Source organism: Parus major, chromosome 4, assembly GCF_001522545.3.
Source record: "Parus major isolate Abel chromosome 4, Parus_major1.1, whole genome shotgun sequence".
Classification (NCBI taxonomy): domain Eukaryota; kingdom Metazoa; phylum Chordata; class Aves; order Passeriformes; family Paridae; genus Parus; species Parus major.
Window position 1 is genome coordinate 9614016 of NC_031771.1, and position 68641 is coordinate 9682656.

A 68641-nucleotide genomic window follows, 5' to 3' on the forward strand; every position below is an offset into this window, starting at 1 on the left:
TGTGTGTGTGGGTTTTCCTGGCACAAGGCATAAGCTGAAAGCCACGACCAGCTCCAGGCCTCCTTTATAATTAGGACTCTTCACAGAGTGAAGCCCATGGGGCAGCTGTGTCCAGGGGCTGCATGGTAAGCATGTGGCATGCCCTGCTTCCATGGGTGCCAGACCCTTGGGAGGCTGTGGGGGACCTCTCCCTCCCCAGAAACAAGGAATGTGCATAGTGTTCCATCAGCAATTATCAACTCCCCATTATGTACCTGTCAATGCTGGGCTCCCCTGCATGTAGGTGAGGCTGTTTGTGCTCCTAGTTTTGAGAAGAAACATTCAGATTTTTCATGTCAAAGTAGATTTTTCTGTCCTAAATAACCATAGTTTTACCACTGGCTAAGCTGACCTTTACAGACCTGCCTGAAGGCATTTATTTTTCAGCACCTCTGTTCCCTCTCCTAGGGCTGTAGGGCTGAAAGCATCGAGTGGGAATTACAGGTCTCCTTGCCACTGTGGGAAGCAAAGTTGCATTTGGTGAGGAGTCATTCCCTGAGCTGCTGCAGCTCAGACGTGCAGGAGCTTAGCGGCCTTTGCTGAGGAGTGTAAGAAAAATCTGGGAAAGAGGGAGCAGAGGTGTACTGGAGAGCTGGGTGGCTGAAATCCAAGCAGGAAATGATAAATATAGGTAAAGAAGAAAATATGTCCCTGCAGAGGTGGGTGCCGGGGGCAGCATCCGCTCGCTGTATCCTGCCATCAAGGTCCCCAGTGTGATTTGAGCGCACGTGTGGGTGGGGCTTTTTCATCTTCTCCCCAGCCCCAAGCAGTTACTCTGCTTTGCTGGGGTCATACGCAGATTTCAGCTGAGCTATGCCTGATTTTTGAGAGCAGGGGACTGGACTGGCCCCTGTGTGGGTCTGCGTAGTTTGCAGGGCATTAGAAACAAAGCAGAAATGCATTTTGTAGCAACACTGTGGTGGAAATGGCTCTCAAATGGTGACACCTCTATCTTGAGTCTACAGCAGAGGATTCGTCACATTGTAAAACAGCGTGCTGATTTTCCCCTCTGAATATATGAAGTTTGTGACCTGGGGGCTGTGAGTGCTGCCAGCTGGGGAAATAAGCTCAACTAGAGAATTTAAGAAGGCAGAGCTTCCCACTGTCCCCAAGCACTGTCCCCTTTTCTTTCCCTGCCCTTACCAAGGCCTCTGCAGGCATCCTGGAGAGGGATTTGTTTGGATTTAGCTTTTTCTTTGGTCTAATGGCCCTGCCCAAGTGGCTATGGAGCCGGGCCTTTGAGGTTGGTCTTTTTGTCTACTTGAAAAAACAGTGACAGAATTTCCCAAAAAGGGAGGTGGATACCCCCCAGTAACAGATTTCCAAATATTTATTTTAATTAAAACCCAGAGTGTTATTATACCCTTGGCATCCCAGCCGCTCATCTGAGGCCAGACCCTCAATTTAGCGGTGCAGTGCAAACCTTTCTGGGTTTGGCAGCAGCACAGGGTGCTATGTTTGTGCACCAAATCTGCCAGCGTTGAAGTTTTGGAGGGTTTTTGGTGCATGCTGGAGGGCTGGCGTCACTCTGGGCAGGGCGGTGACTGGCTTGGGGGGGGGCAAAGTCAGACCTTATATCCCAGCACAGCAGCTGCAGGAGGAAATCTGTGCCAGCTGACTCCGTGGGTAGCTCTCGGTGCTGGGGCAGGGTAAGCTTGGTGCTGCTTTTCCCAGTTGGCTTGTACATTGATGTCTGTTTCTTGCAGGGGGATGGTGAGGCTCAGCTTGCTGGCAGGACGGGGTGCTGCTTTTAGTCCTTTCCTGGGTCTGTGGCTTCATGAAGTGTTTGGGTGAAGATGAACACCCAAAGCCTTGCTACAAGGTCTGGGAAGCTTGAGGCCACTTGTTTTCTAGCCTGAGTTAAGCAAAAATAAGGAAACTTCAAGCACAGATAAATGTAATAACAATTCCCTACAAGCACAGCTGATATTGGGTTTAGGCAGAAGAAGGGTAGGAAAAAGGAAGATTAGTGGGCCTGACTGAACCTAGGGGGATGCTGGGAGCGTTGTTCCCTGGGGGAAGGCTAAGGTGCCGCTGGGATGATTGGGTGTGTTCCTTGCTCCTTGATGGAGGAAGGCAGGCTGTGTTTTGGTGCTTTCGGTGTTTAGCTCAGACCTGCACAGAGCCAAGTCCCCTCCAGCTATGCCTGTGGGGGGCTCTTTGCATTGGTGCCTTGCCACTGCTATCTTTGCCAATTGCAGGCTGTAGAAGCCAATTATTTCCATTATTTACTTCCCTGTTTTTCCTCAGTGAGGTTAAACTGTCTGTGGTGTAATTCCCAGGAACACTGCTCTCTGGGTAAAGCCCAAGCAGGTCTTGGAGCTATGGGACAGCAACCACAGTAGGCAGTGCTTCTAGCTGCTCCTGTTGCATCTTCAGTGGGGCTTGGCTTTCTCCCCTCCCTCAAAGGCAGTGGGGAAACAGAAATAAGTTGTCCTGCTCCAGGAAAGCTTTGAGCCCACTACATGGTGAAACTTGTTTTCCTGGTATTTTGTGGCTTCTGGAAAAAACAAGATGTATTCATGGAAATTGAGACAGATCTTAAAAAAAAAAAAAAAAAAAAAAGGAAAAGAATAGAAATAATTTAGTCTACAAAGGAGTTGGGTTACCCCATTAAGAAGTGACTAGAGGTCAGCCTTTCTTCTCCCCACTCACCCATGTAGACACTGACATGTGGATTTGGAGTGGTGTTGGTGTTCTTGAGCTGAAAAGCAAGCCCTCAATATGTTTTGGTGTTCCTAGAGACAGCAGTCATGAGGACGGTCCTGGTGTTTGTCTGCCTGGTGGGGATGGCGTGTGCCTTCTCGGTGAGTGCCAAGAGAGGGGGGATCCCCCTGGCCTTGCTGGGGCTGGTGTGGGGCTTGTACCAACACACCCTTTCCCCCAGGTCAAGAGCTGGCTGTGGCGACCCAAGTTGGATGACTCAGAAAAGAACGCGGTAGGGTCTCCCCCACCCCGTGTGTCAAGTCCCACACGGGGCTGATTTTGAGGAAGAGCACATTTTGGTGGCTCCTGTACCCAAGGCCCCAGACTGATGGGATTTTCCCCCTCCTTCTCCCGGTAGGTTTTCAAGAGCCGGCGCCACCATTACCTGTACAGATATGTGTATCCCCTGCAGCGACGGTACCAGGTAGGTGCTTCCAAGGGGTTGCTGCTGCTTTGCTGCCCTCCAAATGCAGAGATTTTGACCCAAAAGAGATGGGGGCACAGTCTGTGCCCAGCTGGCATGGCTTGTGGGCCTGGGCACAGATCATTGTACTCATGACACCACTGGGAACCCACCCACCCGCCTACAACCTGGTTTTCCCTCTTCTTAGGGCAGTGACTCATCCGAGGAAGAGGGGGATGACTCGGAGGAGGAGGAAGATGGGGTGAGTATGGCAAACCAACAGCCTGCAAAACAAATACGGGAATTTGGGAACTTTCTTTGGTTTTGTAGTCTGCTCAAAGCATTTGTGGTCACTGACCACCCACAGACTTGCACTCTGGATACAACTGGATTTTCTACTCTGGGGCTTATATTATTATTTTTTTGTTGATTTTTTTCCTTTTGCTTTCTTTTTTCTTTCTGGGTAGAGGTTGCACCAAACAACCCTGAGACAAGTTCTCTGGGTCTTCATTTCCAGTGCTTCAGAAAGGAGCAGGACAGGCCAAAGGACAGAAGCAGGGAGGTTCACACAAGAAAGAAGGTTCTGTTAGGAACTCTTCTTGCCTTCTTACCCTCTCAGGGTCTGTTGCCCCTATAGCACTGAGAAAATCCCTATGGAAAATCCAGTTATGCTCTGCATGTGTGTCTGTGGACATGGAGTGTGGAGTGACACAAACTGATGCTATATTGGGAAAGTCAAATTTGTACCAGTCAGATGGTGAAGCTGCTCCTGTCTGCTGAATCAGTATGAGCTTGGGCACTTTTGTAGTTGTGAGAGTCACCCAGGTCCAAACTTAAATGTGAGGGGTTACAAAGATCTTTTGTGTCTCATTGGGCTGCAAATGCTCAAAAATAATCCGGTGGTCTCAGGCACACAAGTGCTTTGAAATAAGGATCTGGCATGCTTAGAAACCTGTGTGGCAGGCCTAATCAGGTCTTTTATTGTTTGGTTTTTTTAAGTTATTTAATGACAGACAAGGAATCTAGTTTTAAACCCCGTTTTGGAGGCCTGTCAGGGCTTGGGGTATAGCATCGGGTGTCCCATGTGTCAGCCCTGGCACCTCCCTGCAATTTGCCCAATTTTACCTGTTTTTCTCCCCTACCACTGCAATCTCTAGGGATAAATTTGAGTAGTGGGATGGGCAGCAAAGGGTAGAATTTCATTTCTCAGGAAGAAATTCAGTACTAGGCAGGAATGTAGCTGCTCTTTAGGTCTTCCCTTTTCATTTTGAGGACACCAGAGCAGTGGCTGCCTCACCATTCCCCTCTCTGTGACATCACACCAATGAGGGACTCCGTTTCTCCTCTCCGTGACATCACTGCAGTGACAGGCCCAATCTACACCTCTCTGGGACACCAGAGCAGTGGCTGTTCCCATTCAGGGATGTGCCCTCATTGGCAGGGTGGTCAGCGAGAGGAATTGTGCTGAAAGGTCCCAAGGCCAGTTACAGGCATGTGAAAAGCACTGCTATATTAACTGCTGGATGGGGAGCATTGCTTCCACTGGCACAGCTGGCTGCACTGTGAAATTTGATGGATCTCCCGTTGGAGAGAAGAGCAGCCTGGACTTTCTCTGCCATCAGGTGCACCTGTATTTCAAGGTCTGAGGTGGCCCAAAATGCCAGAATAGGTGCCTTGGTCTTGGTGTGCGAGCAGCAGGGATTGCCCAGGGCAGTGATGACACTGACCTCAGGACTCCCTGCCATGGCTGGGCTCATTTTCTCCACCTTGCAGGCTGGGCACTGGGTGAACTGCCCCACCAGTTCCTCAGTGGCTGCTCCAGGCTCTGTTTGCATTTGGGTTATTCTTTTTTTTTAGCCATGCACACCACTGAGAGCCCTGCTCTGCTGCTGATCTCAGGAGCCAAGCATTGCTGATTGCTGATTGCTGGTGGGGTTTGGGCTCACATCTGGCTTTGAGCCATCACATTCTCAGTGACCATCCACACATGATGTGCAGTGTGTCTACATGTAGTGTGCCTGTGGCTTTCTTTGTTTACGGGAAACTGGGAGAGGGAACTTCAGAAAAAAACCTCTACATGCTTTGCAAAGCAAAACATGATTGCACAGTTCCAGTTGCCCTGCTGCAGCTTCTCCATTTCAGCCTGGAACAAGTCCCATGGGAAAGCAGGGAACTCGGATCAATGCCCAAATGCTGTGTGTGGATGCTCTGTAGCCTTCTCACTGCTGGGGGTCAGCAGCTGCCCTCCACTCCAGCTGCTGACCCCCTGCCCTGTCCTGTCCCTGTCCCTGCAGGAGCCATTTTATGCTGGCACCAAGGCAGCTGGACACCCTGCTGGAGCAGCCCCTGAGGAGTGCCAGGGTGCACTGGGAGGAGACATCACATACCAGCAGGTGTGCTTTGGGGAGCTCAAGGGGGCTGTTCACTGCATGTCTGCCTGCACCCATGGGATGCCCTGCACCCTGTTTCTGCTTGGGGGGCTGCTGTCGAAATAGCCATAGCTGGACCAAGCTCTGGGCATTAACTTGGGTTTGGAAAGGGTACCCCAAAAAGACAGTCCTGCCATGCAAGGTGTGGGAGGATACTCAGCTGTGCCCATACTTGTCCCTTTCCACTTGGAGCTGCAGCCTCCTAACATCCAAGTAATACTGAGTGGTCTTCCCTCTGCCAGGGCAAGGGCTGTCAAGGGACCCTGAAAGGGATCAGGCAGAGGACTGCCAGCAAGGGGGAAGACTCTGAAAATGAAGATAGTGATGAGAATGAGGAGGAAGAAGAGGAAGAAGAGGAAGAAGTAGATGAGAATGAGAATGGTGTCAATGGCACAAGCACAAATACCACAGAGGGTATTGGACCTAATGGCAATGGCACTGTGGTGGCTGAGGAGGGCACTGGTGAAGCTGAGGAAGAGGAGGAAGAGGAGGAAGAAGAAGAAGAGGAAGAGGAGGAGGAGGAGGAGAAAGAGGAAACTGAAGCCACCACCATTGCAAGCTCCACCAATCCAGAGGGTCTGACCCAGGCAACCACTATGGATGATGGGGGACCCACAGATGTCACCACAGATGCCACCACAGCTGGGGAGCTGTGGGAGTACGATGTAACAGCCAGGGACAACAACCGATGGGATGAGGGCACCACCGAGGGTGGGTACGAGGAACAGGATGAGTACGCACGTGGGGACAGCTACCGGGCCTACGAGGATGAGTACGGCTACTACAAAGGGCATGGATATGATGTGTATGGCCAGGATTACTACTACAGCCAGTAAACAGGGGGGAAACCCTGGTGCTCTCCCTGCCTGCCCCAGCCACTCAGGAAGGTGCATCCAAAGGCTCCCTGGAGCCACTGCATGCCAGAGGGGATGCCAGGCAGCTTGCCATATGCACTGGCTCCATCCCAGGGTTTTTTGTTTGTTTGTTTGTTTTGTTTTTTTGGGTCTTTTTTGGTATCTTGCAAAGTGAAATGAAATTAAATAAAGCAACTAAAGTGAGCTTGTTGGTGACAAAAGGTTTGGTGCCAAATGTTCTGAGGCCAGTGGGGCAGCACAGTGCTTGGTGAGGGGCTGAGTGGCTATGGTTGCCCACGATGCTTAGGGCTGGATCTTGTTATTCCAGCTCAGATGCGCATGAAAGGGGGGAGGAACAGCAAGGTTAACTTGGAAAGCCTCTGCAGAGTCCCCTCTGAAAAATTAAAGGGTGCTTTTAGGGACACTGCTGTGGGATTACAGCCACATTTTATGTAAAGGTGATGTGAATTTCCAGTATGTGAGCAGTGATAATTTACCACATCTTCCATTCCTTGGTAATGTGCCTGACCACATATCAGGCAATGTTAATAAGGGTAAAACCACTAATTTCTCTTTCTGTGCATCACTAGCTGTAGATGCACAACTCTGTAATAAGGGCTTTACTTCTTCATCCCTGCACCAGGCATGTGGGTACAAGGCTGGGCAACTTGGATGTGTGTCTTCAACACCAGTACTGCAGCCCAAAATGTTCCTGTCCCACAGCCTCATTCTCAGAGCAAGGTATGGCTGTCACAGTGACAGTGGTGCATCCACTCCTCTACTCCATCAGCAGTGGGGATGCCTGGCTGGGAGTCCTCAGGATCCCTGCTCAAGGTCACTTCCCAACAGAACTGTGTCCCTGGCCAACTGGTTATCTGCATTATGGATAGGAGTAGAACAAATCCCACTTGGTTCCAGGCAGATGACACCATATGGGAATAGTGATGATCTTCATGCACAGTACCCTGCTGTGGGTATGTATGGCAGGTACCCTACTGCTCTTGCACTCCTAGGAAGGAAACCTGAGTTCAGCTCCTGATGCAGGTCCAACTGCAGAACTAGTCTATTCCTGCAGCAGCAAGTCACTGGCCATTGTACAAAACTGCTTCCATACGTCAAAGCCAGGCTGCAGCTTCTGGGGAGGCAGGAGATGTGGCCTGCACTGTGGGCACCCCCAGCAACAAATCCCTATGACGGCACTGGGGAGCCCTGCATGGACTCATTGCTGGTGTGGAGACACGAGAGTTCCATCATCCACATCCCCAGGGGGTGTCCAGAGACGTCAGGGAACTGGCATGGGCAAAGGGCCCTGGCACTGCCAGGGGCCAGGTCCTGCTCCCACAGGGTGCGTAGCCCAGTCCTGTGTGCGTCAGCCCTCCAGGTATCTGGCAAAGACTCGCCTCCAGGAGCCAAGGCTGCCCTGTGGGGTGGCTTCTGACTGCCACTCCCAAGGGTCAGTTTCCTGCCAGCTGCAAGATCTACTCCTGCTTGAGGCTGGATGCTGATGATTTAAGTGTATCTGGTGATAATGCAGCAGTCGTGCCAGCTCCCAGGGTTTGGGTTAGGGCAGAGTAGGGAGTGGGATGGGAGCTGCTGTCACCACCACCACAGTGAGTGCCTGAGCCAGGCTGGCCACAGCAGTGGGAATCCTTCTTGGCCAGGGTGTAGGTGACCAGTAGTGCCACCAAAAGTAGAGGTGGGGAGAAGGGGAGTTTGTACATCGTGCACACCCTTGGAGCACTTCTTCGTAATGAAATTTGGCTCAAAGGGATCTGTGCAAGCAGTGCATGGAAAAACATACATGGGGTTTTTTTGCTTTTTTGCCACTCTTCTATTTTGCACTTGGACAGACTTAGCTCAGAGGGTTGATGTTGAAGCCCAAAAAGCAAGTGTCAGAAGACACAGCATAATGGTGGCTCTCAGCTTGGCCAACTCTGCCCTTCTGTGCCAAAGGGCCAGGACCAGGCCTGGCTCTGGATATTGCCCTTCTGTTTCTGCCAGCTTTCCCATGTTGGTCACAGTAAGCAAGCCAAGACCCACTGCACACTCTTATCAATAACCAAGCTGGACATGTGCCACACTAAGATCTGTGCTAATCATCGGGCAATTTTGCCTTCAGAACAGATATTTATAAACTTTGCTTTCTGTTTATCCAGCCAGGTGGAACATTTGATAGCTGTCTTTTACCACAAACACATTTTTAGCTGGAAATTACTCCCCCTGGTTATCTGCGGGTGCTGCCAGAGCTGACAAATGTCCCTGGGCAGGAGCTGATTGGCTCTGTGCACCCGGGGCCAACTTTAAATTTCAGTAAAGTGGGCACAGGCTCCACAGGGACCTGCCTCTGACAAGAAAAGGTAATCTTCTTACCCAGCTTCCTGCCCTGTCTCTTCCTAGCCCTTCAGCTCTGCTGTCCCTGAGTGGGGATTCTGCTTTCACTCTGGGCAAGCCAAAGTGGGGATGGGGACATCTGATCCTTGGCTGTGCACATCTCTTGAGCTTACATTGCTTTGCACTGCTGATCCTTGTGCATAGATTTCCTTCTGCTGTTTCCTGTAGCACTGCTGGTATGGCTGAAAACAGTCCCTGGGATGGACCTCCAAGGCCAAGCAAGGGTGGTTGGGTGAAATGAGAATTATTGGCCAATGGAGATATTGCCTCCTGCCATTTACGAGTGCTGTGAAATCCTGCCGCTTTCTTAATTCAAATTTATGAACATCTTAGCTTGCAGCAACTTTGGGGGATCATTTATTGAAAATATCCATCCAAGCTGCTTTGACAGAGGGAGTTAGGAAGTTTTAATAGCCGGTGTCAGAGCACCCACTCAGAGCTGCTGTGCCCTGTGCACATAGTCCTTCTTCAGAGGAATGCAGAGAGGCAGGACAATGCCAAGGGCCGCCACAAAGCCTGGGAAAAGCCGGGGTCACTGGAAAACCCTGCTGCCATGGGAGCTTTGGGATAGCGGGAGTTTTTAGGTTGCTGCTAACCAGAATTATTGAGGACCACAAGTCCCAGGAAGACAACCACAGCAATGCTTCACTTTGTGCCTCCAGGAGCAGCCCAAGATGCAAGCATCCCTCGTCTGCCTGTGCCTATGCCTGCTCAGCACAGCCCTCGCCACACCTGTGAGTATGGCTTTTCCTGGGTTCCCAGCTGCAAGTGTGGGATGTACTATCTGGTCCACCCCATAATGCTTTCAGCAGAGAGAAAACATGGGTTGTAGTTGTGTACACCACCTCTGGTGCTTGGGGAGGGCATTAAGGCAAACAGCAGAGGTGAGCCCAGAAGGAAAAATATATGTTAGCACTGAGGTGGCTGAGCATGTCCCTTCAGTTTAGCAATCAGGGCACTGCATAAGTGTCCGTCTGGGTGGCTGTACCTCTTCCCCTGGATTTCCGTGGGTCTGGGATCTGGCCAGTGCTTTTGGCTTGTGAATAGCCTGAGCCAAGCCACAGGAATGGGCTTCCCACAAGTGTGGGAAGGATGCTCATCTTACTTGTGTGGGGAACAGTGGTCAGAGGGGTGCCTGCAATTATTTTCCAGCTCTCCTAATGTGAAATTTTGAGAGATGTAACTAAAAACACAGCAATCTATGATGAATCTAATAGCAGCCATTTTTGTCCTGCAAAACTGTTGCTCAGTGTACTAAATACACAGCTAGAGTGAAAGTTTCCTAGAAAAGGTTTGCTTTTTTTTGTCAGGGTAAGGAGGAGGGAAATCCTGTCTTCCCTGAGGGATGGGCCTGGGCCCCTCTCATATGTCTTTTTCCCCCCCAGAGCAAGCTCTTACAACCCAGTCTGTAGCAGGGCAGCCCAGGGGAAGGCAATAAATCAGCACAGATTTGCTTTTCAGATAGGGGCACAGAAGGGAGTTAATACTGTGCTGTGTAACCAGAGCTGTAATCCAGCCTTTGATACTGTTCACAAACAATGAAACAACCTGGGAATATTCAATACTTTGGGTTGTATTTCTGCTCCTTCAGCTGGGCTTGGGATATTTCAGTGACTAATTTTGCTGAAATCAAAGAGGACTCACCTCCATGGGGCTGTCTCTCACTCTGGCACATAGGGAATGCCTGCAATGGCTTTGTGGGGCTCACAGGATGCTTCCACCAGAAGGTCCCCCAACCCTGAGGGATGCACTTGCCAATACCCACCAAAAGATGCCAGGATAATCAGGGAGAGCTGGAAGCCTGCAAGCATGTACAGAAACCCGTCTGTGAGGACATGGAGGTTGCTGGTCAGTAGCATAGTAAACACTGGGAAACTCCACCAGTTAACCAGTTCCAGACTCCAATCACAGACAAATCCAAGCAGTAAGATGAAGCATTATTTTGTGAGCAATGGTACTGTGTATTAAAAATGCTCTGCAATAAGATTCTCTGCAGCAGTCTCCAGGAAAAGGTTATGTGCAGACCAACAATACCATACGAAATCTAGCATGCAATACAATCATGCTGCAGCAAAATTCACAATACTTTTTGGACCCTGGAAATGGGGATTTGGCCTTTTCTACTACTCCTGTCTTTAAGTCAGTACCCCAGATAGTGCCTGGGAATTTACTGGCTTATCAATGCAGTTTTCCCACCCTTCCCTGAACATTGTGCAGGGTGGGTGGCCAGCAGTGAGCACTGGCACCTGCCTGGATGCTGGGGCACTGTTTGATGCCTCAGCTCTTGCCTGTGTTTTGCTACCCACAGGTGCCACCACCGCTGCCAGGGAGAGCTGCTGGGAACTGTGTGGGACAGCACCGGGTATGTATCCCTCTGCCACTTCCTGGAGCCTCAGTGGATACTGGAGGGACCCTACTGCAGTGCTGGACGCAGAAAGGGAAACTCCTGCCAATGCAATTAATAAGAAAGTTGTGGGGTTTGGTTATATTTTTCCCTGCCAGATACTTCTGAAGGGCTGCAATGCCAAGCATGGCTTCTACATTTTCAAATATGTCTACTCATTCTCAACACGGAGGAACGAGACACAGATAAAGGTGAGGAGGTGGCCAGGGGACACTGCAGGACCCTGGCCTGGCTGTGGTGTCCCCAGCAGCCATCCATCATCCTGACTTCTTCCTTGTGTGTACTGCACAGAAAGAAGAGGCTGACCACCAGAATATCATCCCCAGCCACCGGCTGGATAAAGACAATGCCAGGCAGGAGCCACCAGAGGCTGGGACAGCTCCAGAGAACAGTGACAACAGCAGCACTGAAGTAATCGAGTATGGGATTGTCCTCAAGCCTGAAAACCGCAGCACCCCAGGCATCAGCAGGGATGGTCCCAGCACTCGCCCTGGCACTGTCACACGAGTGCGTGGCAGTGGCGGTGGCATGGGTCCTACCCCATCCAGCTCAGAAGGCAGCGGCGATCTGGATTTGGTGGTGGAAGTTGATGGCGGTGTTCCCATTCTTCCTCAGGGTGAACACCCCAGTGAGGTTGTGGTGGAGAATAGGTCCAGTGTCAGAAGTGAGGATATGAATAACGGTGCCCTCAGGGTGGTTCCAGTGGAGGAAGCCGTGACTGCTGGGAGGTGGAGGGCTCCTACTACCAGAGGGGCAGGGGATGAGGGCAGCAGAGAGGCCACTGTCTCTGGCCAAGGGCAGGAAGGTGTTAAACAGGGTACAGGGACAGGAGGCACCACTTCGTCCTCTGTCACTGAGAGGATGGAGGATGTCCAAGTGGATGCTGCAGGTGTGGATCAATACGCTTACGTCCCAGATTCAGGCAGTGTCACCATCACCCATGGGAGCCTGGGCAGCACAGACAGGGCCATCGGCTTCACCCAGGTCTCTCCAGACAAGGACGATGAGGTCAACATCTTCATTGGGAGGGCCAACATCCATGTGGGGGAGCAGGAAATCACCCAGGCTGGTGTCACAGTGGGTAGTGAGGATGACGGCATCCCCTCTGTGGGAACCAGCAGCCCCCTCCCCAGGCTGGACATCACTGCAGCACCCAGTGGTGGTGAAGATGACAGCATCCCTGCCCACAGGCAGCCTGAAAGACTGGCCACCACAGCCATCCCAACCCGTGGGGACAGTGTCACCAGCAGCCTCAGGGATGGCCGCCTCAATGGAGAGGATGAAGAAGGTGCAAGCACCATTGGTGTTGATAGAGGACTGGTAACCCCTGCCCCCTGGAGAGTCACTAGTGGTGACATTACCAGCCCCACAGTGGCCAGCATCCATGCAAAAGATGATGATGAGGTAAGAGGTGAGGGGCAGAGGTCCAAGGGGAAGCCAGACAGTGTGGCTACCACAACCCCCCGCCAGTGGGGTGACATGGAGACTGTTGCCACTGTCCCAGCCGAGAGGGTCAGCATCCGCCCTGCCACTACTGAGGAGGACCGCACCACCCAGTCGGTGACAGCCAGCAGCCACAAGGCAGGCATGAGCACTGTGCTGGGCAGAGGAGGGAGTGGGGAGGTGGGGACAGCCACCTCCCGACTCCCCCGTGTGGAGGCACGGCCCGGGGCAGGGATGAGGGTCCGTCCAGGGGGAGCAGGGCTGGACAAGACACCCAGGATTGAAAAAGCACCATCCCCAAGTGGGAAACCCAGCAGCTGGGCATCAAGCGGGGCCCAGAGAAGTTCCGGCAGCTATGATGGTGATGCTGGGGGCAGGTCGCATGCCATCAAAGCAGGGCCCAGCCCCACTCCACAGGCCGGGCAAGACACAGGCAGCTTGGCAGCAGGCAGGGGCCGGGAACAGGGGCAAGGCGGAGAGAGCAGGACAGCAGTGCCGGGGGCCAGGAGTGGCCACCTGCCTGGGCAGCATGGTAGGAGGCTGGGGACTGGGACGCCGGGCACCATTGCGACGCTAGGCCGCAGCCGGCAGCTGGACCAGGTGAAACGGGCTGACGAGCTCCACGTCCGTGAGCGGGCCTTTTACAGCCTCGGCGGGGCGGGCGGCGGCCCCCATGTCCCCTACCCTGGCCTCGAGAGCACCGACAGCAGCCAATCCTCCGAGGGGGACCGGGGCAGCCACAGCGAGAGCGGACAGATGGGACTGCAGCCCTCAGGGTGGGGATCCCCAGGGTACCCCCAAGGCCGCTGGATGCAGGGGCCCCTCTGAGGTGCGGCCGGTATCCACCCTGGCAGGCTCCAGCGGTGGAGCTGGGGGGTCCCACACGTCGCGTTTTCCCCCTTGGCATCCCTGCTACAGGCTCTGCTCTTGAGTGGGTGAGGGGCAGGTTGCTGGAGGGCACACGGTGCTTCAAAGCCCAGGAGCCAAAAAATCACTGGTTCATGCAATCTGCTGTTAATCTGGGGGAAGCTGCGCATGGCACAGCAGGAATGCACGGGCGTGCTGTGCTAGACAGCCAGGGAACAGCAGCCATGCTACACAGCGTAGGGTAGCGGTGTTTGTACACTGATGTGAAGCAAGTAAATAAGCAGTGAGAAAAAAGCCTGTGTCCTTGCAGTTTCACTTCCAGCCTACTGGAGAAATAAAGGCATTTCTGTACCTGAGGATCTGCTGACTCTGGTGTTTGCTATGGGACTTGAGGCAGTCACTCTGCCACAGTGTGCTGGGGGTGGGCTGGTCCTTGGGCATAAGGGGATTTCTGGCCCCAGCACATCCCTGGCCGTGCCATCTCCTGTGGAACTACAATTTGGCTAACAAGCCCCCCACATCCCTCCCTTGGGCTATCAAACCCTGCCCAGGGCCACCAGCCTCCCTGGGCTTGCTAGGGAGGCCTACAGAGCATCCTCCCCCTCGGTTCATCTGCCTCCCCCTGCAAGAAATCCCCATCGTACCCTCTTGATGGTACATTTCCTGGCCACACTGTCCTTCCAGGAGCACCATAACACTCTGGCTGTGCCACCACCATTCCTGCCACTGGCCCCCGCACACTGGCCTGGCTGGGCTTCAACACACTGGAGCCATGCTGTCAGTGGTGTCCAAAGTTAATCACTGTTTATGCAATTGCAGGTTGCTTTTTCTGTCTAAGAAGCTGCTAAACAGATGCTAAAACAGGCGTGTTCAGCCTGCCAGAGCGAATGGCACAGTGGAAGAGGCATCAAGCCTCAAGGGGAGATACATTGCCTCAGCACATGCTGAGGGGACTCACCACCAGAGCTGTGCCCATGCAGGGGCCAGGTGGGAGCAGCCAGGAGCAGCCACAATGTCAGTGAAGTACCCACAGAGTACCTGCTTCCCTGCCCTCTGCACACCTGCAAGCAGGGAAGTGGCAGATCCTGTTATGGGACACAGAATCACAGGATGGTTTGGGTTGGAAGGGACAATCTAGTTCCAACTCCCCTGACACGAGCAGGGATGCCACCCTCTAGACCAGGTTGCTCAAAGTCCCATCCAACCTGGCCTTGAATGCTTCCAGGGATGGAACATTCATAGCTTCTTGCAGCGACTTGGTACTTAAGGATCATACATGGTTGATTCATACTGGAACACCAAGACACTGTGTGTCTCACTGGCACTATCCATTACCACCAGCTCTCAGGACTCTGCTTTGCTACTGCTCATGCTCTCCAGCAGAAAAAGTCAAAAACTGCATGTGCGCACCATGCCCCCACCAGGACATTAGGCTCTGGTGTCTCCGGGGAAGCTGCTCTATTTGGCTTGGTCCCAGTGCTGCAGAGACATGGAGATTTAGGCAGCCTGTGGCAAGGATTTTCCTGCAGCTTCCCATGCTCAGGGCAGCAAGCAGAAGACTCCCAAGGGCTCATGAACCTCCTGTGCTGGCCCATCCAGCTCAGACTAAAAGGGGTTGTAGGGCTGCTGCCAGTCTGGGCTGGATGACTCACCCCTAGAACTGCCACAGCACATCAAACCCCCAGATTTATGGACTATGGCAATGCTTTGAGGATCTAGGGCTCAGCACAACTGCCTGGCAAATGAAGTGGGTGGTTTTGGGGTCTCACCACTGGCAGGGTTAGAACTGAGAAGTTTGCAGCTTTTCCATCCTCAATCCTGACCACACCCTTGTCCAAAGGATTAAGCAACATCCTTAAGCAAGAGCTGGACACCATCTAGTGGAATAAAAAGCCTATTGCTGGGAATGTTTTGTGCCTGTTGAGTGATGCCCAGCTATGCCTGATGCTGGCATGGGCACTGCTGCCATCTTGTCCCACTGCTTCCCCAAGGTCCTGCAGAGCTCTGCCTGAATGGTGAGGCCAGGTATAAAACTAGCTAGTTCAATTATAAATGCCATACATTTGTAAACCAGCATTACCTCCTTGCACAGTTGCTGCTAAAGCACCTGGAATTTTTGTGCTGTGACTCTGGCTCTACATCTGGGAGAATACAGTATTTTGATATGCTCACCCTGAAACCCCTGCTCAGTACCACAATGTTGCCTGGCCCTGCTCTTTCTAAACTCACCTGCCAAATAGCACAAGTGGCCACTGAACATAAAAAATGCAAGTTTCCCTAGGAAAGGGTTTTCCCAGAGTATTGGAGCAAAGTGGGGAGCTGGTTTTTCCTTGCAGTGAAGGGTGAGCAGATGAGGGCTGGCAGGGTGGGGGTTGGCAAGGTGACATTGCCCACCCTTCATGCTGTTGCTGAAGTGATTTAGGGTCTTTCATCCCACTCTGTAAGTGTGTGAACCCAAGTCAAGAATGATATGTACTTTCTGAGGGTACAGAACAAAAAATAAATCATCTCTAAAAATCCCAGCTACTCTTATGAATGCTAATTGTGGTCATGTGGCCAGGCAAATACGGGTACACACTGCTGCTTCAGGCCAGCAAGGTTGCAAAGAACCTCTAAAATGCTTTTTGAAAGAAGTCTAAAAACCAATTATGTGCTTTGAGTAACCATTCAAACAGAGTTTTGAACTGTATGTTTTCAGCTACAGAGCTCAGTGCTGGCTGTATGAACGGGGCAGGTGGTGCCCATCACAAATTGCTCTTCTCAGATGGCTTCTTCTTGGCTGTGGGGTGGCAACGGGCACTCCCTGGTGAGACAAGGGTGCTTTCCCCATTGTAACACCATGGTTTTTCAGAAGAGGGCAAAAGCAGACAGCCAGAGGGAGCAGCTGAAAGCAGAACCTCTCAAAAGAGAAGGAGCTACAGCACAATAACAATTTTCCTCCTCAACTGCTGTAGTTACTCATCTTCATCCCATGCCAAAGACTAGGGACTGAGAGGGACTGAAATACTGTGCACACCTCCAACAAACCCTTCCTCCCAGTGCTCAGCCTCCCGGCTCCTAACCTGGCAGCCAAGGCTGGGCAACTGCAGGGGGTCTGAGCACATCCAGGTTTTTGGAGGTTGGAAGATGCCCCAAAGCCTCCATCCTTTGCCAAGAGACACACTTATTGCCATTGAGGAAGGTGTAAAGGAGCTCCAGCAATAAGAAACCTGGGATTTATTTCTGCAGAACAAGCCACACAGTACTGCCTATCATCAGGGGGATTCAAAACTGTTTTTACCTATTCTGAACAGTCTCTGATAGACCATCCACCAGCACTTCCCTGTAAACATTTTGGGAAACATACTCTGAAGTTACAACCATTTCTGTAGTCAAGTAAAAGCACATTTTGACACATGTAGTAAAATGCAGATCTCAGGAACACTGGTAAAAAAAAATATTATTAGCCAATATTATAATCTGTTTGGGGTCTCTTTTGGTAATCCTTGCCTATTTCCCTGCATCCTCATGGTGGCTTTAGAGGGACTGGTCTTCAAGGTTTCTTTGGGGAGCAATTGCCTTGCCACTGGATACTTTGTTAAACAACATCCTATACTACATTCACGCTTAGATGACTTTATGGGCCTTGTTCTGATCATCAGGGTACCCCTGATTTGGAAGATTGCAGAGCTAACAATCCCTGAACTGTGGGTTTCTCTCTTCCTAAGGTTCTTGGAAGAAAAGCTTCTCCTGCCAAAAATCCTGGCAAACCATAGCCATTGTGTGAAAATCCCAGTGCTGTTCCTCCAGGTGATTAATACACCAAGCCAGTTAATCTGGGTTCAGTTTAGGCTGCTGGCTATAATTAATCTTTTAAGTTCGGGAAGTTGGTAGATACAAACTTCTTCTGTTATGAAGTAGAATGGCAGGGGGTGTTTCAGAGATCTTACACCTTGCTTCAAAGCTGGTCTGCATGGGTGGAGATAAAATAGGTATGTAGCCTTTTCAGCTTCCCTGTAATGTGCAGAGAAGGGGCAGGAATTTTATCTCCCTCCCACCACCAAGTGATAAATATTTTCAGTAGTGGCATTAATTAAAAAGTGTTGGGCCTTACAATGAAGTCTACCAGTCCTCTGCTGCCATCATCCAGCAGTGATGAGGAAGATCAAGCCTGACAGCCTTCAAATGTTTGATTTACTAAAAGCTGACCCTCCTTTTCCTCAGTGTTCCGTTTTCCCTTATCCCTGTTGACACATTCCTACAAAAAGCCATCCAGTCCCACCCCAAAATACAAGTGGAGCTGAGCCCACTCAGCCAACCTCAGCTGTACCTGTAGAGTGATCAAACAGGCTCCCTGCTGTAACACGTGGGATGTTTTATACACCAGTAAATCCACTTGTGCTTTGCTTCAGTTTAAATACTCCTGCTTTCCAAAAATATAGTGTCTAAAGGGCAGAGTTTTAGATAATAAAAATCCTAAAGGAGATTTAATGCTTGAAATAAAAATGCTAAGGTGCTAGAGCAATTCCAAATACTTATTTAATATATTAATAAGTAAGTACCTCATGCCAGGCACCAAATATGAGAAATGAAGGATGTGAGTATGATGACCAAAATCAGCCTTCACTTCAATTTCAAGACACAGGACTGAGAAAAATGGGGAAGTCATCCCCATCCATCTTTAAACACTCAACAATTTGCCAGTTACCCAATAGCAACAGTTGTATCAACAGAGAAAATATTTTAAGAAATTATTCTCATTGTGTAGAGTGTGAGCTGAAAATATCCATATGCTATCCACAGCAATGGATGAATTTTCACCATGCTCCCCACACCCAAGAGCACCCACAGGACCAGATGCTGAGGACTATCCCTGTATCCAGCAGGGCTTGCATGGGTTTGCTGCTGCTCTCAGGAGCACCAGCCAAACCCTTTGAATGCAGGTCCAGTGGCAGACTGGCTAGAAGAAAAACTAAATGTTAATTTCACTTTCCTTGCTTTGTTACCTTTCACAGCAGAGCAGAGCTTCAAGGGGAAGGTGCTGTCCCCAAGAGCAGAGCAAATCTCCCAATCTTCTTGCGAAATTCTCATCAGAGGAGTAGTTGAAAACCTGAAAAACTCAAGACTTCAGAGATTTTAAATAAGAATCAAAACTGTTAGACTTTCACCAGTTTAGGAAAAAACCCAACCCAACACCAAAAATCTCTTCATTTAATTTTAACTTCTATTTATTAGGGATTGAAGTTAAAACAGTCTCATGAGAGTTTTCAGCAACAGGCTAAAAAACATGAAGGAGAAGAGAGCTGTGGATGCCCTGTCCCTGGAAGGCCAGGCTGGTCAGGGTCCTGCACATTTTGATGTGGTGGATGGCGTCCCTGCCCATGGCAGGAGATTGGAACCAGCTGATGTTTAAGGTCCCTTCCACGCCAAAGCATTCTGGGACACCAGGGGGGTGCAAAAGAGGGCTTCTGCTACGGTTAATGGAATGTTGCCACAGCTAAACTGTTACCACAAGGCTTCCATCCCAGGGTGCCAGGTGACCTGGGGTCCGTTAAGTCAGTTGATGGATCCTCTGCTGGGAAGCAGACGCAAAGTGTCCATCTCCTCTGCATAGTGTCCATCTTCTCCATCCTTGGTGGGAACAGAAGGTGATTTGCTAACATTTATGAAGAAAACTCTTGACTGACTACCTGTAATTTACATGTAAGTGTAGATTATTTTTGAAAAGGTTTCTGATGCTGAGGGGCTGTTCTGGGCTTCTGGCTCAGCTGCGGGTGTCTGAGGCTCCAGTACTGAACTTGTATGGAAACTGGTGACTCAGGGATGGGAATCCTGGTGCAGGGGTGGTATTTAAGAGAACAGGTATTCCATACAGGTAATCTCCTCTCTTTTTTTCTGTAGCTTTGGAAGAACATCGTTCTCTGACCCCTAGAAGTCAGGATTTTGTAGCAGTGTGCTACCTAAAGGAATCTAAGGGATCAGACACTGTAGATTCTCTGACATTCCTTCTCTGGTGCCTGTCCCGCTTTCTCTTCCAGTGGTTTTAGGTCACAAAACACCATGAGCACAGTGAGTACTTTACTACTCAATGTAAATCTGATTCCTAAAACACATTGTCTAGGGTACTTCCAGAAAGGATTTAAAAAGTTTGTAGCAAATGCACGGGAACAGAAGCCTATTAAGACTTGATGTAACTTCATGTTTTGGGAGACGGAAAATTTTGAACTTCTCTGGGTGCTAGCAGTAGCTCAAAATGCTTACAATGTGAACAATTGTGGATGCAGAAAGCAAGCAGGGAACAGAGCCTGTGTGAAACTAAGTCACGCAGGCTTCTCATTCTGGCCTGAGAAAGCATAAGAAAGAATCCAAACAGTCCTTGGTAAAGGACAGCAATCTTTGCAGGTGTTGTTTAGGAAAAGAGTCAAGTGGTGGTGTTCAACTTAACCAGTGATGGTGATGTGTTGCTTTAATGACCAGTGGGAGTTTTACCTCTCAGACCTTCTTGAACATGTGTATAAAAGAAGATTAAGAGTAATAAACTTTGCTCTCTTGGACAATGCAGCTGAGAGAGTCATGTTGTACTGCATCGCCATTCTCAATGTAGTGCAACAAACAATGACCTGATAAAATTGTGAAGTAGTCTCCTCATTTTCAAGCCTTTGGGATAGGCTTTTTCTTGGAGATAAGGGAGTCTCCTTTTTCCTTGATGCCATGCGGTCAGGGAGGAATGACCCATAGCACAATATGCATGGACGCATATTCCAGCCTTTGCATGAGTGTTTTCTGTACCTTCGTGCTTTCATTGGTGTTGCAAAAATGGGGGCCATGTTACCCTTACTCCCACAGAAAATACTAAGGCTTTTCTCCCTCTTAGAATCAGCTAAAGCGCCGTGGAGAAGCAGATGATTCTGGTCAAACTCAGAAACGGAGCAGGCTGATGGCTCCTAGGAGAGCTGGAGCTTCAGAGCCAAAGCCAGTAGACTTCGAAGAAAGTGGTACACTTTCTTTTGAGCTTGGTAAGGACAGAAACTGCTTCTGAAGGTCTGGGGTCCAGCGAAATGTGTGCATTTGCCAGTCTCTAGGCCCTTTAGCGGGGAGGAAGGGAAACCTGAGATTTTAGGAAGCCCCTAGTATGCCACCTGTAAACAGCAAGGCTCTTCACAAGCACGTGGGTTTGTGAGTGATCTGTGATACATTTGCACTAGTGGGAGATGAACTGTGTAACAAAGGTCCAAGTGATGCTGGAACACCTGAATGTCTACTCTGAGCAGCTGGCAGTTGCCCCAGCTGCCACTACACAGGGTGGCAAACTAAGTTTGGGATCTCCCAACTGGGAAGCAGATAAGGAAAACTTGTCATTAGCTGTGCCCCATCCCTCTAAGGAACAGTACAGTATGGTGCTATAAAATCAGGATCCCTACTGTGATTCCAGCTTTGGTTTGGGTTTGTTTGCTTTTTTCCCTGTATGATATTCCCCTATGTTTAATGAATCTTACATTGGTGTGTACCTTCCTCAAGCTGCTGTTATTCAACAGAACTGTATGAGGAGTTCAGCCACTCTTTCTTGCAGAGGATAGGGCTGGCAATACTCTCCTGTGGACTGTTGAGAGCAAAGCTGGAGTGAAATGTTGGACACATTCCTGAAATGAAGAGATCCAGGGCACAGATCAATACTATCTCAGCCTGTTCCTCTGGGGCTACCCATTTCATTCCTCGGCACTTTCTGATATTGATTCTAACATTCTGGTTTTCAGCTGGTGAGGAATTCATAGGTGTCACTGCTGACTCTTCTGACTCTGAAGACATCAATCTAAGTGTCAGGGACTCTGGCAGTGTTGTGGTAAGTAGTGAATTACATGCTTCTCTCCACCTCACAGCTAAATTAGTTTTCTCTTGTGCTGCCAGGCCTGTCTTCTGGCATCTAAATGTTCAGTGTGACATTCAGGGCTGAAACACAGCTCTGATTTACCTACTTTAGACAGAGCTCCCAATTAACCCTAAATGCACCTGTGAATGCATCAGCATCTCTGGGTATCACTTGAAGAGAGTGGAAAAGACCTTGTTGCTCCAAAACTTGGGGAGAATGTTTAGTAATCATAGGTAATTGAACAGAAGAAGCAAATTTAAAGCTGAAGCTGTACTAGGGCTACCCAAGATAAAGGCCAGTGATTTAAAGAAAAAGTAAAGAAGAGGACAGGAAGCCTTTGACTTCCCAAATATGAAGTGTTTAGCTGCAACATTGGTTTGAGGTACTTCTGTCACTTAAGTACCAAGCACAACTGGGTACTGGCTGGGGTACAAGTTGTTTATTATTCCAATAAGTATTTAAAGTTTATTAATTCAGTTCTATTTATTACTCCAAGAAGAATCTGCAAAGATCCAGCCCATAGGGTAGTTTATCCCCTGAGTTTTGGGATGCCACTTCTGCTGTGCAAAGCAGAAACACGCAGCAGTGAAGTTGAAAAGGCCTTGAACTTTATGAAAGAATCTGCATGTCCCAACTCCAATTCTGCAAAAATAAGAATGGGTTTGGGGTTGGATTTTTTCTTCAGTAGCTGTTCATCTCATATAGAGACTTAATGGCTATCACAGCTGAATTTGCCCATTTGTGGGAGAAAGAGGGAAAGAAACACTTCCAGTCTAATCCAATCACAAACTGAAACAAAGGAGCAGAGTAAAAGGTGTTCATATGATTACTAAGTTACCTCTGGTTTTAACCCATTCTAGCAGTGTGAGCAAAACCAGCAGCATCCGCTTGTTTCCAGAACAGAAGATGATTCAGCCATGCTACTGGCAAGTGAGAAAGATGTGGAACCAAAAGATAGTGATGGGTATGTGAGAGATAAAGTGTATCTCTCCAAAGACTAATTTCTGATATAAGGTAGAAAGAGGTTTTTGTCAAGTTTCTGGGTTCTGCTTAATTCTGTGCAAAAGCTGTGGACATAGAATATAGTATCCTGTCTGGAAGAGAACTAAGTAAAAAAAAGACTAGCAAAATCCAGCAGAAACATGTCTTGTCTGTTCATTAAGTCATTAATGAATGTGTCTTACATTATGGCTTGAGATGCACTGAAATGCTTGAAGTACATAAGAGTTTTCTGGAATTTTTGTGTTGGTGGGCTGGGGTGTTGCTAAATCAGAGTAGATGTTTTAATTTCTGACATTCTGTGTATCAGTAACCCGTTATGTGTGGTGAAATTAACGGCTGCAAGTTCCTCTGGTTGTGTTCTCTCTAGTGCATGGTCATCAGGTACTCTTAGTTCTCCAAACTGGATGGATGAGTACTTAGAGGTAAGGATCCATGTATTGTCATCATTTCTGTTCTGTGGGAGGGGAATGGGGAAGAGAGGGAACTGCGCAGCTCAGCTGGCCCGTGTGGCATGCTGTGGGCAGCTGGCTCAAAGCACAGCCCTTGCTTTGAAGCTCCAAGTAGCTCATCCCTCCAAGTCATTTCTTGCTGGTGTACCTTGAGGGAGAAACTCTTGTCAAGGTGCCACTGGCAGATCTTTGGGTTCCTCATTGTTCTAGCAGCTACTGACAGATTGCAGCTATTCAAGTTCTATTTGTCTGGTGCCCATAGACCAGCAAACTGGAATTCTTTCCTCCCAATTCCTGTTCTGGCTTTCTTTCTTCATTACCTCTTCACCTGATATGGAATTTTTATGGCTAATACAACTTAATTTGCCTTTTCAAGAGAAAGAGGGGAAGATTTGCCTGCAGCCTAAATCCAGATAGGGAACTGAAACAGGGGAGTAAGGAGGAGGGTTTTAACATGTTTTCTTAAACTGCTACCCTTTCTACCCACCTGCAGTGGGAGCAGAACCAGGAGTACCCACTTCTCTCCACACCAGTGGATGATTCAGTTGTTCTACTGGCCAGTGATGATGATGAAATACTGAGAGATAACAATGGGTATGTGACAGATAATGTGTCTCTCCAAAGTCTGATTTCTAACAGAGTAGCAACAGGTTTTTTGCCAAGATTTTAGGTTCTGTTTAATCCTGTGCAAAAACTTCATACCTGAAATACAGTGGCCTGTATGGAAGAAAACAGCATAAAAAACAAAACAAAACATAAAATCCATCAGAAACTTTTCTGTTCATGGAGACATTATTGGTTGTATCTTACACTATGGTTTGGGATATGTTGAAATATTTGCAGTACATAAAAGTACTTAGAATGGTCGTGTTGCTGGACTGGGCTGTTGCTGGGCTGGGATCTTGCTAGATCAGACTAGGAGATACTTAAGTTCTGCCATTTTTTGTATGAGTAACCCTTGTTGTGTGGTGAAAATAATGACTGTATATTTTTCTTGTTCTGTTCATGCTACCACAAGGCTCTTTGGTCCCCTAGAAAGTGTGGTTTACAAGGATTGCTTCTTATGGGTAAGAATCCCTATGTCATCTTTGCATCTTCTGTGGGAGGGGAATGGGGCAGAGGGGGAGCTATGGGACTTATCTGGATAATGGGCAGCTGGCTTGAAGGACAGCCCTTGCTATGAAGCTCCAATCTGCACATCCTTCCAAGCCATTTTTATTGGTGGTGTGCATCAAGGGAGAAATACTTATCAATATAGCACTACTACATCTTTGGGTTCCTCGTTATTTAGCAGCAATTGACAGATTGAGGATATTTCAAGTCTTCTTTGTCAGCTGCCCATAGAGAAGCAAACTGGAATTCTTTACTCCAAATCCCTGTGGAGCTTTCCTTTCCTCAGCAGCTGTTTATCTAACACCAAGTGTTTGTGGCTATCACAGCTGAACTTGCCTATTTGGGGGAGAAAGAGGGGAAGAAACATTTATAGACCAAATCAAATCATGTTACTGGGGGAGCAGAATGGAGGGTGTGTAGGTGGTTCTTAAACTGCCTCTGTTTTTGCCCTGTTGTAGCAGACGGAGCAAAACCAGCAGCACCCACTTGTTTCCAGAGAAGCAGATAATTCAGCCATGCTACTGGCAAGTGATGAAGAGGAAGGAAGAAACAACAATAGGTGTGTGACAGATAAAGTGTCTCTCTCTAAAGTCTAATTTCTGACATAGGGTAGAAACAGCCTTTTGACAAAGTTTGGGTTCTGCTTGATATTATGCAAAAACAGACATAGAATATAATATCCTGTCTGGAAGAGAAGTACTTTAAAAAAAACAAATCCTACTAAAATCCAACAGAATTTTTTTTTTCTCTATTCATGAAGTCATTAATGAATATGTCTTACATAATTGCTTGAGATGCATTGAAATGCTTGAAGTACATAAGAGTTTTCTGGAATTTTTGTGTTGGTGGGCTGGGGTGTTGCTAAATCAGAGTAGATGTTTTAATTTCTGACATTCTGTGTATCAGTAACCCTTTATGTGTGGTGAAATTAATGGCTGCAAGTTCCTCTGGTTGTGTTCTCTCTAGTGCATGGTCATCAGGTACTCTTAGTTCTCCAAACTGGATGGATGAGTACTTAGAGGTAAGGATCCATGTATTGTCATCATTTCTGTTCTGTGGGAGGGGAATGGGGAAGAGAGGGAACTACTAGCAGCTACTGACAGATTGCAGCTATTCAAGTTCTATTTGTCTGGTGCCCATAGACCAGCAAACTGGAATTCTTTCCTCCCAGTTCCTGTTCATTTTTCTTCTTCTTCTTTACTTCAGTTCATCTAATATGAATTTTCCTGTTTGGGAAAAATTGAGGGAAAGAAACAGAATTCCAAAATCCAGTTTGGAAAATGAAATGGGAGGGGGGAGGAGGGTTTTCAGGTGGTTGTGAAGCTGCCTCTGTTTCTATCCTGTTCCAGCAGTGGGAAGAGAAAAAGCAGCCAGCCTCTTATTTGTTTTCAGTCAGCAGCTCTTTAGCTACTACTTTTAATGTCCTTAACCAAAATTAGAGAGCAATAGCCAAGCATTGATCATCTGATCTGTTGTAATTGCTTGGCTGAGCTGGTACTAGTGTGTAACACCAGGGCTGCACAGAAAAGTCTAATCGTATTTTCTTTTTTCTCTCTTCACATATGCACTGATGCAAGCTTATTGAAGGTGAGTTTACATTTTGAAGTTGATAATGGAATTGTTATAAATATAACCAAATAAATATATTAATAAATATACTGATAATACATTAATCTATTATATATATTAAATATATAAATACATATCATAATAATAAAACTAAATATAGTTTCTCTGTGTCCTTTCCAACCATCTTGAGCAGCAGGGATTGAAACTGCATTTAGCAAAAGGCAAAGAAGAGTGCTAAAGCCTCTGGCCACTGTCCTAAAGAATGGATCCCATCTGTGTCTGATAGCTGCTATCAAACACAGTGGAAAATCCCCACAACAGAAGTTGTAGCTCAATACTTATATAGGAAGGAACTTTAATTTGGTGACATTTTCTGTAATTTTAGCTGATGAGTGCTTGATAATTGTTACATGGACACAGGAGTTGCAGAGATCATTGTTGCATGTGTATTCTGAGAATTAAAAAGCAAACACCTCTTCTCACCCTTTGGGTGTTACCAGGCCATTAACAATTTATCTCCTTTGAACTATATGTGTTACAATTTTTAAGTTACCTTAACACCATAGGACCACAGCAGATCCTGTTAGTAAGAATTGTACAAGGGAGGCTCCCTTTGTAAGGCAGATTTGTTCACAAGTAGTATAACTCTGTGGAATATATGACACTGAGACTCTCTCAGGTAACAGTTCTAGCTGTTTGTAGGGTGAATAGAGCAAATGTTTTGTTTTGGTCTGTAGTGGAACAGTCACAATGTGTGGAACAGTTCAGCCTCAATATTTAGAGAAACTAGCTTGTTTAAGATTGCTTTTAACCCAGCTGGGGCCATTTCAAATAGGAACCATTACAGATCATATATTATCACATTTATAATGATATAACGCATTTAAAGGGTAGTTCCAAGGAGAGAGAGTAATATTAGATCTAACTTATTGAAATCAAATTACAGGGTACGAACAACAAAGAAGCCAGCAGCTGTTGGACAGCTCTGTACTGAGTGATGATGATGAAGATGAAGCAACAGATAATGATGTGTCTGTGACTGATTCATCATCTGAAGAAGGGGATTCATCAGAAGATGAAACTGAAAGTTCAGAGTACGTATGCCTCATGACCTACCAGACATGGAATTTTGCCTTTTGTTTTTCATACGTTTTACCGCTATGGTCTGGCTTACCTTTGAAACCTTCATTTACTCTACTCATCTACTTACTTACTCTTCCAGTGATGACCACATCCCATGCTGCATGATGATCAAATGATACTATTTTTACTTTAGGAGAGGGAGGCAGCCCAAGGCAGATAGAAAGCTTTGCAGGCAACCTTAAAGATGAGTTTGGGGGTATGGCAAGAGAGGGTGATTAGGCACATGCCATAGCTCACAATGCATTACATTTTCTTTTCATGCCAGACTCTAGTAGTGCTGTTAGATAAGGAAATACTTCCATTGGTATTGATGGCACAGACAAATTCTGTGCAGGTTTTAATAAAGCTGGTGTGCTTTGGATTACTGAAGGGCAGAGTAGGAGAGAACTTAATATAAAAAAGGCATATTTTTTCACTTCAATCTCAAGCTTCTCTGTCATTCACCTTCCTGCTCTGTTTAGGTGAGGCTGAAGAGCAGCACTTAACATTGAGCAAAGGGTTCTTCTTGCCAGAGCTGTTTGCAGTAACACTGTAGTGTCAGGTTTGCTCCATTCTAGAACTAATAGAATTAGTAATAGAATATATACTAATAGGATTTCCAGAGGAGAGCTTGATGCTTTAATAACAAAGCTGTTATTGATGACCTGTTGGACATAAATGTTGCCATATAGAGACTGCCCAGTGCTGGAGGCTGCTGATACTTCAGATCCTAGAGCAGGGTGCCCAACTGCATCCTTCTCCCAGTGAAAACCAAGATGTTGTTTCCTTTGAGAGACCCACAGTCATTATTACATACAGCAAACTGAGAGAGTTAAGGATATGCAGGGCTCTCCAAAGGAAATGTGCCATGGTTGCTCAGCACAGTCAGAGATTACATGACATTTTATGCACCAGTGACCCTCAGTGTGTGGTGACATAAACAGCCACATGTTCTTTCTGATTCTGTTCTCTCTAGTGCTTGGCCAGCAGGTATTATTAGGTGCCCAATCTGCATGGATTTTTACCCACAGGTAAGGACCCACCTGTCATCTTTCCAACTCTGTGGGAGGGGAATGGGGAAGAAGGGGAGCTGCACAACCGACCTGGCTGATGTGGGATGCTGTGGGCAGCTGATTTGAAGCACAGAACTTGCTTTGGAGCTCTAAAAGTTACTTCTTGTTGGTATATGTAGAGGGAGAAACTTTTGCCAAGGAGGCACTGCCAGACCTACGTGTTCCTCATTATTCAGCAGCAACTGACACGTTGCAGATTCTCCAAGTCCTATTTGCCTGCTTCCAGTAAAGCAGCAAACTCAAATTCTTTCCTGTTATGATTTTCTTTCTTCCAGATCATGCAAAGTGGACGACTGATTTTGTCAACACTGTGTGGCCATGTTTTCTGCAGTCAGTGCCTCCCTTTTGCCCTTCAGACTGCCAGCTTTTGCCCAACATGCAGGACAGATCTCACTCCACAACAATACCATCCCATTTATATATAAGTACTTGTATTTTTCAAGGCAGTCTCAGATGGATTTTGAGGAATAGGTGGTACAAAGACTTTTTTCTTTTTGTATATAGTTTTTGTTGTATAAGGTTCCATTTTCTCTGAATTTAATTATAAAAAATTTTTAATTGATTTAAATATAAACAAGTCTGCTCCTCTATGTTGGATTCCACTGGTAGACAGATTTCTTTTAACAGATACAAATAAAACCCTTAGTTTTATCAGTCAGAAGTGCTTGTTCTTTTCATCACACTGTAGTCATTGATTTCTGGGTGGAAATGCTGAAGACATGAGCTTTGTAATTCTTGTGATAGTGTGTGTTTTGTAGGGAAAAAACTGCTTGGGGTGTGAGGCCTTCTGTTTCTTAGGACAGACCTAGCAGCATGTTTTGCTGAAAATGTCATTATTTCAGTGCTTTGAAGGTTGAAAGAGTAGCAGGTTGTGCACACATCAAAAGACAACTATTTTCTTTGAGAATAGTTTGTCTGTATCTAGACAGCTTGTTTATGGCCCAAGCTGCCCCTTGTTTTGTCCTTGGTTACAGTGTTCCATTGATGACTGTCAGCTGATGACAGGAGCACTGACAGCTTCTATGAAGCTCCTCCCCTTCTAAAAAGTAAGCTAAAGGACTTTAACATAATTGCTTCAATATAATTGCTTTATTATAACTGCTTCAATATTGCTTCAAAACCAGTGTACTATATTAGTAGTTATAGCTACCTACTGTGCTGTAAATAATTCTGATTAAGTCCTTTTCAAAAATCTTTATCATTATTGCAACCAAATAAAATAAATAAATAATTTTATTTTTATAAATATATTTGCTTTGCCATCCTTAATGCTGCTGGACGAAGTTGTATAAAGGTTTATTTACACCTGTATAATCCTTTGAACATCAACCATTGACCCAAGATTGGACCCCAGACCAGGACTAGTCTCCTCTTTGAGAAGTTCAAAAAGCAAGGGGGTTCTTTCCACACCTTGTGACTTAATGGGAGGGCTTCTCTAATAAACTTAGAAGCTCCCACTCTGTCTGTGACACAGGTGCCAAGCCCCCACTGTTGTCTCAGGTATCTCAGAGCCCACAGCAGCTGTGGACAAGCCCTTCACACCTATTTCACCTCCGGGAGGAAGTGCTGGAGTAGCCTGCTGGCCACAGATCCTGCAGGCAGGGCTGCTTTACACACTCCTCCCACCAGAAACTCGATCCAAGGACAGTTTCTGGGCATGAAAAGTACACATTTAAGAAGGCATGGCAGCCCGACTTGGCTTGCTTTGTAAATAAACACCGGGGGTGTGTAATGCAATAGCACGTATACTTAGTCCCAGCTGGGCTGTTTCTCTATACTGTGTTGTTTTGGTGTTCTGGATCAGAAATCTGTAGGTTTGTTTTTGTACCAGCCACTCAACCACTTAACTGCTTAACCTTCTCCACAGTCAGCATCTCATAAAAACCAAACAAGCAGCTCCAGTTGCATGAAAACATGAGCAGTAGACTGGCCTGAAAGCCAAAGGAAAGCTGTAATTTACTGGAAGGGAAGGTCCTCTTTAAATTTACAGAAAGGAGCATATATAGAAACCTAACAAAAGCATGTTATGATTGTCTGACAGGGATCAGGGGATGCTGCTGCAAGAAGTGGTGATGTGGATCAGCTATCATTTTGTCTTGATCAAGTCATAATCCCACATCCTTGATGAGGAGCATCTCTTCCTACTACTAAAACTTCAGAGATGCTGTTAGAAAAGCATAAGTTCAGCTTGAATTGAAGTTGGCCAGAGGTGTTGAAAACTGCCCAAAACGGTTCTTTAGATACATAAACAACAGGCAGAAACCTAAGGGAAATATTGGCCCTGTTAAAAAGGAGAAGTGAACAACACTGAAAAGGCAGAGGTTCTCAACATTTCTTTACCTCTGTCTTTGCTAGCACTGCTGCTCTCCACTTGAGAGGAAATGGATAAAATAGTTGCAGTTGTCATGGATTTAAGTGGAGTCCTGATGGCAGTGTAGGCTGCACATGCCGGCAATAACAAGGACAACGTTAGGGAAGCTATGGAAATTCAGAGCACTGCATGAGCACCAGGATTTGTGCCACAAACAGCAGTTAATACTAAATTTTTTGTACAGATCACACCAAGCTTCAAGGCAGGGCTTGCAAAGTTGATTTCTTGGGGCTAATATATTAATTAAGCAATCAATGAGAGCAGAGTTGCTGGACGAGTACACACACTGCCAGACCTGCCCCAGCAGGGCACAGACTTGTGCAGAAGGCTGTGTGGTGCTGGTGGGACGGGGAGATTTGAGGACATGCTCTTTCCCTCTCCTTAAGATCCACCTCTGACGGAACAGCGCAGACTTATGGAGTGGATTCCACTTCATTATTTTGCTTTCTCTGCCCCTTTTCCACCCCTCAGTTTCCTCAGCTACAAGTGCTCCAAGCCTTCTCACCTCCCAGCCTTCTGGCTTTTCTGCCCTATGGGCATTTTCCCCCTCAACCCTTTTTTCCTACTGCTGTTTCTCCAGCCTTGCCTTTTCCGCTATGCGTTTCCACCCTGGTGTTTCATTTTTTCCTGCTCTGCCCTCTGTTAGTGCTCACCTCCTCTGCTCCATCTTGAGTAAACTGGTGCTAGCTCCTTGCTCTGACCGTCCAAAATTCCCAGCCAAATGAGGCCAAGGGACTCCTTAATGAAATTCCTTGGATATCAGTTTTGTGCCATAGTCTCCTACTCATTGTATCTGGTTCTTTTATACTTCCAAGCTTCATCTTATGCTTTTTGAGCCAGAACAGAAGTAAAAGGAAGATGCTGTAGGGGAAGCTGTGGGGACCCAGTGCTGATGTGGCCTGGCATACCTTGGAGTCTCATTTGCTGCCTGGAAAATTTTTGCCTTTATGCCTGTTTATCATTAATGCATCTGAATAATGATCATTAATGCAAAGGAATAGTTCTTGCTGTGAAATAGTCCCCTGTAACAGAGTAAATAACTGCTACACTGCTGATGAGAAAGTTGATGTTGAAGACCTGTAGATTACTTGACATGGGTCCTGACTCCACTTAGTAGGGGAAGGTTCATGCTGCAGCAAAGCGGGGACCCTTCAGGATGAGTTTCCCTGGAAAAACTCCCTGGGTTTTGCAGACAGCTCTTGTGCCCAAAGGTTAAGATATTCTGGATGTAAATCACTAACAGGCAGGGAGGGATGTTGGTCTCCAAGCTAATTGCCCAAAACTAAGTTGCTCGAGGTGAGTCACAATCAGATGATGATGATTTTGTCATCTCATTTAGACCCACTGTCTGCTGTGGCCTCCCAGCTTTAATGGGTCACTGGAAACAGGCTCTGACACATGCCTGGGGACAAGATGGGATTTTCTGTGCAAGAACTAGGGAACAGTTGTTGCTCTCAGCACTTCCCAGCAATGAGTAAGTGCCCCTGGAAATGAATGGGTGTCAGGAAACTCTGCCTTTCTCTGACCTCCCTGTGTGCCTTCTCCCTTAGTCACCAGCTGGGGCTGTGGGGGGTACTAAGTGTGTTTAAGGTGAGATACACAAAGTCTTAGATATTCTTTCCCTTTCCCAGCAGAGGAGGATGTCACCACTCCCTGTTTCCACCCTGCACTCCCCCTCCCTGTAAGCTCTGTGTGCTTTCCCCCACATCCGTGTTGTCCTGCCTGCCATAACCAGTGTGTCCTACTAAAGGGGCTTTGTGGAGGTGTGCTTGAGGAAGGTAGGGAAGTTTTAGCTTCCTGTTTGCAGAGCCAGGAGTAGGTTTTTAACAGGAATTATGCTATACCTTTGCTATGGCTTACTCAGTGCTGTCTGGCTCTGGACCACTTTAAACAGAAAGGCAGACCGCAGAAAAGAGCAAAGCATCACTATGGTCACTGGAAAAACTAATCTGTGTCCTTTCTCCATATAGCTCAAACCCTGCCCAGGCCTGCATTTTCAGAGCTTGAGAAACCTCCCCCGAGTTGGGAAGTGGAGGTGTTTGTTGGGGTGTGAGCTTGTGTTTCTCTGCATGGGGATGTGGAGGGAAACTGCAGGCCATCTGTGTCATCTGGAGGAGTTTGCAGGGGAGAAAGTTTAATTCTCTCTGCACTGGCTGCTGGATCCACTTCCAGAGAGGGAAAATCAAAGGGCTGATGCCCCAGGGACTGAGGACTGTGGCCAGCCACTGTCCTGGGTCATGCTGTCTGGGCAGCCTGTTCTGGCTCACCTGACAGGAGGGGAAGGTGCTAGTGGGTTTGGCACAGCAAGCTCTGCTGTGCCACACTTAATCCCTGAAAATCCTGCTTGTTTAAAGGCATGAATGCAGTCTGATAGTTCATGGCTAACTAGAAAATGAGATTTAGTTAACAAGGTATGCATTAGAACACCAGTGAATTTAAATCACTTGATTTTTAATGACAGCAATAAAATACTTCAGCCCCATGGTAAAAAAGCCCCAGCAGCAGCTGGTGTTAGCCTTGGTTTCTCTCCATGGTTTGAAAGACCATACTGTCAGGAACAAAGGAACAAGTACATAGCTTCATGTCAGAGCCTAATCTAGGGCACTGTCGAGGGGAAAGGAAGGGGACTCCTTCTTAGGGATACTGGGCTCAGGAGGCAGAGTTGTGCAGGGCTCTGGCATGGACTTGCCGTATCAGACTGTTTTCACAGTCAACAGCTATTCTGCTTCTCAGGGTTTGCAGAAGAATTCCAGTAGCCATGAGGACCACAGAAAAGGTTTTTAAAAGCTCAGAGATATAAGAAATGTAAGGGCACAGGTCAAAAGGGCATTTTCAAGGGCATATAAAACCCTGAGGCTGTAAACAACACAGTATGGGACAGCTGACTGTGCACGGGTGACAGTTTAGAACACTTACTGTGGTGTATTCTCCAGGAGATGAGATTCAGCTGGCAAAAAAGAGGTATTTAGCTTGTTTGCTTTCCCTTTGATCCTCCACTTCTGCTAACCAATCCTTTGGTGTAACTTGTATCAGAAGGGCAATGGTGATATTGTTTCTTACTCTTTCTACACTTAGGATTTGTGTTTCCAGGGCCTGCTGCACGGGCCACTGACCTGTCAGCATGCCAGTCACAAAGGGGAGGTTTTGTCAAGGTATGTGGCATGGCTTGCTCTGTTTGCCTCCCCTTCTTGCAGAAACCATACAGGAATTAGTTTCCAGTATCGTTTCTAGCAAAATTCTGATATAATTTAATTCAGTTCATATAAAAAACTCTCTGATAGCTACTTTTTTAGTGTTCTTCTGATGCTGTTGGATATTCCATGTTTGTGTGCCTGAAAAATAATTTTACTTGGGGTTGTTCTGTCTTGCAATGGCAAGCTGTTGCTAAAGACCCCCAGGAAGGCAAATCTTGTACTGGAGAGATGTTCTCCAGTGACTAGTGTGAGTTTCACCTTTTTTTTTACAAGTAGTTAAAGGTCCTCAGGCTGGACCCTGCTCTCATTTCAGTGAGCAAAAGAGAGCTTTAATACTCTTTGCTGCAGGGACTGACACACCTTGCTGATGTGACAGACAGAACATGATTAATAAATCATCAGTCTGGCACTGGAATGCTGCTGGAAAATTCCAGTTTAAGAGTTTTACATGGAATGGAAACAAAGCAGTCTGTGACATCCCTAAAGTTGCTCAGAATTCATGTGCATTTCCTCATGTTTGAAACAAGAAGCAGAAATTTGGACCTCAGCTCCTTCTGAGAGTCAGGCTGATTCTTTGAACCCTGCAGGTGTTTGGTCTGAGAGATGGGCACCTGCAAGAAGCTACAAGCCAAGAGAGCCTGTGGATGGGGGTGTATGAGGCAAAATCCCTGCACATAATGCTTTGCTTAAACCACCTCCCATCAGTGACTGACCTGACAAATTTTCTGTGCCTTTTCCTGCTTGTTTTTCCTTAAGTCTTTCTGTACCCCCTGACAGGCTCTGGGGGGAACTTCTTGTGATTGTGAGCCTGTGGCAATCCCAGTGACCACTGTCAGTGTCAGATGAATGCTAAACCCAAGCTGTGCCTGGCTCCCTCACCCTTCTTTGCACCTGCTTGCCTGTGTTATCCACTTGCCCAGACAAGGACCACCCAGGCCACCATGGCCCCAGGTTTTAGTGGATGAATCCTCTCACAGGTTTCATAAACAGAGCTGGAATAATAATCTGGTTCTAAGAGCTTGATGGAAGGGTCAGGAGTTTGGGAAATCCTTGCTGAGCTGTAGCTGCGAATGTTATGTTGTGACACAGTAAGTCACCAGACTGAGTGGGCCAAAACATCATGAAATATCTGTGAGGGGACAATTTTTGGATTTCTGGTTTTTAGCAGGAATTTGATTCAAGATCTTCAGGTTTTGTGAAGTGGCCTTTGTGCAATTACCTGGGAATCAAAATATTTAGTCATCTTTCCAGCTCCTCTTCCTTACACCTTCCTGGCATAATGGGGGTGACTTCTGGTAGATAACCAGCTATCTTCTGATATCAAGAAAATTAATTTTAAAAGTATATGCTGTGTGTATATATACCACTTGTGCTTAGTCATGTGTGCTCTTAAAGCCTTCTAACTCAGAATCACAGGATTGTTTGGGTGGAAAGGGACCTTAAAGACCATCTTGTTCCAACCCCCTGCCCCAGGCAGGGACATATCTCACTAGACCAGGTTGCTCAGAACCCCACACAGTCTCGCCTTGAACAATTACAGGGATGGGGATTCCAAAGTTTCTCTGATTAACCTGCTCCAGTGTCTCACTACTTTTACTGTAGAGAATTTTTTCCTAATATCTAATCTAAACCTGCCCTCTGTCAGTTTAAAGCCATTTCCCTCTTGTCTTTTATGTACTCTTGTACTCCCAGCTCTCTTGCAGCCCCCTTTAGGTACTGGAAGGTGCTGTAAGGTTTCCCTGGAGTCAAGTTTTCTCCAGGCTGAACAAACCCATTTCTCTCAGCCTGTCTTCATAGGAGAGGAGCCCCAGTACTCTGATAATCTTTGTGACCTCCTCTGGACTCTCTTCAACAATTCCATGTCCATCTCATATTAGGGATCCCAGGGCTGCATGGAACACTCCAGGTGGGGTCTCAGCAGAGTAGAGTGGAGGGGCCACTTGACCTCCTGGCCACACTGCTGTGGATGCAGACTTGGCACTTGGCCTTGTAGAGCTTCATGAAGTTCCACATTTCAGGTCTGTCCAAGTCCCTCTGGATGGCATCCCTTCCCTCCAGTGTGCCTATTGTACCACAGAGCCACCACCAATGGTGTCAGCAATCTTGCTGACTCTGCACTCAATCCTGTTGTCCATGTGTGCCACAAAGGTGTTAAACAGTGCCTGTCCAAACTGACCCATGAGGGACACCACTCATCACTGGTATCCAGGTGGACAGTGAGCTGTTGATTGTAATTTTGCATGCTGCCAAGCAGTCACTTTTTTATCCAGTGAGTCGTTTACCCACCAAAACCACACCTCTCCAGTTCAGAAACAAGGATGTTATGCAGGACAGTGTCAAATGCTTTGAACAAGTCCAGGTAGACAATGTCATTCACTCCTTTACCCATCAACACTGTAATCCTGTTGTGGAAAGCTACTAAATCCATTAGGCATGATTTGCCCTCAGTGAAGCCATGTTTTCTGTCACCAATCCCCCTCCTTATTTTCCATGTGCTTTATTATAGTTTTTAGGAGGATGTGCTCCAGGATCTTTCCAGCCCACTGAGGGGAACTGACTGGTCTGCACTTCCTCAGGGTGCAAAGTTATTGTCTGCTTTTCCCTGGTGATTTATTCAACCAGGCCACCTGTGCTGCAGTGTCCTGTCTTATGGATGGAGGACAGAGTATTCACTTGTATATTCCTGCAGTGAATGAAGAAGAGAGAAAGCAGTTGATGTATTTTTAAGGCGCACTGGCTCAAAAAAATTTATAGTAATGACTGTAGAGTTGAGATCCAAACAAGTTCAGTAAGCGAATGCCTACTTCTACTAGTGAGGGTTTATGCTGATGGAATGTAACTTTTCATTTATGTTTAATGATTGACCTGGTGTGGAGAGCAGGGGAAAATAAACCACTTGTTATTTCAGCCCCCTGCTTCCGTCTTGGATTATACGTTTTGCATGTGGGGACACGTTGCAGGGAATTGCCCATCTGGGTAAAGTGACCTCCAGCCAGGAGGTGACTCACCACTGCTTTCCTAGGCTGCAGCCATCCAGTCCCACTGTGCCACACTCCATTGCTCTCAACAGCTCCTGGGGCTCAGCCAGGAGCGTTTTGCCACCTGAAAAGCAAGTGCAAACACACAGTGAAAAATGAAGAGGATACCATGTTTGGAAATGCTTTTGCAGAGAAAAGTCTGGCTCATTTCTTTGACTTTGAAAGGATATTCCACACCCTCATGTGAGCTGTGTGTGAAGGAGTATACAGGATCATAGAACAGTTTGGGTTGGGAGGCACCTTGAAGGCCATCTAATTTCAATCCTGCCATGGACAGGGACACATTCCACTGGATCAGGTTGCTCAGAACCCCATCCAGCTTGCAGGAATGGGGCTTCCACAGTTTATCTGGTCAACCTGTGACAGTGCCTCACCACCCTCACAGCAATGAATTTCTCCCTAATAGCCAATTTAAATCTGCCCTCTCAGTTTAAAATCATGCCCCCTTGTCCTTTACCCTTGTACAGTTAGTCTCCAGATTTCTTGTAGGTATTAAAAGGCATTAAAGGTATTAAAAGGTATTAAAAGGTATTAAAAGGCAGCAGGTTTGTGAGAACTGAGGCATTTTTATCTAAGTTTTAACATAACTTGAAATCAGACCAGGGTTTGCCATGTCACACAGGATCACAAAGCATGTGCATGTTCTGGCATATGTTCAGCCTTCAGAAAACGGCATTTATAGATTGGGGGAAACAAGTTTCTTTGAGTGAGCTGACCCTCATTATAGGTTACACCAGCCCTTCCCAGACCACAGGCTTAAACAGGAAGGGAGAGAGACGTCTGCCCTGTCTTCAGTTTTACAAACCAAATTCGTCACAGTATTTTGCTGCACAAAACCATCGCCCAAAATAACCCTATTCTCGTCTGTCGGTTTATATTTGCAATTATACTTCAGAACAGGAAGAAAACTATGTTAATTACATTTTGCAGAAGAAACATTCCTTTTGTGCTTTCCTAGAGTGCCTGTGGGGAGATTACTATTTCGAAATTAAAACCCAAACAAATAAACCAATAGCTGTTTTCATTGGAGAGCCCAATTTCCGCCTTGCTGCTTATTAGAGTAGGGCCTGTGCCGATGAGATTTTCTGGAGCTGGAAAACCTGCACAAGAATTTCTCCTGCTGGACACAGGCCCTGCATGATGACAAGGTGTTCTTAGGAAGTTAGGAAAAGATTTGCAGAGGAAAGAGCAATGAGAGTGCTTTGTATTGCATTGAGAAATATTGTCACTTTTAAAAATTTTTTAATACCCACATGTTTCTACTCCATTTTGCATCAGTGGTTCAGCTACTTTGACATCATGCTGTCTTTCAGAGGTGATCCCTAGGAGAAGAAAGATTATTTCCAGAAAGCCAGGAGGTGTACATGCAGCCTAATGGAGGCTGGGGAAGCTCCTGTTTTCCTAGAAGTCACAGATAGGTTTGCTATAGAATGAAGCAGAATTCTTGGGCAGTAAAATCTGAGCCTGGAACAGGGTGAGAAGCCAGTGCTCTCGGGAGGGGTTCCCAACTGTGACCATAAGGATGCTGGCAAAACCTCACTAGCATTGAAATCAGGCTTATCTTTGTTAGAATATAACTTGTGAATACCAGAGGCTGGAATGGAACTGATGATTGTGAGCCAGGCTGCTGTGTCTGAACATGGCTGAATTGTGTAAATGTCCGGAATAACCTTTTCTGGCTGGAAAAAAAAACAGGGGGAAATCCAAAGTCCTGTGAATAATTTAATTCTTAGAGTTACAAATGGGTGGTGTAGTTAGTGCTCAGCAATGTGATTGTATGGAAAATAGTTTTAACACAAACAACCCCAGTGCAGGAGGAATTTGGACAAATTTGGACAAATGCAAGAGGATAAACTCAGTAGTATGTGAAATGTATCCTTCAGTCTGATGTGTGCAGGGGGTCAGAGTAAAAGATGGCCTATTTAAGCTTTCCACAGATTCTCATCCTCTGGTTTGTATCATCTGTACACTGTGGTAATTGACTCTTCCAGTCTGTCTGTACTAGCAGTTCAGGCCTGGGGGAGTTGGCTTTCTGGGAAAGATCTTCTGGGTACTGACCTGGACCCCTGGATAGCCTCTGCAGCTGTTCCAACATGGAGCAAGGGAAACCACAGGCTTACTTTTGCCCCCTTTAACTGCTAAGCGGGGAAGAAGTAGACAGGCTAATCTGTCAGCAGGCTTTATCATGGTGAAAGGGGAGCAGCCCTGCTGTCTCAAGCTTCAATTCACAGCATCTGTGTAGCACATGTAATTAAGAGAGCCTCTCCCTTTCCCTGCCTCCTATGTGCAGTTTGTGCTCTTCACAGAAGTGTATGGGGAAGACTTCCTGCTGGAGAAAGATAATTAAAATCTACAGCAAATGAATGCAGCTACTTGGCTGCATTTTTGTTGTTGTTGTTGTTTTCTCATTTGCTCTCTATTTTTCCTTGATATCCATGGTGATAAAGATGGGAAATCAATGTGTTAAGAGAAATGCTAGTTCAGTTGGAATTCAGAGTGAGCTTTTAGTATGTCTTAGGCATCTATGGCTCATCTCATTTGTTAACAGTATCAAGCCAGGAGATGATTAACAAAATGAGCAAATTATTTTCCCATCAAGATTTAGAGTGGCTGCCTTTTAAAAAAATGTATTTAATAGTCTACCCAGTAACTATCTGATCTCTCGGAGAAAGCTTGTGCCCAAAGCAGATTTGCAAGATCAGAGCCACAATTAATGTTATTTTTGCTGAAAATTATCAAAGTCACATGCTATAACATCAGTGTGGGAAGGACAGGTATGGTAGACATGAAGCTAAATAAAAAGCTACTTTAAAGAAACCTTGCTATGGTAGTTTGCATTTCTTATTATTTTGATGCTACTGTTTTTTAATTATCATTGGAAAATCTCCATTATTCCTATCTTCTTAAGGCCCTAGACAAGCCACTGAAGGCGCCTTGTAACTTGCCTGTGAAGCAGCAGTGTTACACCCCAGCAATGACACTGCTGGCACTGTCCAAAAGAGAATCATAGATAATATTCTTTGAACAACCCATCCTCTATCACCCGTGCTCTGAGACTTGGTCCTGCCTTTCCTCTTGTAAAAACCTATGTCCAATGGGACTGCAGCTGTGTCACACTGCTCTCTCTCTCAGGAGAGCAGCTACCTAGAAAATAGGTAGGATGAATGAATCTGCTGACCTGAAAGATTAGAAGGTAAATATACAATTTGCCTGGAAGAAAGGAAAAGAGACCTCCATGATTGTGAATATTTGTTGAAATTAAGCCTTCCCCTTTCTGTCTTTACTTAAGTCTGAATCAGAAGACTAGGAATAATCTCACCGGGACTTGTGCTGTGATCTAGCCTTGCCTTTGCTGTTGATTTTTTTGAGGGAGGGGTTTAGGGAGCCTGGAAAATGTAGCTGTGTAATATGACCTTGCCTGCACTTTTAGGGTAGAGCATAGGTAGGATGTGTCAGGGATATGGCAAACTCCTGTGGGAGGAACTGCATCGGTGCCAATGAAGGTACAGGTGCCAGGGTTCCTATAGTGCTCCCTTCAGGGACTGGGTGCATAAAAAATGCTTTTCAGCCCTGCAGAGGGCTCGCAACCTGCCCCTTAAGATCTGTGCTCTCCAGCCTGGCTCAGCCCACATCGCTGCCCTGTTGGTGCTCTGCTGCCTGAGGTGAGACCAACTGAGCTCCAACCAGCAGCTGAGCTTCCTCTTTTTGCCTAATCGATTGCTGAGATGAGATCTAGTCTGTGTTTCAACAGCAGTTATTTTGGGTACAGCAGATCAAGTTTCTCCATACAGAATGGATGTTGCTTCCCAAAATTGCCTGTCACATTTTCCATGAGTGAGGAGAAGTCATTTGACTTCTTTGTGATAAACAAGACTCAGTGAGAAAAATAGCAGACTGGTAATGGTCTTCCTAATGCAAAGAGCTCTGATGCTACACGTGCTCCTCAAGAGTTGCCCTGTCAGCTCCCCCTTCTTAATGTTTGATTCAGATCCTGCTGCTTAACTCTGTTTCTTAGGCTTTCCTTTCCTCTAGTTAATGTATAGCTGCAGTTTGCATCCTGCTTTGTGTCCATATGCCAACCACAGTTTTCCATTTATTCTGCCAAATTTATAGCTATACACTCAACCAATAATCTGTCTAGGTAGCCAGTATGAATTATGTGCAAAATGTTATTTCCTAAATCTGGATGTGATTATCTCTCAACTGTGTATTTCCAAAAGAGCACCTCCCTTCTAAAGAGAGCTAGTAAGCAAGGAGGGAGAGCAGAGATTTGCCAAATGTGTTTGTGCTTCTATGCTTAATGAAAAGAAACCTTTTTGCTTTTTCCCAGACACTTGTATCTGAACTAATCAGTCTATCAATTCATCCCATTTTCTTGAAAAACTATACATTTAAGGAAATATCCCCTTTGATTTGCTGATGGCAATACCTGTCAGGTATGACTTATTACTTCATGTTTCATTTAAAAACCCTTTCAAGATTAAAAAATTTTAGTATTAAAAACAAGAGGAGAAATGGTTGGGTCTGAGTGATGTTCTCTATTGGCACATTTATTGCTTATTGTACAAGAGGTGGTGACCCCAATACTAATTAGAAGAAGTGTACTGACATGCAGATTTCCTGGCTTTCCAAGCCAGAGCCAAAATGATTCACTGCTGCAGTGGAGCAGGTGGTTCTTGCAGAGCTCCTGCCTGGATAAGCTTTGTGGGGAAACAGCGTTATCACCTCCAGGCTTGAGCAAGCTGCAGGGAATCTCTCCATGATCCAGTTGAGACAGGAGAGGCCTTGACCCCAGCCAGCTGATTTTTGGTTCCCCCACAAAATCAAGTCTGCTTCTTGGCCAAACAACTTCCTCCCCAAGCCCAGTCCCCAGCTCTTTAATTTCCCTTCACCAGGCCCACACATGGGTTTTTTCTCCCACTCCACTGGCAGGGCCCCCACACCCCAGGGCACAGTGCCTGGAACATGTTTGCTTTCACACTGACTCACTTCTGCACCCATCCCACCTCAGACCACAGTGGCCCTGAACTGAGAGTTAAGAAAAGTGCCCACAGTAGAAGCTGAAGCCCCGTGAAATCTGACAGGTTTATGATATGTAGCCAAGTCTGGGTCTGAGGTCAGGTTTATTGACAGGGTCACAGCATGCAAACAGCACATGCTTCCCCTGCTCCAGACCTTCTGCAGAAAAGATGACTTGTGTACAGATAACCACAGATATGCAGGATGGAATCCTGGGTTACACAATGCCCGGCACTTCTCCAAATTATCTGTTTTGCACTGGCCTCTTCCAGGAGGCACTCAGAAAGTGTGTCTTGTGAAAGGTTTGTCTCTGGGATCAGTAGCAAACTTTTTTGTACTCTGCTCCTTGTGCTGCAATCCTTGTGCAGCTGTGTGTGAAAATATGACATGAGCTCAACATGGTAAATGTGGAATGCAAAATCAAGGCTGCTGTGTGATAAGGATTCTCAGGATGGTTAGAATGCTGTCATGCTCATCACCGTTACGCAAAGAGGCAGGATATGGAAGAGTTGGCCCATCATCTCCCTGTCTGCCTCTTCTCTGTCCTGCTGTGCTGTGATCCACTCTGTTTCTTGCAGCAAGGAGTGGTTCTCTGTGTTTTGCCAGCAGAGCTTCATGAAGATGCAACCAGAGGAGAGCAGTGTGCAGAGACCTTCCTGTTGTGCCCTGCCAAAAATCCCTGCACTGGGAGAACAGGCATCTTGTGACTTTCCAAGTTTCACAATGCAGGGTGAGAGGATGCTGTTCTTTCCATACCCATTCTGCATACTCAGATTTTTCCTTTAGTGTCCTTTCTCAGTAGGACAAGAAAATTTTGCAGTAGGATCGGAAACAGGGAAGGAACTGGGCAGGGGAGAGAGAGGGGAAACAACTTGTCACAAAGTTTTTGCAATGCTTGTCTGAGAAGCAATCTTCTGTAAAGCTGTTTCCTACTATAAAATTCCCCTCAGCGCTCAGACTGTGACTGTGCTGAGCTAGCAATCTGATGGTTGCTGCCCTATGGGCATATATGGGATTTAAGCACACACACCTTGCATGCTTTCCTTCATCCTGGAGCATTATCTCTGCAGCGATGTTCAGGCTTCAGACTGAGCTCAGCTCCCACTGAGATGAGATAGTCTCACCCTGCTGTTCTCAAAAAATTGATTTTTGAGGGTTACATACACTAAGAAATGGCACGGTTATGAAAACACGGTATACACTGTATATCCTTTCACTGGTTGTTCTTGTTTCTATGAGTACTTCAGACTATTATTATGTTCATTGTTTTCCAGTTGAAATAAATGCAATTCTTCCCCTGTCAATTCAGAGCTGAAGCACAGCCACAAATCCCACACTGAAAAGCTGGTGTTTTGTGTGGGAAATGGAAAAATAGAATCTTCCCCAGGCGCTGAAGGGCTCAATCTGCAGCCTTGGAAAGAGCTTGGGTTAATGTAATGATGAAGGTACACAGACACTGGGTAGAGAAATTATAAACTTGTGTTCCTATAGTTATAAGTAAGAATATGCCTAGAGTAGGTAAGAAATTACATTAGGTAAAATTGTTTGAGGTTTAAGCTGTAATAGTGTGGGTTATAGAGTACGTAAGAGATCTAGAAACTGTAATAGAGGTGTGTATGAGTATGTGACCTGTCAGCTTATTGGCTAAGAGACAGATGCAGTGCAGCAAAATTAAGCCTTTAATTAAGCCTAAGAAGGTGATAGGTTAATAAGTGAAAACAAGTTTTGTGTCAACTGTCTATTGGACCAAAATGTTCTATATTGCTGTATGAAGAAGAAACCCATGACTACCTTGAGCTATGGCTGAGTTGTTGCTCCTCTAAATCTCACACCTTCAGACTGACATCTTATCTGGCTACTTGAGCAATAAATCATCTCAAAGCATGGTGGTCCCATGCCTTGTTATTCATCTTGACAGTTTTGCTCTTCACACTGGTAACTCTGATGACCTAAATGTTTCTGTTCTGGTTTAATTCCTGCTGCTACATGGACTTCAGTACTAAAATACATGAATTTGAACAGGAAAAAAGAAAGATCTGGATTATTTTTTTCTAATTGGCTGTAAAAATCAACGGAGGGGACATCTATGCTGTTGCAGGAGCATCCACTTGCCTCTCTGAAAGCTGGGGTCTGACCGAGGCTGTCCAGCCTCCAGGATTTGTGCGACACGGCTTCGTGGCAGCTTCCCAAGGATTAATTTTTTTCTTCTCTTTCCAAAGCTGCTCCTAAAAAGCCATTTGAAAATGGGAGCAGGTAGTGGCTAGTCCCAGAAGCCAGAAAGAAATAGCCAGAACAGCTCTTAAATCATGTACCCTCCCACATGTACAAATTCAAGCAAGCTGCTTCTGCTGTGCCACCAGCAGACAAGTGTTTTCTTCAGAACTAACAATTTTAATGTGGGAAGTGAAAATGGTGAAAGTTCCCCGCTTTCTGCCTTGCTTGTTCCTTATCTTTGAGACAGCAAGAAGCACAAATCCTACCAAGGCAAAGGATTTCTCAGCTAGATGAAATGATTTACAGGAGGAATAACCACATAATGATAGGCATGAGACAAGTGCTAAATTTACTACAACTCTGTACAGGTTAATCTTGCATAAAATGAAGGCACTTAGTAATAGCTGTCACTTCTCATCCTGCTTCTGGATTACTGCAAAACATCCCTGTTTTTCCTTAGTCCTTACAAAATCCACCTTATAGCTTTGGCAACATACTTAAAAACACCATCATCTCCCAGCACACTGGAAATATCAGTTCTTTGCCAGAAACAGCTCCCTGGGGGTCACACAGAGACTCTGCTGGGAGACAAGAGTTCCAGGTTCTTGCAAAATATTTGCCTTGAGGTGCCACAGTAATAACTGACCTGTACAGGAATGTCTGTAACAAACTGCAAGAAGGTTCTGTTTCTAATGGCTCCATCAGCATGACTGATAATTGCTGCTGAACTTGGTGAAACAGGTTGTTTACATGATATGTATTTTCCTGATGGTTTGATACACAGTAATATACCATTATGAAGATTGCAAGCATTGGGTTTGGCCAGACAGCAGCTCTAGAGGATCTTTGAGCATAATGTTGTTTTTCAGTTCTGTGTCTCTTGATGAATGGTTTGTGGAGAAAGTAGGTTTTTCAGGCTTAAAATCCAGGGTGTGGACAGGAGAGCAGGACACAGCACACCCAGTCCCACATCCAGTGGTGTGAGCCACTGGCTTCCCGCTCTCTCCATTTTTGCTCTGTCAGATGGAAGTAATCTTTTACTGATGGTCAGGACTGGTGTTTGGGATCAAATGTACTTGGCTACCTAGGGCCTGGCTTGGGGTTCCCTGGAGTCAATAGCAGTGGCCTTTTGAAGCCACCCTAGTAACTGAGTAAGTATCGGCTACTGTGTGATGCTCAAACCAACACTTCCAAGGAGCACCCACTTCCAGCTGGAGTCCTGTATCTGCATTCAAGGCCTTCAGCAAACTGGTTTCTAGCAGCACTGAGCTGCAGATACAATGGGAGATGGTAAATCTCTCTAAATCTGCATAAGATCTTGATGCTGTAATCCTAGTTGCTGAAGGCTTTATTGGTTGAAAAGTCTTTCCTGAGTAATCATATAACAATGGTCACATAGCTTTGAAACTAAAAGCTAGGATAGTCTTTGCTCAGGTGGATCCTAACAGTCAGAACTACTAATGATATACTATCTACTCTGTTTTTATCCAGTTCTCCTGCTGGGATATTAGAACACTCTCTTAAGTTCACTAAGTTGAACTTCCAGCTGTTGCTGATCTCAGCTCAAAAATAGAATCAGCTAAGTGTGTGTGATGATGTGATGGGCAGGTGCTGAGCTAACATGGGTATGCTACTCCTGATGTCTCTAAACATGCCCTAGAAATGTCAGTAAGCACAGGATAACTGGTAACAGGAGCTGGTACAAATAGGTCTCTATTGTCTGCTTGACTAAGGACACAGCAAGCATCAGCTGGGTGCCACAAATGAGGAGCAAAATAAACACCTTGAAATAGTTTTAAATATTCCACCTTCTGAGAGGGTTGTTTGTAATGTTTTCCTGTGTTTGAATGACACCTCATTGTCCTTTTAAAGGAACACCACACAGAAGAGTGTCTGAGAGTCCTCCAGCACATCCCAGCTGATGCAGAATCAGTCCAAAGCTATGGACATCTAAGAGAGGCCACAACAGATCTGTCACCCATCAGCAGGGCTGATGGACTGCTCCATAGCAGGGATGGAATTTCGTCCCATGATGTCCTTTGCTTCCCGATGCCGGCCATGACACTCCTCATGCTGGAGCTACATCTGCATTTGTTTTCTTTTATTTTTAACTTGGAACATATCTGGCGTCTGGTCCCTGAAAAGGGTTCTGAAATGGATTTGGTGCATGAGACAGCTGTAGCAAATGACTTGTCCAAACCACCTAAGAAAGGAGCCAGAAGGAATACAAATGAATAGAAAAGGAGTGAGAATTCCTCATAATTCCTCATAAAGATGCACCAATCTTCTTTAATTAGACCACTGGCTCTTGTACACATTTACAAACAAGTTTCCAGATGCAGAATGCCTACTGAGACAACTAGCACTACTAATTTATTTTTTTTTACCCAGGTCAGACAAATAAATGCAAAAGGCCATATCCTGCAACATCTTTGCAATTCCTGCTGCACCATGCATGCCCTGGAGAGCAAGTCTACAGCTTTGTGGAAACATTAACACCTTTCTGGTGAATTTTATGTTCAGATTTATTTCTTCCAGCACACATTAGATATTCCTACCCCCTGCAAAACAGGGCACAAAAGATTTCTTGGAAGTTGGGCTCTGGCTTTTCACAAAAGTAGAACAGACATGCCCTCCTACACTATACCAAACACTGTGCATTCAACAGACCTGCTGGTTAATGATCTTGCCCATAAGTAATGTTTTAACCTTAGAATGGTTTTTGTTTGCTTCCAAAGCCACAAAGCCAAAGAGGAAGTGTAGGAGAATGTGGGCAGGACAGTGGCCAGGAGCCTCATGACCTCATCTTTTTCTGCCACATGAGGATTGGTGGCTGTGCATGGGACAGGGTTTAAATTCCCAGAGCTCAGAGATGTCAGACAGCAGGGGACGAGGGGAGAAAGCCAGAGCTGCTGGGACCCAACTGGCTGGAGCTACTGCTGGGATCACTAAGAGTGCTCTTGTCGTGGTTGACTCCTTCAGCACCAGAAAAGGTAATTTATTTTTTTACCAATGTGCCAATCCATCTGCAGCTTTAGCCTAGGAAACACTGAGGAAATCTTTGAAAACTGCTTCACAGGGCAGGGAAGTTTGATATTTCTCTGTGGAAAAATGTGTGTTTTTATAGGAGCAAGGTTACTTTAGCAATAACAGGTATTACACATAATCACAATTTTAAATTTGTGTGCTGTTAGAAGTTGGGAGAAGGTTTCTGAAAACCCTGCCACTGAACTGTGCACTAGAAGCTCAGAGCTGGTATTTGAACAGAGAAAGCTTTCTTCCTCTTCCATGTGACCACTACCTGGCAGTGTCCTTGTTTCTCCTGGCAGGCTCATTGTTTGTGCTGCACAATCCTGAGTGGATGGGACAGTCACACTTCTCTGTAAAACTTGAAGTTGCAATACTTCTATTAGAGTGTCCTGTCTCAGGGCCAGCCTTACTAATGCATTTTAAATGTCCCAAGCAGCTTTTTTTCCTACAGTGACTTACCAAAGATTTGAATGACTCTTGTTCATCAGTAAAGTGGTTTAAATTCCCAGGGATGTTCCTTATTCTGGGAACAGGTCAGTAAACACTGAAATAGCTCTCCTAATTTCAGCAGGAATCAGTTATTTATTAAATTGCTAAAGCTGCAATGTGAACATCTATGGGAGCAAATCTCTTGTTTGGAAATACAGGTTATTTTGATCAAACTTTTGGAAGGTAAAATGCAGGTCAATCAATATGAGCAGTTAATGTTCATATAAACTGACTTTACTCATCAACTCAATAACCCTAAAAACTAGTTTTAAAACAGCTGATGAGAATACAAATTGTTTCCCTTAACCTGCCTCTTTTTTTAAACAATTGTGTTAAATAAATGAAGATAAACCAAAGCTGGTATTTGTAAGTCTTTCACAGGGCTTTTCCTTTGACTATGCAAGTCAGTAGACAACAGGAGTCAGTTCATCTTTTCAGTGTGGTTTTTCTCACCACTGCTCAGCTCTTCACAGCATTCAGCTTCAAAATTCTTGTAGCTTTTTGAGCTGCTAAGTCATTATAAGGTGGGTGGGAGGTGGAGGACAGAAGAAATAAAATTAGCATGGGCAAATGGAATCCATAGCAGGGACCTGGTCTTGGCACAGTGGAGCCCACCAGGATAAAGGAAAAGCCCATAGAATTTTTTTGGTATTTTACTTTATTGACTTACTGTTCCAAAATATTTTCTAGGCAAAATATCACCATGAAGGAGGCAATTCTGTGTTTATGCCTTATCAGCATCACCGCTGCATGGCCAGTGAGTAAATCACAAACACCAACCCAAGCACTTGCATCATTTCCTTTGCACATCAGTGAGAAATACTGATAAATGTGTTTTCTCTTTTCTCCCTTCAAGGTGATTCAACCCAAGCAGCATGCCATTTCTGCCAGCTCTGAAGAAAAATATGTAAGCTCATTTTGTCTTTCTGTTAATTCTCTTCAATAAGTACTTTTTGTTTGGTTTGTTTGTTTGTTTGTTTGTTTTCCTTCAAAACACATTTTCTCGTACTTGTTCTATGATTGTTGATGCTTGCTGAACATGCCCTCACCTGGCTGTTTTGAGCCAGTTTCAAAGAAGAGAGACACTGATGTCCACAGACTTTTTCCTGTGTCATGTGTCCTGGTTGTGGACTTTCATTAGTTCTATCTCTGGACCAGCATTGGAAATCTTTTTTTCATAATGAAAAATGTGTCATTAAAAATGTATAGTTAAAAAGAGAAAGGGACAGCAGTATGGCAAAATTACTATAACCCATATTCGTTAGTGTGGATCAGATGACAATATTTGGTTTTGGAGGAGCGCCTTAATCCATTATCTTTTTTTTTTTGGTTTTTTTTTTGAGTGATGTAAGCAAACTGCATTTAGCCTTGTGCATAGCTCTTTGTTTATTCCCCACTGCCAGCTGTTACCCTTATAAAATCAATTCTTGGCTCTGAGAATCAGCTACTGCATTTAGTTTAGGGTATTTGTGATGTGGGAGATAAATCACCCTCCAGAAAGTGTCTAAGAATTAGCAATGATTGTTAGATACAACTCCAAATTCCACTCAATAAAAACAAGCTGGAGAAACTGATCTGAACTGGCCCAGGCTCTGCCAGTGAGAGAGGCACATCTATCTTTTGGGTACCATGTTCACCTGGGATCATGGCTTGTTCTGAGTCCTCTTCCTACTGCAATGAACAGCTGCTGACACATCCCATACAGAAGGACTATGTACTGCAGTTGCCACATCTGCCTGAAAACACGGGTTGGGCTGCAGCATCTTTGCCTGCTCCTTTAAGGATTAACCCCTCCCTTTTATTTTCTCTTGAAGGACTCCAGGGGCCATCACTTGCACAGGTATCACAATGACCAAGAGAATTCTCAGTCTCAGGAGAGTCAGCAGCACCCACAGAGTGACCTGGCATCATCTCAGCAGGTACCAGAGCCTAACTGTAAGAGAAAGCAGGGCACCTTTCCATGCCAAGATTTACAAGTTATGATTAAGTGCTTAAAGAATAGTCAGCATGCTGACCAGCTCTACTGTATGGGCCTTTGTGTACTAACACCGAGTTTTGTGTTGTTTTCAGACCCTTTACTCTTCAGAAGAAAGTGTGGATGTCCCAGAACAACTGGTATGTGTTTTGAAGGACAACATGTCAGTTGAGTGCTACAGGGCAGCCAGTGTGTAGCAACTCTCATTTTCTTCACTCAAGTGTGGTTCTTGCAGTAAAATCTCTCCTGAAACATAACAAAGCTCCAGGTAGTGTGAGGTGGAGTCAGTGCAATGCTGGCACATAGCTCCTTAGCACTGCCTAAGCCCTGGGTGAATGGGACAGATATCAGTCTGTACCTCCCACATCTGTGTTCATTTGCCTGATGTGTAATAAATGTTTTCCAGCACTTTCCTGATGTGTCAAGCAAGAGCCACGAAGATGTGGATGATGATGATGATGATGATGACAATGATTCCAATGACACGGATGAATCTGAAGAGGTTGTCACGAGTTTTCCCACAGACATTCCAGTAACTGAACCATTCCCCACTTTCCCTTTCACCCAGGGAGATAATGCTGGCAGAGGTGACAGTGTGGCCTACAGGATGAAGGCAAAAGCCACACTGTTGAAGTCTATCAAGCTCCACAAAGCTGCCAAAAAGGTAAATAGCACTGAGCAGTGATGCCTATGTTCTTGGAAATGGGGAGTGAACTTGAAATGGACATGGCATTTTATGGGAGGTGGTTTTGAAAACTGGTATGGGGAAAGTAGGCATAAGTAAAGGAATGCATTTCCTTTCTCTGGATACTGCAGATTCGGGGGGGTCTTGATGGCTGCCAATGCACCGGGGCTGCTGCTGCTGCAAGCTGTGCAAAACTGCAGTTTGCACTGTCACAATATACTTGCACGCGTGAAATCTGAGGCCAGGAACAAATGAGAGTGTCTCATAATATGAAAGATTCCTATAACTCCATAAAGCACCAGAGTATCTCCAGGCAGAGGTTCATCACGCAGGCTTTGAGCAGCCTGCGTTAGTGCAGCACTTGACGGGGCAGTTCCTCAGGAGTGACAATTGCTCTTGTTCTGATCTCTACCACAGCTCATCTACGATGCCACTGAGGAAGATGAGAGCTACATGGATGCAGACAGCCAGCGCTCTGTCTCCCGGGAGGATTCTGCTTCTCGCAGCTCCCTGAGGAAGCACGCCAGCAGCGTATGGGCTGACCAGAGCCACGGGAGGGACAGCAGCGAGCAGGACAGCGATCCGCGTCACCGCAGCTTGGAAAACGACAGCTGGCACGAATCCGCCAGCCACGAGGCAGAAGGCGACAGTAGCAAGTCTGGTGTCAGAGCGGACAGCCTCTCGAGTACGGAAACCAAGGAGAGAGAGGACAGCCACCCGAGTGTGGAAAGCAGGGAGAGTCGGGACCGCGTGTCAGCTGAGCTCTCTGACGGTATCAGCAATCAAACTCTGGAAAGTGCCGAGGATTCTCAAGATCGTCACAGCATCGAAAGTAACGAAGTCACCCTTTAAAGGGAGACAAAAAAAATTCCCCTTCTTTTTCAATCCTTACCTAAGGGAAGCGGGGAGTAGCTTCATTTCGGGGAACTGTTTGTTAATGTAGTTCGCGTGGTGAATTTTGGGGTTCGGGGCGGTCCATGGCCCCTGGGGCTGTGCCGGCGGAGGCTGTGGGACACGGCGGGCGAGCCCCTCGGTGTCTGCGCTGCCGGGCGATGTTTTGCTGTACCGGGACTTCAATAAAACCTCAACCCTCTGTACCAGCGTTATTGTTCATTGGGGCTTGGACAGGGCGGGGGGAGCTTTGATTCTTCTTCTTAAAATGGAGTGAAATCGCTTTTCCCCGCAAAGTTAACCAGTGCAATCTCTTCGCGAGGCTTCCTCGTACTTTCGCCGAGGATGAGCGGGACTACAAACACCCAGCGCCGGCCCCTGCACCGCTACCGCAGGGGCGGTCCGGGCTTGCCTTCGAGAGGGGAGGGAGGCGTCGGAGGAGGAGAAGGAGGGCGGGAAGGAGGTCCTGGCCGCCGCTCTCGCCGGGCGCCAGAGCGACTACAGCTCCCTCCGTTCCCCGGGCTTTCCAGCGGAGGGCGGGAAAGGGGCGGCGGCGGCGGGGCCGATGGCGGGCGGCGGCGGCGGCCGGCGCGGGCGGGAGCAGCTGGAGCTGGAGCGGCTGGGCCAGGCGGCGCGGCCCGGCTCCTGCCCGCCGTCGCCGCCGCTCTCCGCCTGCTCGCGGCAGGCCTGGAGCCGGGACAACCCGGGCTTCGAGCCTGAGGAGGACGCGGTGGCGGCGCCGGCTGGGCCGGCGGGGCCGGTGCTGGAGATGGACGTGGAGTGGGGCAGCCGAGCCGCGTCGTCGCCGGGCAGCGGCGCGGGGGGCCCGGCGGGCGGGGGGCGGCGGGCGCGGCGGGGCCCGGCGGGGCGCGGAGGGGCCGAGGGGCCAGGCCGCCTCCCGGGGCCGCCAGACGGAGCCGCACCCCGCAGAGCAGCCTGGGCCAAGCGCCTGGCGCGGAGACTGCGAGGTGAGAGAACCCCGGCCACGCACCCCACACCCTGACCAGCCTCCCCAGGCGCGAGTGCCGCTTCCTGCTCGCTGTAGAGTTGTTTGTAGCCTCTCCTCCGTAGGTGCCTGTAGTCCTCATTTTCCTCTGCCCGTGCCCTTTTCCGTCCGTCCTTGCCTGTGTCTCTGTGTCCGCATCTCTTCGTGCACATCCATCTTTCAGTCCCCGTCCCGTTTATGTCCCCCAGCACACAGAGATTTTACCCACAACTCGCTCCTTCTTTTCCCCACCTCTCTGCCTCCCAAGTGGTACTTCTGGCTGCTTTCCATGTAAGACACTTCCGTGTAGGGGAGGTTTGGGTTGGGCATTAGGAGGAATTTCTTCACAGAAAAGGTGACAATGGAATGACAATGCCCAGGGAGGAGGTGGAGTCACCATCTCTGGAGATGTTTAAGGAAAGACTGGATGTGGTACTTGCCGCCATGGTCAAGTTGACACGGTGATTTTGGGTCATAGGTTGGACGTGATGATCTCCAGAGGTCTTTTCCAACCGTGGCTTTTGCCCCAGCACCAGGTCTTTGGAGAGCTGGAGGAGAATGCTTGTGCTTCTCTCTTTCTCAGCATCCCCCATTCTATAGAAGAGGTGGTTAGGATGGCATGGGAGACTTAGAGTGGATTGCTGGGAGGGTGTTTGAATAACTTTTTCTTTTCTGCAGTATTGTGCAGTGTCTAAGTGCTGCCCTTGACGGTCAAGAGCTGCTGCCTGTTGTCACACAGCTGGTGACTGGGGGCAGAGTTGGAAGCGAAACTGGGCACACATCAAGTGAACATTTGGGTGTCGTTCAGAACTCACTGCATTAACTCCCTATTGAGCTGGCCTTGTATTGTTGGGTTGATTTGACAACAGCAGACAGAATGCTGAATGGGTAGTCCTTTGGATTTAAGGTTGTGGGAGCACATTGAAAAACCCTCCTTTTCAGAGAAGTTCAAAATGTCACCTTCAAACTGAGAGGATTTTAAACAGAGCATTGGTTTAAGTGTTTGGCAAAATCTTTATAGTTACAAAGCTGCAGAAAAAGCAAATCATATTTAGAAAATAAAGACTTCTTCTCCTGAAATGTGGATTTTCTGAAGTAGTAAATTGTACTGTTACTGGTTGCCATGGCATCAGTGGAACTATCAAAACAAACTTGACTTTAAGCAAGGGTTTGTACCTTCTCTGATTTTCAAGTGCATTCAAAGATTGTTTACTGTAATGATTTCTCTGTGTTCGGCTGTTTTGCACCAAAATAAATCCTTCTTGAACACTGCAGTATCTTAGTGCTATGCAAGTCAGACCTGCAGAGATTATGGAATAGAGCATGCTTTCTTTTTAGCAGATTTTATTTGGACCATGTTCAATGACCCAAGTCACTTCATAACAAGAAACTAGAATAACCAGGAAAAAACTACCAGTAATAATTGTGTTGTGCGTGAATTGGCACTGCTCTGTTTGGAGTCTCCAGTGGTGTGTTTGCTTTAGTCTGTTGCTGAGATATGTAACTGCCTAGGAAAAGAGCTGCTTCACATGGAGAAAGTTAAGTCCTTTTATAAAATATTTTATGTAAATTCAGATGCCCCCTTCATCTTAGTTGTTGCCAAGAAGGAACCTCCTGTGTATGTTTTTAACTGTGGTGAAAACCAGCAGTGTTTGTATATGAGTATGAGAGTGACTTAGTGGTGACCTGGCACATGTCGCTCCTGTTCCATCTCTGTTGTGATTTGTGCAGTAGTACTCAAAACAGTTTCTGTTGATTCCTGACCTCCTTCTATAGGCAAGTGTAGCTGAAGTTACTGTAGTTGACAGATCCTTTTCTGGCTCTTTGATGAGAAAATTGTCATAAATTCCTGGGCACAATAAATGTGGATGAGACTGTGATGCTGAGGAGGTGCTGCAGGGCACTGTACTTGCTGTGGAATAGGCACCACCTCCTCTGAAGAATGTGATCCCTGTGCTGCACAGTTTAAAGGGCTGATTGCAAGGCTGATATTATTATAGGGCACTTGAAGGATAACTGAGTGTTTCCTGTTGGAAAGAATACTCCACAGTTCTTTTGACATTCCATGGATATCCATGAGGATCTCTGAAGACTGGAAAATGTTGCATTCAGAGTTATTTCAAGGATTACTGGAAGGTTGGCATAGGTTTATTTAATGAAATTCCATCTCAGTAGACAGAATTCAACATGAAGGAATAATCCTTTGGATATCACAAATGACAGTGTCACCATGGCAAAAAAGGTACCTCTCAGTATTGAAGGACGTTCAATGACAGCTTGCACTTTACTTGCTTTGAGTTATGAAAGAAAAATGCAGAGTGGATTTAAAGTATTGGGATTTAGTAAATGAAACTGTTGGGTAAACCGTAACAATAGTTACTAAGTAAATAGAAAATCAGCTATTTCAGACTATCAGTATTTTAGGTTCTTTATGTGGATTCTGTTCAGATTCTAACATGAGTGTCTCTGAAGTGCCTTTAGTTCCCCTAGTTTTACAGATCTCTTCAGCAAATATCCCAGATGCTGAAAGGAGAAGAGGGGCTGACTATTCTACTCTGTTAAAGAGGAAGTTACCAGAAGTTTTGATGGGTATAAACAAGGTGTGTTTCCAGAGCCAGCCTGGAAAGGTAATCCTGCCCTGTAGAGCTGTACTTGGTCACCCATTGCGGCCATGTCCTCATGTGTGTCATCGCTGATTTGTGCTGGGCATTTCTTGGAAGGTTTTCTTAGTTATTGTTAAATGAAGTTACAAAATACTCTTCCCAGTCACTTATTAATTGTTACTTTCATGAAGACTGCTACATACAGAATGAGTATGAGCAACTGTTAGTTGCAGATTTATTTGATAAAAGTACACAGATTCTGTCAAAAACTTGATGAGTAGCAAAAGTGTATAAGAAAACAGAAGTTTTGTTGCTTACAGCAGATGTCAAATCCAGCACTGCTTACCTCTACTAAGTTCAATGCATCTGAATCAATATTCTGATAAGGGAAAAAGGGGAATAATGTATGTATATTGAAAAATTGTAGCAGCTAATGAAAGCTCCAAGCTAGTGATGGGGAAATTCATTGTTCATTTAGCACAAAGATCATTGAATGATCCCTGGTGCTGTTTGTTTGGGCTTTTTCTTTGCTGTAACTTTCTGTTCTTTGCTGACTTGACTCCTAACAATAGTCTAATATGACAGAGTTTGAGTTTGGAAGCTTTCTGCTTCTGCTCACCACATTTCTTATTGGTGAGTAATGTGCTGACAGCCAGGACTTGGCTTTCTCACCAGCTCAGCTCACTGGCTTTTCCAGCCTTTTCTTCCTCTCTTCCATAATGTTTTCCTGCCTTTATTATGAGGGTTGCTAGTGCAATGTAGTGTTGTTCAAGGGGCTGAATTTGTTATTATTATTATTATTAGTGACTCTGTAAATGTTCTTGAATTTGTGTTTTTGTCTTCAAGAATGACCTAATGGGGAGGATTTGGCATTCAGTGTAGTAAAGTTGCAGTCTTTATCTGCACATTTTCAAACTTGACCTTAAAGAACAGCTTTAAAAAGCTCTCTTATTTGGGGACTAGCACTAGGGAAGGCCCTAAGTTACTAATTAGGCCATGTGAGCAGAGATTAATGCTAAAACCGTTAGTGCTTGCTGAGCCTATGCAAGAGACGTTTCCAAGTTTATGTCACAACTTTAAAATGTGGTAGCTGAAAGGCTTCAAGAAACATCTAACACATTATTTTTTTTCTCATTTATGCAGGTAGAAGGAAGAGCTTCTTTATTCACATCTCTGTTAATAAACAAAGATCTGCAGCAGGCATATTAGCCCTTTGTCATACAGCAGTGGTTGCAGATTGACTGAACTCATGCTTCATTGTCAGCTTTATAATGTGTTTTGGCTATCCCTTGTTACTGTTCCATTTCAAATTACTGTGGTATGTTTGATGGATCCAAGATTTTTCCTAGGGAGTTTGAGGTTACTACATTTCCATTTACGAGAATATAAAGGATGTTTTGAAAGGCTGGCTGTTTAAAACACCTGAAAAGAATGGAAGTTTACTGTAGTTCTGTAGGAGTAAATTTTTTGTTCTAAATGCTTTTTCTCTCATCAGAAACTAAGGTCAAATTGCCTTGCTTTTGGTTTAAATGAAGAGAAGCTCTATGAAGGGAACAGTCTGAGCATCAGCAGTTGTTCCTAGCTTTTTTCTTTCTGTACTAGGGATAGGAAATAAAGATGGTGGTTGCTAACACCATTTTGTTTCAAGGTGGTCGTTCCTTTTAGAGACTCCATTTAAATGATCCTTTTGCTTTTCTGTTACCCATTCGGAAGGTATCACCAAAGTTTGATAGGTTCTCTCCCTGTCTTTTTGGGACATATATGAATATATTATATTCATATAATGTCAAGCATTATATGAAGTGAAGAACAGGCAGAAACAGTTCAGCTGATGCAGTTGCTCAAGTTGACAGCTAGACTAGATAGTAGTTGCTCATTTAGGCTCCTACTGATGTTTAATTCATAGCTCTTTGTTGTGCAGGGAAAGAAACCATGCTCACAACATCCCTGCAGTGTCTCTTGCCTATCTGGATGGGGAAGGTTATGATTTGGTGTTTTAAAAATGTTTGACTCAAGTATCTTCCTTTCATGTAGAAAATTAAGACTGCTTCTAAAGGCTCAATAATGAATGTGTGTCACAGTATTGTCACAGTACAGCTGGCCTGGACTGGACAAGGTGAATCCGGCCATAACACAAATCCAATTTGGCTAGCCTAGTTCATGCCAGAACAAGACCCTGGATAAGTTACAGGAGACCCTCAGCCATCCCCATTCGAGCTTAGTTGCAAGCACAACACTAGCCAGAGATCTGGGTGGAGAGAGATCCCAGCCAATAGCTGTCTAAGCCTGGGAGTTTAGAACCAACTATATAAGTAATTTCTGGACAATAAAATAGGCTATTTTGTCTGATGATCAAGAGGACTCGAGTTCGTGGTTTCATGGTCTCCAACCCATGACCAGCACATAACAAATGTGCATTTTCATTTTCATGTTTAAAAGTAAAAATACCAAAGCACTGCGCTTCTGTTTCTTGAAGGATGGCTATCTGTGCATGTCTCTGTATCCTTGTATCTGTTTTTATATCCTGTGGTTCTAAGCAACAGCACTTCTGCAAATCTTCCACAGATTCTGTTAGAGTTCTGCTGAGCTGTTTCTGCCTTATTATGGTATCTCACTGATAGCTGATACTGCCTCAGGCTCCATTCTGTCTATGAATAAAGCTCCTCTTGCTTAAACTTAGACCAGTTTAAAATCCATAGAAGAACGTGCAGCAATGACAAAGGTTAAGCTTTCAACACCACTTACTATGTTGCTTGTATATCTGTACACACATCTGTGCACACCATTATATATATCTTTTTCCTTTTGAGGTCTGTGGGGTACAAGACTCATGGAAGAGAGCAACACCAGCAGAGAGCGGTACTTGAAAAGTGTTTTACGGGAGCTGATCACATACGTGGTTTTCCTCGTGGTACTGTGTGTCTGTAAGTACTGTTCAGTATCAGAGCTTCCAGTCCTCTAATTCCTGCTTGTGATTCCAGAATGAAGGTTGTTTGATGTGGGAGAAGAATTAATGGGCAGGTGGCTAGGTAAATACTCGGAATGAAATATTTCTCATTTTTCTGCACATGGACTTGAGACTCTTGCTTGAGACTGAAAATACTGCAACTTTCTGTGCCTTAAGAAGTTTAGAATCTTTAGGCAGGATGGTAACATACTGGTCCTTTGTTTTTAGAGAGCATTTTTTTATTGTAGTAGCACATTGCAGTGTAATACTTCTGCTACACTTATTGAAATCATTGAGCAGAAATGATACATATGAAGAGGAGGACTTAGTCATCTTGAACAAATAATTGAAATAAAACACCACTTTTAAGTTTATCAGCAAGGTTATGTACAGATCACACCTGGAGACTACTGTGGTTTGTGCCATTTGTTGTCTTGATACCATATGAAGTATCATGACACTAAAGAACACAGAACAGAGAAACATTCAGTTTACAATGCAAGAAAGAACTTCTTGTGGAGTTACAAAAATACCTACTTTTTTTTTTTTGCTAGGGAAAAAAACCTCACAACAAAATTTGTTTGCTAGGGAGAAAACCTACACAACAAAATGTGTAGATTAAATTAGTGTATCTTTAGAAAGCCAGTATGTTTCAAGTCTCTAGTTTTTAGTGTGGGCAGTTCTGCCCTAGAGGGCTGGAATGTTGGTGACACTTGAGTTGCCATTTATGATCAGTTGTAATACAACAAGGTGATGTTTCAAATTTTTGTGTGAGGGAATCTTGGAGTGCACAAGCAAAGGCAAAATTACATTGGTAGAATGCATTGTCTCTGAGAGCAAGTCTGCTCTGCTTGAATGTAGCAGAATTACTAAAAAGCCCAAATTTTATACCATTGACACAACTGTTTTGATGTTGTACTGCAGGCATGTTTATCTATTAAATATCACTGTTTTTTCCTTCCTAAGTCATTTAAGAATGCTTAGAGCAGGTTTATAACAAAGCAGTGCAAGGCAGCTTGTGGCTGGCAGACTACCCCAGGAGAAGTGTAGCAGTGAGGGGTCTGCCTTATAGTGAAATTTGTTTCAGCAGGAGAAATTTGACTCTTAACAGGCTGTTAGCTATTTGTTTCGCTACGGAAAAAGATTTTTGCTAACAGAATAAAAGAAAAATGTAGTGTGTTAAGTATCTAGAGATATTGCTAACTCATTAGTATTTTTTAAGTATTATTATTTTTTAATTTTGTATTTTTCACATAAGCAATAACTGTAGGTCAGTTTGGTCTGTGGCTTGGCATGCCCTAGGAGAGTGCTTCCCAGTGCATGCTAAATTCTGTGGGCATTTCTTGTTCTCTTGTGGTTTAGGGAGTACATGTTTAGAGAGAATCCAGATACTGCACAGTCATGTGATATATTCCATGTGCACAGAAGAAGTCTATGGAAAATAAGTTTTGCTCTCCAGTTGTTATGCAAAACAAAAAATTTGTAAGTTTTATAAAATTGCCAAAACTGACAGCAATTGCTCAGTGTAGACCTAATCTTTCAGACTGCTCTGAGTTTTAACTATAGAGTGGTTCAAGTATTTACAGGTGGTAACAATAACCATGCCAGAAACTATTTCTGCAACCCATCTTAGTTTTGTACATAATTTTATAATTCATGCTCTGTGCCCCTCAGCCATATCCTTGGCCCTGTGTGAAGAAAAGGAGTAACAGTAATTTATTTTCTGTGGGGAGTTTCTCTTAAAGGCACTGCACATCTGTGCTGGAGGTTCATTGCCTAATCCATTCCCAGTGCCCTGCTGTATCCTGGTTGACTGTCATTACCTGCTCAAGCAGAGCATAGTTGTCCTGACATCTTGGTGCCATCTGTGCCAGTTCTCCATGCATGTCTTGGACAGCACAAGCCACCTAAAAAGGCACTAAGTTTTTTGCCTCTCTTCAGGCTGCTGAACTGTGCCTTTGTTTTCTTTGAGGCTGACTTTGGAAGAAGAATTAATAATAGAATGAGGTGTGGGAAGGAAAAGAGAGTATTTTAAATTGATTGATCAGTCTACTTTCACTCCTTTTTGTATTTTAACCACTGTTGACAGATAAAATTCTGCTTTGTGTGGATTTTGTTTTGGAGCTTAATTCCACTGCAAAATCCATACAAATACAACCTAATGTATTCAAAACAAAATTAACTTTTAAATTAATTTAAATTAAATTAACTTTTTTTTTTTTTCCCCCTTTCCTTATCTCTCACTGCTTACCAAATCTTCTGCAGTGACTTATGGGACAGTGAGTTCCAGTATGTACTATTATACAAGGGTTATGTCACAGCTCTTCCTGGAAACACCTGTGTCAAAAACGGAGAGAACTGATTTCAAAACTTTGTCCTCAATGGATGACTTCTGGAAGGTAATCTAAACCCAGGTTTTCATATCTCTGTTGCTGTGGTTCACTGGTTCTGTCATGAGCTGTAAATTTAATCTGCAGGATCTTACTTCCTAACATGGTCAGGCTTGTGTGTGAAGATCTATGTGCACAATGTCAAAGCTGTGGAACAAACTGGCCTTTAATATGTGAAAATTTGGAACTCAAATAATGTTGGTGAGGCAGGGTTGGGCAAGTTTGTGGGATGTCTTTGGGAGGCAGGTAATAGTAAAGTCTTCTGTCAGAAAATTATTAACTGCAATACTAACACTTCTGTGGAATGAAGATCTACGAAAACAGGGCTGGAAACATGCAAACTAAAATTCTGTCATCCTCCCCAGTTCACAGAAGGCCCTCTGCTGGATGGTCTTTACTGGGAGATGTGGTACAACAATGAAACTATGGCAGAAAACAAAAGCTTCATTTATTATGAGAACCTGCTCCTAGGGGTGCCTCGCATTCGGCAGCTCAAAGTCAGAAATGGTTCATGCTCCATACCTGAAGATTTAAAGGATGAAATCAAAGACTGCTATGATGTCTATTCTGTAGCTAATGAAGATACTGCTCCTTTTGGACTCCAGAATGGAACTGCGTATGTAGCATTCCTGTAGATAAATACTCCTTTTTAATATACTTGTGACCCATCTTTTTATCATAATTTTATGGTGTTGGTCAAAGGAACTTTGTAACTTCTTTCTCAGGGGTTACATCAAAACTTTGTAGCAAGCACACATTGAATTAAAGCATATTTAAGTAACTAATACATGATTTTTGGTCAGGTTTTGTTGGTGTCTGTTTTGCTGATTATAAGTTGAAGGTGGAAAGACCAATGTGCTCTCTTTCACTTCTGAACTAGCTGGACATACACCAGTGAGAAGGATTTGAATGGGAGCAGCCACTGGGGCTTGATTGCCACATACAGCGGGGCTGGTTATTACCAAGACCTCTCGAGGACCAGAGAAGTGACAGCTCTGCAGATTGCAAGCCTGAAGAAGAACCTGTGGCTGGACAGAGGGACCAGAGCAGCCTTCATTGATTTCTCTGTGTACAATGCAAACATCAACCTATTCTGCGTGGTCAAGTATGAACAGAACCACAACAGTGTTCAGTTGCACAGTGTGGGTTGTATACTTGGGGTTTTCTTGTGATGGCTTTGTTTTGGGGACATAGGTAAGAGTGTATTTTGTATAAAGAGGACAGACAACTGAAGTGCTCTGCCTCCCTGTCAAAGACGTGAGACTCCTCATGGGGTCTGTCCTGGTTTTCCTGGTGCCACAGCACCTTAGGTACAGTTTGCAGGCGACCTCTCTAGAGAATTTACTTACTCAAATAAATACATGGGTATAGAGCATCAGCCTTTGGTTTAGACAGCATGAAACAGTCACAGATGAAAACAAACCTTTCTATCTCTGTTTCCTCGCTGTTCCTGAAAGGCTTTGAGCTTTAGTCAAAATTGAATGTGGTCATGTTTACAACTTTTGTGTGGTGCCTTCTCTGAATCATATGTGGGTTTGTTTCTATTATTTAGATAATAATACAAATAAACCCAAGTGTCTTTCAGTAGTGGTTTTCATCAATTCTGGTTAAATTAAATTCTTTTTTTCTTTGCCTTTTTTTAAATGCAGGTTGCTAGTGGAGTTTCCAGCCACTGGAGGCCTGGTTACATCTTGGCAGTTTCAGCCTGTGAGGCTGCTTCATTACATCTCCACTTTTGATTTTTTCCTGGCGGCCTGTGAAATGTCCTTCTGTCTTTTTGTTCTGTATTATATGGTGGAGGAGGTCTTAGAAATTCGCATTCATAGACTGCACTACTTCAGAAGTCTTTGGAATTGCCTTGATATCCTTATCATTGTGGTAAGTAACTTTTGTAATCAGGCTAAAATTGCTTTCTAAAGTGCACTTTGTGGGAGACATTAATTACTTGATGTTCCTATTGTGGTTTTAAGGTATAGGACCATCATTAGGAAGGATGATTTTTAGACTGTAGATGATTTACAGACTGTTAGGCTATTCAGTCTGAATAAGATAATTTTAGTCTGTGCAATGTTGGTACATTTTGCAAAGGTGGTTGTTCTGTCTTCAGTGGTTTCAACCTGGTGCAAAGTTAGAGTATTTGTCCATCATGCTTTTTCACAGTTTTTGTTTACAGAGGCTTAGCTTTTATTGGAGGTGACAAAGTTGCCCTCTCTTCTACATATCTGGTACAGACTATTGTACTGGCTTTCAAGTAAGAAAATAATCTGCTTTAAATAAGTGATTTGCATTTCAAGTAATGGGACTGGGATTTGAATATGTTTGCAAAGAACCCCAAAGAGATTTATTGTGGTATTAAATACTCCCCAGCTAATACCAAGTTTGAAGAAGTGCCTCAGAATTGTAGAGTGCTAGGAGGTGTCTAGGTTAAATGGACAGTGTTGCACATCAGTAATCTTAGTGCACCAGAAAATATGAGCTTTGGATATCAACCTGCATAATATAATTCTCTCTGGACTCAGATTAAGCTGTGCTTACCAAAAGTATACAAAGCCAGAAATGCTGAAACAGTTCCAGTCCCACATCGTTTTGTATCTTTATGCTTGGATGAATCAAAGGTTTCAAGTCTTGAAGCCAATATTTGTAATCCAGGGAAATTATATTTGCATCGCAGTGCTTTGTAAATGAAGGTCTGCTTAGGAGGATGTTTGCATGAACTGTGTGCTGTTTTTCACACTTAATGGTTGGGCAGGGATAAGATGCTTTGCTGTTAGAGTCAGTGAAGACTATTCAAGTGTGAGTGTAAAATTCAGTTCACACAAGAAGTGTTCTATGTTTATGCCTTGCCTGAGGGGCATTGTTTAAATGTAGGATTATGTACTTATGACTCTGTATGTGGTGAAGTGTTCACTTACAGTGATGGACAGTACATTTGCAGAAGTCAAAGCAAGAAACCACTATGGTAAAACTGCAGGTTCTCTGCTATTGCTTATTCTGGGCAATACTGCTCAGTCTGTGCCCTGGAGAAACTGTTGTACCTTTTTGGCTACTGCTGTCTTTCTACTCTGTGTTCTTTTTCACCTTTGTCTGAGTTGTCATATTCCCTTATATTTTCTTCTCTGTGACAGCATCACTTCTCTAATCCTGCTAGGTGTCACTGTCATCTCGTTTTCCGCCTGTGGCAAGGAAATGACTACTACATTTGTTACTCCCAGACCATTTTTCTGTAGTCCAGGACTATAATGATTTTACTGTGAAATGCATGAAGTTCCTCGTATCTTAGCTTTATCTGACATAAGTGTCTCAAACAAATTGTTTTAAAACCCTAATCACCTTTTGTAAATTTGTGTGTTTCTTTTGTCCTCAGCTGTCTGTGGTAGCTATAGGAATTAGCATCTATAGGACATCAACTGTTGATATGCTCCTGAAGAAGTTGCTGGAAGATCAGAACTCATTCCCCAATTTCGAACCCTTGGCATATTGGCAAATGCAGTTCAACAACATTGCTGCAGTCACTGTGTTTTTTGTCTGGATTAAGGTAGTTCCAAGATATATATCCTTATTCTAACATAAGAATGTAAGCAGTATTCTGAGTTTCATGAGGCACATTATTTGAGGTTTACTTATGTATCTCTCAAAGTTAATCACGTGAGAAAATCAGAACAGTGGTAACTTCTTGCAGATGAAAATCAAAGTTGTAATTTGCCACAGGTTTAGTCAGCTCTTGTTTAGGTCTAGAAGACATAGTCGGTGCTTGTGTTTTGTCAGCAGACATGTTAAGAAACGTTTATATGATTCTTCAAATTATAAGTCAGTATTTTGACTGGGTACTGCTTTGTCTCCAGTCATGTTCAGTAAGACATCTCATGTAAAAGAGTGGAGAATAATTATGTTAAGAAATTGTCTTCCGTGTCTTTTCAGCTTTTGTCTTTTTTCTTTTAACAGCTTTTCAAATTTGTTAACTTCAACAGAACAATGAGCCAGTTGTCCACCACAATGTCTCGCTGCGTCAAAGATGTCATTGGCTTTGCCTTTATGTTTTTTATTATTTTCTTAGCATATGCTCAGTTAGCCTACCTTGTCTTTGGCACTCAAATTGATGACTTCAGCACTTTCCAGGACTGCATGTAAGTACAGGTATAAAAGATGCAAAGAAGATTTTGGTGCATTGGTGAATTAGTTGCTTTATCAGAGGCACATCCTGTGACATCCATCTAAGCAGATAAGCTGCAGGCACACTGTTGTTGATATAACAACAGAAAACACATTTTTGTAACATTTTTAACTCAGTGTTATTGCTGTGAGATTAAATTGAGCACTGAGCTAAAAACGACAGCAGTTGGCTACATTCCTAGACAAAGCAATGACTCTATGTTCTGTGGTTAAGTGCTTACTGAAATGTTAAATGCATAATAAGGCTGTGTTCCTGACAGTGTTCATAGTTGCTTGCCTTGGTTGATTTGGTGCAACATAACCTGATTTAACTGAGGCAATTAACAAGTTGTTCGGTCACTGATTTCCCCTGCTCCCTTACACTGGGGCAGTGCTGTGAAGAGTTTCTTGCAGTGAAGTGAAGGAATTGGAAATATGTTGATGGTGCTGTAATGTAAATTGCCAAGCTTCTAGCTTAGAGGGAGAGGGTTGGGGTTGTATGTGTGTGAGAGAGATGGGAGTGGGTCTCAGAGCTTCACAATAGTAACTTAGTTTGCTCTGCTTCCTGTTGTGATCAAAAAGGAGAAGTGACCACCGTGGTTTTGTTCTGTTTGTGGCACCTGACTGTGAGTTTGATTATGCCTATAGATGTGCTTGATGAATTGTTTTTGCAGTCCCTGATAAAGCATTACAGCAGTGCAGACCTCTCTGCAGCTCATCAGTCACATTGCTAGAATAAAATCCTTTGAGAATTCTTGCACAGCTCCAGTAATATTTTCTTCAACTCCTGGATGTGTTTTATTTTTTAAGATTTACTCAATTCCGCATCATTTTGGGAGACTTCAACTTCACAGAGGTTGAAGAAGCTAATCGAATTTTGGGACCCATTTATTTCACTACATTTGTGTTCTTTATGTTCTTCATTCTTTTGGTATGTACACTTTGTTTATGGGGGGGTGGGTGGGTCAGTGGCTGTTTCTGCATCACCTGTCCTTTGATTCCTCCTGCTTTTTCTGATAATGTTGAGTGTATGGCCCATGAAGGGGCCTGACTGCTACATGGCTGGTCACTGCATTCCTTCCTTTTTTTCCTTGTTTAAAATTGATTTGCATTGTATGTTTGTTGTCATTCTCATATAGTGCTCCACATTGTGTTTTTTTTTAATTTATTATTATTATTGTTATTATGACTAATTTTATTTATAAAATCTGAATAGTGGCTGGTTGGCAGACACAGCCAGGCTGTCTCTTCTGGTGCAAAGTAGCTGTACTGTGCTATGCAGTCTCTTAGTTCATAAAGTGCTCTAATGTGTGGCTGGCTGTGTTTACAACAGCCTTGTTCTTGTATGACACACACAGCTTTGCCTGCTGCAAGAGCATGGTTCTTCAGCAGTCTTGTATCAATGTTAATTTTTAATGTTATTTAGTAACCCTTATACGTAGTGCATCTTTTTATTACTATTTGAGATGAGGAGGAATGGCATTCACATTTTATTTGTAGGAAAAGACTTCATCTTGGATGTTCACTAGTAAGAAAGCTGAGAATTTTAAGTGTTTTTTGAGAAATTTAAGTGTTCGGTGAGATGAACCAGGATTCAGTGGGAAAATAACACATGCATCACTATGTGCCAAAGGTTCACATAAAGCAGGTTTCCTATTTGCTTTGTAGCACCTCACACATTCCAGAGGAACAGTATAGTGTCCAGCAAGGGGAAGAATTATCTTTTTTTCTAAGGGACAACAGAAAAGCACTGGAATGCAAAGTCAGAGCAGGTTATCCAAAATATTTACTGTAATTTGTGTGTTTTTTAATATCTGTATAGCCTACCATTTAGCCTTAATGAAATGTTGTTGATGCAAGTCCCTTGAGAGCAGTCTGAGACCTGGAAATTAAGTTAGGGAAGATGGACAGAAAGCACCAGCTCTTAAAGTTGGGCAAAATAGCAGCAAAAAATAGCACAACAGTGAGTTGTCAAGTTACCTCTTACTTCTCTGGTGTCGGGCGTGAATGCATAAAGATACAGCACCAAAAGATTGTTCCAAAGCACATTTTTTATGTCCATGAGGGATAACACTGCCTTTCTACATTGAACATGCCAGTAAATTTAGCAGCTCTTTTTAAATGTGAATATGCAATTTGCAATTCAGTCACGTTTACTCTGTGTCCAGCAGGAACCTTTCAGTGATGATAGCATGGTTTGATTAATTACATGCTTGGCACAGGGTTAGTGAGACCAATATTTTCTCCTTTCTCTGAGCAAGAAAGCTCTTCTCTTGATGCCATAAATGCCAAGTGCCTGATTTTAAGCTTTTTGATTTTATCTTTAGTTTGAAATGCAAGCACAGATGTAACTAGATAAAAGCCTTTTGTTTGTGCTGGTTATTACAGGATGAATAGCTAACTTGATTCTTCAGGCATTTTTGTTGCCTGGATTAATTCACAGCTGTTACCTATGTAAGTTTGGCCTTGCAGGGTTTACTGCCACTGCTGTGCATAGCTGTGAGCCTGCTCTGGAAAGTAATTCTCCAGTTATGTTGATAACCAGTGATGTTGATTAAAATTTGTTATACTGCAGCACATTATATTTCAATATCAAGCTCTGGATGTTAATTTCTTTTTAAACAGACCACCATTTTCTTCTGGTCTTTTAAAACAAAATTCATGTAAAGGTCTGCACAAGAAGGTCATAGGAGTAGTAGGACTCAGTCTTGCTGAAATTTGAAATTTCAACATTTTTGTTTTCTCTTATGAACAGAACATGTTTTTGGCCATTATCAATGATACCTACTCGGAAGTCAAATCAGATATGGCACAACAGAAGGCAGAAATGGAACTGTCTGACCTTATCAGGAAGGTAAATGTAATGTTTTGTTTGTTTGACATCTTATTCCTCACATCTGAACTTATTTCATAAAATACTATATAAACTGTACAAAGTTAAGCTGGCAGCAGCTGGTGAGAGTACACATGTCAGTTAAAATAAATTAATCTGAGCTGAGTGTAAATTAAGTGAGTGAAAACTGCCCATCACAATGTATTTCAGACATCTGAGACTTTAGCTTGAATGAACATGCTGAGCACACTGAATGAGATTGTACAGTAGCTGATTTCTGTAATGAATAAATTATTAGAAATTTCATTTCATGAGAAACAACAAAATTTCACTTTCTCTTTTAGGGCTATAACAAAGCCATGATCAAACTTAAATTGAAGAAAACTACTGTTGATGACATTTCAGAAAGTCTGAGACAAGGTGGAGGAAAACTCAACTTTGATGAACTCCGGCAGGATCTCAAAGGGTAAGGGAGTTTTTACTTCTTACCTTGAATAGTATCCACATGTTAACTTTTTGATGTGATTTTCCTCTAGCAGAAGTGCACTAATGTGGATAAAGACACCAGAGTGTTTTTCTCTGCCCTATGGCTGGTGCTGGCATTCCACACCAGAGAAAGGTTTTGGAGCTCTGGGGCCCAACCTCCTTGAATTTCTGTGTTTTGGGGAGGAAAAAACCACAAATCTCAGGAAGCAGAGACCTAAGGCCTTTGGGGAAACAGTAATGGTTCTGTCAGACCACTGCAGCAGTTTGTGGACAGTCAGGAGTCCAAGGCAAGGGCACAAAACAAGGAAATACAAAAGGGAGTTGTGAAGGAGAAAAGTTCAATATAGGGATGATTGGTGTTTTAACTAATGAAGGATAAGGACTGAGGGGTTTATATCTATGTTGTGAATTTATAGGCAATGCTGGAAGTCTGTCTGAAGTGAAATGTTTTTTAATACACAGTGTTCTTTCAGCATCTGAAACATGGAAAGTAAAGGAAATGCTTTTGCTGCCTTTTCAGAAAGGGCCACACGGATGCAGAGATTGAAGCAATATTTACCAAATATGATCAGGATGGGGACCAGGAATTGACAGAGCATGAACATCAGCAGATGAGAGATGATCTGGAGAAAGAGAGGGTGAGCTCAGCATTAGGAGTGGGATGCCACCAGCACTGTCTGCCAGTCTGCTCCCTGCCTCAGAAAAATCCTCTTGTCTCCATTCACTTTTGCTGCCATTCCTGGCTGAGCAGAATGTAAAAAGGTGCAGGGGAAATTACAGAGGAGAGGAGCTCTTTGACCTTGACACCACCATCCCCCATATACAGGTGAAAGTTTTTACATCTTCTTTCTCTCTCTGGCTTTCACAAAGGAGGATCTGGACCTAAATAGGAGTTCTCTGCCACGTCATCTGAGCAGCCGTAGCTTCCTCCGGAGCTTGGATGACTCCGAGGAGGATGAGGATGAAGACAGTGGACATAGTTCCAGGAGGAGAGGCAGCAGCTCTAGTGGGGTTTCCTATGAAGAGTTCCAAGTGTAAGTTTATCCTTCTGAAGGGGACAAAGCTGCATGTTGGTTTCTGGTTGTTTGTTTTGCTTTTTTATATTGTGGGTTTTCTTCCATGGTACAGTATTCTCCATATAGTATTCTCTCCTTGATATTAATCATATTATTAATAAAAGCAAGTGTATGATTTTCTTGCACATAAGTTATTCCTTTTAGTAGCTTTCAAGTAATATCTGAACTGGAAGTGCCTTAGAGAGCCTCATGGGAGTTGGTTAGAATATAGAAAATCAGAATGTAAAAAAAAAAAAAAAAACAAAAAACAACAAAACTCCTGTCCTTAAATCCTTGTCATTGAAAAGTCAGAGAAAAGGGTCATGTTACAATAATGCCAGAAAATACTTTTCTGGCTTTTTAAGTAGTAAACCCCTGAGTTTATTTTAGGTTCAGTGAGAACTTTAACAGTTGATTTTAATAAGAATAATTTACTTGTGAGTGTATATTTTATCCAAAGTGATAGATCACCATATTAATTAATTACAGCAGCACTAGCTGAATGAAGAATTGTGTAACTGGAACCAACAAATTTTTGTGATGGTGCCCTAAGAGCAGTGAAAGCAGAGTGCAAGAT

The 68641-nt window shown here is 44.8% G+C and overlaps 5 protein-coding genes and 2 long non-coding RNA genes across 10 annotated transcripts in view; all 7 read left to right on the plus strand.

The window, feature by feature from the left end:
* Positions 1-1416: 1416 nt before the first annotated feature.
* On the plus strand, positions 1417-6724 carry IBSP (integrin binding sialoprotein). The gene is made up of 7 exons (XM_015623745.3): positions 1417-1688; positions 2782-2846; positions 2927-2977; positions 3104-3169; positions 3357-3410; positions 5443-5541; positions 5820-6724. Exons 2-7 carry the CDS (start codon positions 2793-2795, stop codon positions 6411-6413), a joined length of 918 nt encoding a protein of 305 aa, XP_015479231.1. The 5' UTR covers positions 1417-1688; positions 2782-2792; the 3' UTR covers positions 6414-6724.
* Positions 6725-8751: 2027 nt separating this feature from the next.
* MEPE (matrix extracellular phosphoglycoprotein) lies at positions 8752-13892 on the plus strand. The gene is made up of 5 exons (XM_015623621.1): positions 8752-8788; positions 9485-9556; positions 11131-11184; positions 11325-11417; positions 11518-13892. The coding sequence occupies exons 2-5, from the start codon at positions 9497-9499 to the stop codon at positions 13495-13497; spliced, it is 2187 nt and encodes a 728-aa protein (XP_015479107.1). The 5' UTR covers positions 8752-8788; positions 9485-9496; the 3' UTR covers positions 13498-13892.
* Positions 13893-19091: 5199 nt separating this feature from the next.
* Positions 19092-20474, plus strand: LOC107202817. The gene is made up of 3 exons (XR_001520844.1): positions 19092-19218; positions 19417-19584; positions 20390-20474. It is a non-coding gene; the product is annotated as an uncharacterized LOC107202817 (long non-coding RNA).
* Positions 20475-24416: 3942 nt separating this feature from the next.
* On the plus strand, positions 24417-26774 carry LOC107202816 (suppressor protein SRP40-like). Its single transcript, XM_033513592.1, has 5 exons — positions 24417-24505; positions 24913-24967; positions 25524-25533; positions 26462-26609; positions 26738-26774. The coding sequence occupies exons 1-5, from the start codon at positions 24462-24464 to the stop codon at positions 26772-26774; spliced, it is 294 nt and encodes a 97-aa protein (XP_033369483.1). The 5' UTR covers positions 24417-24461.
* Positions 26775-27613: 839 nt separating this feature from the next.
* LOC117244295 lies at positions 27614-28368 on the plus strand. The gene is made up of 2 exons (XR_004497107.1): positions 27614-27668; positions 27986-28368. It is a non-coding gene; the product is annotated as an uncharacterized LOC117244295 (long non-coding RNA).
* An 18036-nt stretch (positions 28369-46404) lies between these two features.
* On the plus strand, positions 46405-50822 carry SPP1 (secreted phosphoprotein 1). 2 transcript variants are annotated; one of them, XM_015623544.3, is made up of 7 exons: positions 46405-46539; positions 47756-47822; positions 47922-47972; positions 48880-48984; positions 49136-49180; positions 49609-49704; positions 50143-50822. In XM_015623544.3, the coding sequence occupies exons 2-7, from the start codon at positions 47769-47771 to the stop codon at positions 50575-50577; spliced, it is 786 nt and encodes a 261-aa protein (XP_015479030.1). In that variant the 5' UTR covers positions 46405-46539; positions 47756-47768; the 3' UTR covers positions 50578-50822. The 2 variants fall into 2 exon arrangements, with proteins under 2 accessions (XP_015479030.1, XP_015479029.1); XM_015623543.2 differs by having other exon boundaries at positions 46406-46539; positions 49447-49704.
* A 424-nt stretch (positions 50823-51246) lies between these two features.
* PKD2 (polycystin 2, transient receptor potential cation channel) overlaps positions 51247-68641 on the plus strand; it is a 28314-nt gene continuing 10919 nt past the window's right edge. The window contains exons 1-14 of one of the 3 annotated variants that reach the window (XM_033513574.1): positions 51608-54228; positions 55348-55522; positions 57015-57128; positions 59417-59550; positions 59907-60157; positions 60422-60646; positions 61191-61419; positions 62906-63076; positions 63484-63665; positions 64501-64621; positions 66446-66544; positions 66868-66989; positions 67530-67647; positions 67880-68043. In XM_033513574.1, the coding sequence (XP_033369465.1) occupies positions 57035-57128; positions 59417-59550; positions 59907-60157; positions 60422-60646; positions 61191-61419; positions 62906-63076; positions 63484-63665; positions 64501-64621; positions 66446-66544; positions 66868-66989; positions 67530-67647; positions 67880-68043 (1910 nt within the window). In that variant the 5' untranslated portion in view covers positions 51608-54228; positions 55348-55522; positions 57015-57034. Of the gene's footprint in view, positions 51585-51607; positions 54229-55347; positions 55523-57014; positions 57129-59416; positions 59551-59906; positions 60158-60421; positions 60647-61190; positions 61420-62905; positions 63077-63483; positions 63666-64500; positions 64622-66445; positions 66545-66867; positions 66990-67529; positions 67648-67879; positions 68044-68641 lie in introns of those variants that run through there. The other 2 variants (XM_015624954.3, XM_015624953.2) reach the window with 2 other exon arrangements.

Coding starts and splice junctions, on each gene's coding strand:
- SPP1 (XM_015623543.2), top strand. CDS start 47,769: ATGAAGGAGGCAATTCTGTGTTTATGCCTTATCAGCATCACCGCTGCA. Junction 47,823..47,921: donor GCATCACCGCTGCATGGCCA/GTGAGTAAATCA, acceptor TCTCCCTTCAAG/GTGATTCAACCCAAGCAGCA. Junction 48,985..49,135: donor ACCTGGCATCATCTCAGCAG/GTACCAGAGCCT, acceptor TGTTGTTTTCAG/ACCCTTTACTCTTCAGAAGA.
- LOC107202816 (XM_033513592.1), top strand. CDS start 24,462: ATGCTACTGGCAAGTGATGAAGAGGAAGGAAGAAACAACAATAG. Junction 24,506..24,912: donor GAAGGAAGAAACAACAATAG/GTGTGTGACAGA, acceptor TGTTCTCTCTAG/TGCATGGTCATCAGGTACTC. Junction 26,610..26,737: donor GATGAAACTGAAAGTTCAGA/GTACGTATGCCT, acceptor TTACTCTTCCAG/TGATGACCACATCCCATGCT.
- IBSP (XM_015623745.3), top strand. CDS start 2,793: ATGAGGACGGTCCTGGTGTTTGTCTGCCTGGTGGGGATGGCGTGTGCC. Junction 2,978..3,103: donor ATGACTCAGAAAAGAACGCG/GTAGGGTCTCCC, acceptor TTCTCCCGGTAG/GTTTTCAAGAGCCGGCGCCA. Junction 3,411..5,442: donor CGGAGGAGGAGGAAGATGGG/GTGAGTATGGCA, acceptor CTGTCCCTGCAG/GAGCCATTTTATGCTGGCAC.
- MEPE (XM_015623621.1), top strand. CDS start 9,497: ATGCAAGCATCCCTCGTCTGCCTGTGCCTATGCCTGCTCAGCACAGCC. Junction 11,185..11,324: donor ACTGTGTGGGACAGCACCGG/GTATGTATCCCT, acceptor TTTCCCTGCCAG/ATACTTCTGAAGGGCTGCAA. Junction 11,418..11,517: donor GGAACGAGACACAGATAAAG/GTGAGGAGGTGG, acceptor TGTACTGCACAG/AAAGAAGAGGCTGACCACCA.